At 40.7% G+C, this 72089-nt stretch overlaps 4 protein-coding genes across 8 annotated transcripts in view; 2 read left to right on the forward strand and 2 right to left on the reverse strand.

Moving 5' to 3' along the window:
* Positions 1-23660: 23660 nt before the first annotated feature.
* LOC137074935 (gastrula zinc finger protein XlCGF57.1-like) lies at positions 23661-34302 on the reverse strand. 4 transcript variants are annotated; one of them, XM_067443032.1, is made up of 3 exons: positions 34226-34302; positions 30803-30931; positions 23661-24775 (listed from the first exon to the last, which is right to left on the reverse strand). In XM_067443032.1, the coding sequence occupies exons 2-3, from the start codon at positions 30882-30884 to the stop codon at positions 23907-23909; spliced, it is 951 nt and encodes a 316-aa protein (XP_067299133.1). In that variant the 5' UTR covers positions 30885-30931; positions 34226-34302; the 3' UTR covers positions 23661-23906. The 4 variants fall into 4 exon arrangements, 3 of the variants coding, with proteins under 3 accessions (XP_067299133.1, XP_067299134.1, XP_067299135.1); XM_067443033.1 differs by lacking the exon at positions 34226-34302 and adding an exon at positions 33283-33409; XM_067443034.1 differs by lacking the exon at positions 30803-30931 and having other exon boundaries at positions 34226-34275.
* A 4113-nt stretch (positions 34303-38415) lies between these two features.
* Positions 38416-50939, forward strand: LOC137074931 (uncharacterized). Of its 2 annotated transcripts, none has more exons than XM_067443026.1 (12): positions 38416-38491; positions 39401-39786; positions 39922-40045; positions 40123-40294; positions 41650-41926; positions 43849-44026; positions 44108-44184; positions 44514-44694; positions 44840-45088; positions 46558-46729; positions 46809-46936; positions 49067-50939. In XM_067443026.1, exons 2-12 carry the CDS (start codon positions 39490-39492, stop codon positions 49183-49185), a joined length of 1974 nt encoding a protein of 657 aa, XP_067299127.1. In that variant the 5' UTR covers positions 38416-38491; positions 39401-39489; the 3' UTR covers positions 49186-50939. The 2 variants fall into 2 exon arrangements, with proteins under 2 accessions (XP_067299127.1, XP_067299126.1); XM_067443025.1 differs by having other exon boundaries at positions 49108-50939.
* A 14381-nt stretch (positions 50940-65320) lies between these two features.
* LOC137075796 (zinc finger protein OZF-like) lies at positions 65321-66304 on the forward strand. Its single transcript, XM_067444751.1, has one exon. The coding sequence runs from the start codon at positions 65321-65323 to the stop codon at positions 66302-66304; it is 984 nt and encodes a 327-aa protein (XP_067300852.1).
* A 5503-nt stretch (positions 66305-71807) lies between these two features.
* LOC137075899 (zinc finger MYM-type protein 1-like) overlaps positions 71808-72089 on the reverse strand; it is a 1673-nt gene continuing 1391 nt past the window's right edge. Inside the window, exons 1-2 of the mRNA XM_067444852.1 lie at positions 72085-72089; positions 71808-71957 (exon numbers count right to left, since the gene is read on the reverse strand). The exon at positions 72085-72089 is cut by the window's right edge and continues 1391 nt beyond it. Coding sequence (XP_067300953.1) covers positions 72087-72089 — 3 coding nt within the window. The 3' untranslated portion in view covers positions 71808-71957; positions 72085-72086. The remainder of the gene's footprint in view (positions 71958-72084) is intronic.

Raw genomic sequence — 72089 nt, forward strand, 5'->3', positions numbered from 1 at the left:
TATTTTATTCCATACTATTTTATTTTTATGTCTGAACAGTTTCTTGTTTTAAATTCAACGACCTCATTACGTTTGAGTCATGTCATGCTCTTCTCGAACCTCAGAAATCCGGACCAAACTGTAAAATGTATTTTAGAGAACCCGGTTTTTTTTAAATATAACATCAATACCTTACAGTAAGCTGCACAGATTCAAGCCATCTCATATTCTGGGGAGAGAAAACGTATATCATGATTCTGTAAACCTCAAGGCCATGATTTCATTAAATAAACGTGAGCTTCACGTTTCAGAGAATTTTACAGCCTGCACACTACAATGCTTAAGACTGTCTTAAGTTCAGAGCAGTGTGCGGTCAATGAATACCGTGCATTATAATGCTAGGCAAATTCTCATGACCAATGTGTAACGCTTTGACCCAGATAACTGTCGTTGAATCATGAAAATAAAGAGCGTGAAGGCGAAAAGTCCGTATGTCACACGTTTAATGATAGGTACACAGACACGTGCTGCCTCATGAGGGATTCAATCTTTCACAGCGTCTCAAATAAAAGTAATCAAATATTATCACTATAAGGTAGAGCAAGACGTATCATCTACCGTTGCTGCCATCACACTGAAGATACCGCTAATCTACGTCATCAACACGTAGTGCACGTCATAAGTCAAGTGATCAATTTCTTAAAAGGGCCACTACACAATAATGTGATGTACGCAAAAACATAGGTTTCGGACATTCCAAATGACAGTCTTCACATTTGGCCAGTAGCTTTAAATGCGTCATTATATTTAAACCGCAAACACATGAGAGGAGTCTCTGCATTAAAGACCCACACATGGCAATCAACGTGCAGCTATCCGATGCGGTAGGAAATTAAACTGAATGTGTAGGATTTTAACTGTGAAAAATCTGACGACGATTGTCAGGGCAGTTAAACGGTGATGATGGGATACATGTAACTAAGCGACAGAGTTGTTTAAAAAAATGAAGTAGTACGTCCCAAAGCTTGCACACTCTTCTGCTACACACTTGAAAGGATGTACTTTTTTCACAAAAAGATAACATACTTTTAGGTCGTAGTAAAAGTAGGCGAATTGGGACGCAGGCAGTATCTCCCTCATATGGATCTGAAGAAGCATCCCGCAATAATCAAACAGACATTTCAAAATAAGAGTCCCAGTTGGATACACAATTTGTTTCTCCATTTGTTCATCTAACCTTTTCTCCTCTGTTGCAGAAGTGTCGTTCTGGCAGAAGCTGAATTTCTCTGGCTTAATTTCTCCACTGCCGCAGCAGTGCTGTTCCCTCTGCTCCCGCAGGAGCTCAGCTTCTCTGACCAAATTCTCCACAGCCACAGCAGTGCTGCTTCCTCTGCTCCCGCTGGAGCTCAGCCTCTCTGGCTAATTTCTCCACTGCCGCAGCAGTGCTGTTCCCTCTGCTCCCGCTGGAGCTCAGCCTCTCTGGCTAATTCCTCCACAGCCGCACCAGTGCTGTTTCCTCTGCTCCTGCTGGAGCTCAGCCTCTCTCGCTAATTTCTCCACTGCCGCAGCAGTGCTACTTCCTCTGCTCCCACTGGAGCTCAGTGGGAGACCTATCAGTATTAAAAAAAAAACAATTCTCTATCTATTTATTTTCTTTTTTCCATCAAGTGAAGCTCACCCATTCAATACAGCGGGTTTGATCTCCTGTTGCATTCCGCAAGAGCTCTCCTGGACAATGGCTAATGCCCCTTTTTTTCCCCTCCTCCTTCGTCTGGCGAGGCTCACTCATCCGGCGCCTTAAGCTTGCTCTCCTGTCGGATGCTGTGAAACCCTCTAGGCCAGCACTCTTCCTTCTCTTTCTCTGACCGGTAAAGGATTCCCTTTCCGATGCCTTGAGAATTGTTCTCCCATCGGATGCCGCGAGGGCCCTCAAGGTTGCTATCAATCTTTTTCTTTTTCCATCCAGCGAGGCTCGCTCGTTCGATACAGTGAGTCTTGATCTCCCTTCGGACACCACAGAGCTCTCCAGATCTATGCCTATCCCTTCTCTTTTCATCGTCCAGCGAGGCTTACCCGATACCATGAGTATTGATCTCCTTTCGGATGCTTGCAAGACCTCACCTGGACGATCATTTAAGCTTTACCTTCAACCCGTCTGCCAGCGACGCTTACCCATCAGATACAGCGAGTATTGACCTCCCATCAGATGTTGGCGAGAACTTCCTGGCCGGGTGTTCCACATCTCCTCCACCGTACCGTTGGCCGACAGGACCCACTCACCCACTCCTCTCTTCCTGGCAGAGGCTGGGTGGGCCCCCCAGTCGTTTCTTTTAATTGCGTCGTCCCGTGTATCGGTCGGTTGGACTCACCCACCTGACATCATGAGTATTGATCTCCTCTCAGTTGAGGGCTGAGCCTTCCCGATCGGCCGTTCCAAACAGCGCGCCCCCTGTCAACCAGCCGGGACGCTCCCGGCTGAGCTGGACGGACTAAATCATGTGCTCCCCTTTCTTTCGACTGGTAGGGTTTTTTCCATCTGATACAGCGAGCATTGGCCTCCCATCAGATGTTGAAAAAGGCCTTCCCAGACGGTCACCCTAAATTCTGACCGCTCCATATTTACCAGCCAGTAGGGCCCGTCCCGCCAGGCGCTGTGAACTCCCGCCAGAGGCAACACGGTTCCTCCCGGCCAGCTAGTTCCAAACCACCCTGCTTCTCGGTTATTGGCTGGTAGGGTTTTTCCATCCGATACAGTGAGCATTGGCCTCCCATCGAATGTTGAAAGAGCCCTCCCGGCCAGGTGTTCTAAACCATCCCGTTTCTCAGTTATCGGCCGATTTAGGGTTTTTCCATCTGATACAGTGAGCATTGGCCTCCCATCGGATGTTGAAAGAACCCTCCCGGCCAGGCGTTCAAAACCATCCTGCCTCAGTTATTGGCTGGTAGGGTTTTTCCATCTGATACAGTGAGCATTGGCCTCCCATTGGATGTTGAAAGAGCCCTGCCGGCCAGGTGTTCTAAACTAAGACTGCTTCCAATTTTTCAGCCAGTAGGCTTTGTCCGCCGATGCCATGAGCGGCTCCCATCAAAGGCAACACGGGCCCTCCTGGCCAGGTAACCAGACAGCCCACCATTTCTATGCGTATTTGGGGGGTCTCGGTGGCTATCCTTGTCTCTTTGCTTTTTGGGGGGATACTCTGGGTTCGGGCAACATTTCCGAGCCCGGAGCCCTCCCCGGAGAGCACGCCAAATATGCATAATCTTTACTCTATTTAATTGATGTAAGTGTGAACTCGTGAATTGAAGTTTCATAAACTAATTTCGGGAGAAGCACGCGCAGACAATTAAATCTAACTAAACACAGGTGGAGCAGGCTCAGATAATTAAACCAAAATTGAACACAAGAGGAGCACATTAAACTAATCAGTTAATCAATGATAGGAGGTGTATATAGACAGCCGATTTACCTTCCTATCATTGACAGTTTCTCAGCATCCCACCACCACCCCTTCTCCGCACTTACTTAAATCAACTGCTATAAATATCAAAACAATCACAAATTGCAATCTAGTTCTAAACTATCTTTGTTAAGGGGGGGGGGGGGGGTACTCTGGGTTCGGGCAAAAGTTCCTCCCCGGACAGCATGCCAAATACGCATAATCTTTACTCTATTTAATTGATGTAAGTGTGAACTCGTGAAAATATTGTTTCAAATCATTCTGGGGCACCTTTAACTTTAACCTGCTACAGTAATGACGGACCCCAGTGCAGCCACAAATATCATAACTATCTATATGTCTACTGTAATTAATACATATATTTGTGACCCTGTCTGTGAAACCCCGGATAAAGTCGCAAAATTGAATTATGAGATTTTGATCTTTAAAGTGCCATAGCCATAAAAATTACGAAAATAGGTAATTTGTGTTTATTGCTGTAAATGATCAATTATACCAAGGGGTTTGAGATACAATACTCAGTTTTTAAATCATAACATTATAAATACTAAAATTAGTGATTTTATTGACACTACACTTTATACTTTTGCACAAAAAAAATATCGGATGCGGGCTCCCTAAACGTTGATTTTAATCATCTCAGGGGGTTTTCATCACAACAACACCAGCTGATTCGTATGATAGATCGGTTCAGGAACTTATTTTTTTACCATTAGGAAGAGAAAGACATTAATATAATTCGGCACGAGCGGCAATCAGGTCATCACGACTTTAGCCGGGTTCAGATGTCTGGCAAGATATTTTCGTGTCATCACCAATGTTTTAATATTTTCTTCTTTGTTTTGTAGCTCAACATTGTGCCAATAATAACCATCTTAATTTAAAGTCATATTAGGCCTGCTATGTGTCAATATAAAACATGTTGTGGATGGTCGTGTGTCAGATTAATGCAGTTTTTCCCAACCGGGGAGCGCGGGGTGCCGTGTAAAGGTTTCAGCACTGACTTTGCACCGCGGTTCATCTCACATCTGATGAGGCATCTTTAATATAGTTTGTAACTTGAAAATAATGCTTTATGTATGTTTTTGTCGATGGATACACGTGCTGGCTCCTCAGTTATACATTACAACAACGATAATAAAAAAAAAAACGTGGGCAAACGGTCTCTCTTAGTAAACTTTGTTTAATGCATGTGAGTGCTGCCGTATTTTCGAATATGAATACGGGTGTAGAGCCAGAAGACGCGATTGAGAGCTCACATGCAATCGCGATGCGAGAGGATTTGTCTCTGTGCGGGCATCCGAAAGCGCGCACATGCACGTCTCAGCGCACAACTATTGAGTTCTCTTTCAAGTCCTGCGCTTGAACGGACAAACTCACACAAGAAGTAGCCGACGTCAACATGTCCATCTTGATGAGTATCCAAGCAGACATAGTCTGAATATGCCTTAAGTGAACATACAGTCGAGAAAGCGACACCCCTGGGTCTTAAAGGAGCAGTAGCCTATACTACTGTCTGTTTAATGTCAAAGAAGATAAGGATTCACTTACTGCTCTTGATTGAATAGCTTTTGTAAGTTTAATAAGGATTAAAATTTAATTTAACAGTTAAATATGCAGTGATTTTTCATTTGATTACTTTATTCAATTTATTTACCTAAAACTAATGTTAGACCAACCTAAAAGAAAAGAAAAAAACATTATTTTATTGTCTTTGCTCAATAGTAATTATTTGTGCTGCTGCTTGTATTTAAGTTATTTGTTCTTTTCTTTATTTTTATTTGACAGTAGTCCTTTTTTCCATGAACATAGCAAATACCGAACCATACGGAAACCGTGAACCTGAAACTGTGAACCTAAAACCGAATCGTGAGCAATCTGTACCGTTATACTCCTACCGTAACGTATGCGAGGGGGTGCCACAAAATGTAGAACATTTTTAGAACAATTTATCTAGGCTATTTGACACGGCAGCACTTAAAAGCGAGCAGGAACAGAAAATAGCTGATTGCTTGAACAGCTTTTCCGATATTAATCTCGGTGGAATTACCCCCAATAATGATATAACCGGGTTTATTGAAGAAAGTGCAGGTTTGGAACAACATGAGGGTAAATAAATTATGACAGAATTTTCATTTTTGGGTTAACTATCCCTCTTTTTTTTTTTTTACTCCAGTATTGTACTTAATATTACATAGGAGCCCAGTAAAAGTTAGAGATTTTCTACTGAAATGTAATATATTAATTGTTTTATATATTAATGACTTTTTCCATGGATACTTAATTTTATTAATAAAGTTATACTAATAATTTCAATTAATTGACATGGTAATTGTTGCTACAATCAATGGGGGCTTGTACCCCCAATTCGTTTGAATGTTTTTGTGCTTTTTGGACATACACATCATAAAAAATAGGCCTGTTTTACAAACCTTTAAGAGTTTTCTCATAAATGTGTCATATATCTCTGAAAATGGGAGAATCTCAGCTTTAATGTGGTATATGGCACATATGCAGGATAATTATGCATCAAATGTGTTGCAGTTTTAAAAATAAGCTTGTGTTTACATTGGAATATCTCAAAAACATGATTTTCTGAGCCCGAAATCTGAGCAAATCTTTAACATAGCCATACTCAGTTAATATTAGAGATATCAAGGTAATATTTTAACAGAATGTTCTTTACATTGTGTATAATGTTTTTATGTAGAAAACAGTGAATCACAAAAAAATGACTTTAGGAGGGTTTTGTCGGACAGGGTCACATTTAATAAATGTATTGAAAAAAGAAAGATGCTATAGTTTCAGCCTTACTCAAAGTCCGTGGAAACAGGCCAGTGGGTTTGTTACGCACATCAATCCATTCCCAACATTATTGGTGTGCTTCTTATTTATTAAATATACAGGCAATTCATTGATGAAACATTGATCAAAATTAAAATACAATTTTACAAAACTAAATTCCCTTTAAAGAAAGACTTTCTACAAAACAAAACTCAATAAAGCGGTCAAAATCATGTCTGAGCCAACTCCATGTCTCCAGAGGTATTGTGCATCTTATGTATAGCCTTCTTACTCATACTTATAATCTTACTCATGCTGCTCACTTTTCACAATCAAATAATATTTAAACATAGCCTATTTTGTTTCATAGTTAGGCTATGTTTTCTTTAACCCATGGCCAACAAAGGCGCTGGCGCATTCTGATGAATATCTTCCTTTATGACAGTGGCTATAACTCAGTCATTTTTAGCCATACAGATAAGAGCAAGATATAATTATAAACTGTCTACTTTTTTTGTGTACACTCACAATAACAACAAAGAATGTGGATTCAGGGAACGGATAATTTTTTCATGCACTCCACTCCCAGCGTTGTAGGCCTTGTACACACAAAGCCAGAGCTTTCCCAATCTGATCTTTTTTTTCCTCCTTGTTTCAAGAAATATCTGCGTACACATGAGAGCAATGAAACCGACTCAAAACGATGTAGTATACATGCCAGGCCAGTGTGTGGCGCTGTAATTCTGCAGAGAAGAAGAGTTGTGACTAGAAGGGGTATAGCAGTGGTCGGAGGTGAGGCAAAATCTCACTATAGAACAACAATAAATGCATTGTTACTTAACAGATGTGTTTTATTAACGCCTACACCTACACCTTCCCCAACCGTAAACCTACCCTTACAATAATGCAAATACAGTATTTAAATGACGTGATATTGATGTACGCATGCGCAGTGCCCGTAGTTGTATCTCTTAAAGCTACACTGTGTGATATTTTCTCCCATCTAGTGGTGAAACGGTTTATGACCATCCAGTGAATAATAGTTTCTGTTCCTCTCAATTTCGATTTCGTTTCAACTCCTACGGTGGCCGATTTAGTCATGGCTTTCAGTTCGACCTCTTCGGTGAGTGTTGCGTCAACTCAAGTGATGAGGTAATTTTGGAAAACTATTATAATTTGCAGTTATTTAATTTACCAAATGTTCTATGATCAAGTTAATCTATGTAAAATGAATAATAGAACTGAATAATAACCAGTTCATTGCTAACATCAGCTATCAGGTTCCCAGACGAATGCAAGCTCTTAGTAAAGTAACTTTTATCAGTGCTATCGTTATTCTGTATATTGTACAACACCACTAGCGTAAGGCAAACAAATTATAATGCAATTAAAATATTAATCTCATGTTATCCGTCATAGAACACGGATTTATGTTATAAGGTAAACAATACTTTTTCATCATTAACGCGAGGAAAACTATCCTAGACGTCGTTCTAGTGTTATGCACAGCACACCATGATATAATTAGCCAAGCAACAATAAAACTTCCAATATACACACATAGGCTGAATTAATATTACCTGTCGAGAAGAAAGGAGGCAACGTCGCCGTTCTTTTTAAAATCGTTGCTCCTCATGAGCTCTTTCCATCTTGGAAAGGCCACTCCAATATTTACGTTTGTCTTGTTGATTTGCCTGTCGCGTTGCCGTCTTAATTCTCTTTTCCACTTCCTTGGCGACTCTGATACATATCCCGCAATGTTACTAGGTCCCCGACCCGGGTCGAATTCGGTAATCAATTCCGGGACGTGGTTGCTTTCACACAGAAGGCGACCCGGCAATGCTCCGGGAATATTGCGGGTCCGGCGTGCAGTGTGAAAGGGGCTTAAGAGTGATCCTCCGTCATCATATAGCAGCCTCAAGCAATCCCCCTCTTCACATTCGACACGGTGCCATCGAGTGTTAAAACGCGAAAAGCGAAGCTTGAATTTACGGGTATGTCCCTCTTTGGCAAATGTACTTTCAAGATGGAGGAGCAACATGGCGACCGCCATCCGAACCCCTAACACTTATGTATTTTCAATGGTATATTATAAAATTATGAGAATGCATTATTACTTGAAAGAAGTAAATAAACATTAATGAGCACATATATTTTTGAAAGAACTAAGTGATTTTAGCTAATAATAAACTAAAAAAGTTACACAGTGTAGCTTTAAAGGAACTGTATGTAAGAAATGTATTTCAATTAATCAAAAAATGGCCCTAATATGTCACTAGACATTAAGAAATCATGTTAATTTCAAATACTTATATCACTGACAGTAGTAGTCCGGCCAGGATATTGTCATTGAAAAGTTGTTGCAGCCCTCAACTGATGTTGACATGTTGTGTTTTGGCCTGAACCTCCACCCTCCACCCAGGGCTGGACTGGTAATCTGGCATACCGGGCATTTGCCCGGTGGGCCGACGCACTTTGGTATAGTGTTTTTAATTATTTTATTTTTTTGTACCACTGACAACATGCAGCGACAGCGGCCAATTGGTTTGTTTTTTGAACTGACAAGCCGACGCGTGAGAGACCTCCCCTCCATATTAGGTGCTTTTTTCTATTCATTTATTTATTATTTGAGCGCATGGAACTGCAAAGGCGAATATCCACACAGCACAGCTGCTGACAAACGTAGGCTACGCTGCGTTTAAATACTGCTCTATGAACGGCACTTTGACTTATTTTCTTTTATACAATCGTGTGATATGGAAACAGGTGCTGTGTTGAATCAGCTGAAAACAGCCGCGAGCATTTATTCATTACGAGGTAAAGTGGAAAACGGCATTACACAACAAACGTTTCACTTTAGCAGAACCACAATTTACATTGCAGCTAACAGCAAAGAAATATGGTGTTTTGGAAGAAACATTTATTAAAAATGCTGCTATATTACATAGTTTAATGTAATATAAATATGGGGCGGCAGTGGCTCAGTGGTTCATGTAGGTTGTCTATAAACCAGAAGGTTGGTGGTTCAATCCCCGGTTCCTACTGACCAAGTGTCGAAGTGTCCATGAGCAAGAAACCTAACCCCAGCTGCTCCCGACGAGCTGGATGGCGCCTTACATGGCTGACATCGCCGTCGGTGTATGAATGGGTGTATGTGAGGCAAAATGTAAAGTGCTTTGGATAAAAGCGCTATATAAATGCAGTCCATTTACCATTTAATATGGCAGAATATAAATCACTTTTATAGAGGCTGTTTTTGTATTTTCTACAGGTGTTTACATTTTTATTTACTTACAAATATAATAGTTTATTATATATGTTTTAGAAACCATATAGCCATATAATGAGGAGCAAGGTTTTTACAGTCTATGTTTTTTACCCTGTGACTACCATGATCTTACATTTAAATGAAACTGGCCTACAGTTAAACTATAGTCTATAAAACAGTTTTAAAGTCTGGATCCCATGAATTAAGGACAAAGCTTTTTTTTCCTCTTTAAAAGTTTTATTAACTTTTTTTAATAGATTTAATGAAATTTAATAGCCTCATGAAAGATAGATATCAGTGTCTTACTTAACTTACTTACAGTGTGTTAACTCTTGAAAAATATGATTGTTCAACCCAAAAATGTGATCATTTACTCACCCTAATGTCATTCCAAACCTATGTGAATTTATTTCAAATGGTAGCCTAACCAAAATGGCTTGGTTGCCAACATTCTTCAAAACATCTTATTTTGTTTTTCACAGATACAGGTTTGGAATGACACGAGAGTCAGTAAATGATGACAGCATTTAAAAGAAGTAAATTTACTTTACTGCATCCTAGCTCAAAATCATCAGTGCTTTACTGCCAAACGCATTTCTGTGTGACAAAAAAAGCAATATTAAGTTTATCTGAATTTGTAGCAAATTCGATAATATCTATCATTATTTGTCCTCGTCTTAAATATACTCCAATTTAAGGCCCCAACCCCAGCAAAAACATTCACGGGGAACTCATGGGGCGGATGCGCTGGGTATGCCAGAGCCGAATTTTAGCCCCAGTCCAGCCCTGCCTCCACCTGTCGACCAATCACAAAGTCAGTAGTGTTTCGACATCCGGGTTGCCAGCTCTGCTCTAGTTACCACAGCTGCAACTACAAACGTTCCTGCTGGACCCAGTTTTAGAAAATATCGGATTCATGCTTCCAAAATGCTGGATCCGTGTGAAAGAAACACTGATACGGTACAAAATGTATACGTAAACAGCTAAACGCGTCTCCGTGTGGATGGGGCCTCAATTTAAAAAATGTATTTTGTTTATTAAACGCAAAAGTTTTAAATTTAAAGTTTTCTAAATTCAATTCATATCTCCAAAAAAACGAAATTCCAAGCCCAAATAACAAAATGGTAAAAAACAACAACTTTGAGTTACCACCTTGCTACGTTATGGAGACAAAATGTTTTTAAATCAAATTTTAAATCAGGATGATCAAGACTATGATTTCATCAGTACTGTCAAAATAGCCAATAAGAAACAAGTCAAAGAAGACTGAAGTGCAACCTTTGTAAAAGAGCTGTATGGTTTCACAATGACTCTTCTTGGCAATTACGTTTTATTGACTTTTAGAAAAGTCCCATAACCCAGTCTCTCTCCAGTTTTATCTCTTATTTCAAGGGGGTTTTCGGGATGCCAGCCAGAGATTCATCGATTGGTGAGCAACTCTACCAATGGAATGAACAAGCCCTGTTCACTACGTATCGGCAGGGTTTGAACCCTCGTGTGCGATTGCATCTTGCTGCATACAAGGATTCCATCAGGCTAGAATGCTTCATCCATCCCTCCATCCGCTTTGCCACTCGTATGCTGTCCTGTCTCGAAGAAATAACCACTCGTTACAACTGAGGTATGCAGCAAAGCATTTGTGAAGCCACAACACACACAACCTTGAGGCGGATGGGCTACAACAGCAAAAGACCCCCACCGGGTACCACTCATCTCCACTATAGGAAAAAGAGGCGACAATTTGCACAAGCTCACCAAAACTGGACAGACGAAGACTGGAAAAATGTTGCCTGGTCTGATGAGTCTCGATTTCTGTTGAGACATTCAGATGGTAGAGTCAGAATTTGGCGTAAACAGAATGAGAACATGGATCCATCATGCCTTGTTACCACTGTGCAGGCTGGTAGTGGTGGTGTAATGGTGTGGGGGATGTTTTCTTGGCACACTTTAGGCCCCTTAGTGCCAATTGGGCATCGTTTAAAGGGGTACTTCAGCGCTCGGAAGATGAATCTGTATTTAAACTGGGTCATTAATGTAGTAGAAATGTGAAATTATTTTTGAATTTGGTGCTTTCTAGACTGAGAAAAGACAGAAAATGTATTTTTGTATCATGGGGATGAAAGACTACAATTCCCAGAATGCTTAGCTGCCCTGTGAGGCCACTCCCAAAGCCACCGCTACTGGATTACAGTGACTGAGTTCAGAAAGTACAATTAAATACTGAACGTTGTAACACCTCTTTTAGTTTGTTAGATGTTACTCTGAGGGGTTCAACAGAATTCTGACGTGTACTGATAAATAAACCTCTTCACAAACCAAATGATCTTTTTAAACTCTATTTATTTGCTTCACCAGTGCTTCTATCCCAATGCAAAACACTCAATGCATACCAGGAATCAACCCCCAAAAGTCTTTGTCTCTTAAATGAGTCAAATGGATGAAGTGAACTTATCATTTGAAATGCTTAGTCTTTCCTTGAGATGAAGTGATGATGCAATGATTGTGATCCACAACATATGGAATGATGGCAGTTAATGATGGTACACGTAGACCTCAGGATTGGGTTGGTTAAGATCACATGCTGTAGCTTCCTTGCGCTAGAATGTAACACCTCTAGTATCCAGTGGAGGAATTAATCTGCTCAGTGCTCATGTGGGAAATTCGTGACAAAGGACATGAAGACATAAATTCCTTTCTACAAAGAAAGCAAACATAACATCAGTAACTTTAGTTCACAAACCCAACATTCAAAATACAAGTCAATTCATATTCACAGTTGAGTAGAAACTCAAAGAGTTCTCAACAAAGGACTTTAGAAGAGGACGAAGGCAGAGAGAGTTCACAATGTGATTTTCTACCAAACGAACTGACTTCCTCTATGGTAGCTGAGCTTATATCCTGTTACCTCCAGGAAATAGTGCCCCCTAGCTGCTCCTATTGGAACTACATGGGACTTATATAAATCACTCTAAGGCATCAGCTAAACCAATTATGAAAAAAAAACAAGTAACAGTTTGACTGTTACAACGTGTGTTCGTGATGAGAGCTGAGGTAATCGCAACCACATTCGCGGCATACATTCACAACGCGTTTTCAGTTCATGCCTTTGGAAGCTTAACTTTCATAGAAATTAATTTGAGAAGTTAAAACACTTACATTGCTTAGCATCCGTTTAAATTAATGCCTGTAGCTGAGCTGTGCTGTAAATGTGATCTCCATTCCCCATGCACGAGTTGAAAACATGAGGAAATGGCTCCCTCTGCTGGCTGTAGTCTTTAGCCTCTGGGCAAACATTCCTCTCGTGACGCAAATATCATCAATTTGCGTCACGAGAGGAATTTTTCCAGAAATAAAATGCATAAATCTCTCGTCTCAGGGGGATATAAGAGGGGGGAGCACGATCATTTGAATATACTCCAGGGTTTCTACTGATACAAAGCCATATGCTAATCGCTGAAGTAACCCTTTAAATGCCACGGTCTACCTGAGCATTGTTTCTGACCATGTCCATCCCTTTATGACCACCATGTACTCATCCTCTGATGGCTACTTCCAGCAGGATAATGCACCATATCACAAAGCTCGAATCATTTCAAATTGGTTTCTTGAACATGACAATGAGTTGACTGAACTAAAATGGCCGCCACAGTCCCCAGATCTCAACCCAATAGAGCATCTTTGGGATGTGGTGGAACGGGGGCTTCGTGCCCTGGATGTGCATCCCACAAATCTCCATCAACTGCAAGATGCTCTCCTATCAATATGGGCCGACATTTCTAAAGAATGCTTTCAGCAGCTTATTGATCAATGCCACGGAGAATTAAGGCAGTTCTGAAGGCGAAAGGGGGTCAAACACAGTATTAGTGTGTGCTCCTAATAATCCTTTAGGTGAGTGTATGTATAGAAAGAATTGAACATTTAAGCTCACATTAAGTAATTTTTATAGCTTTATCTATCAATTCTGAAGTTCATTTATGTTACCTTTATATATGTATTTTAATTTTAACTAAATGCTTAATAATAATAGATAAACTAAAATTGTACAAGTGTAATGGATAAAGGGTATAATAAATTACATAATATATGCAGTGCATCCGTAAAGTATAGTGCTTCACTTTTTCCACATCTTGTTGTTACAGCCTTATTCCAAAATGGATTAAATTAATTATTATCCTCAAAATTCTACAAAGAATACCCCATAATAAAAACTTGAAAGAAGTTTGTTTGAAATCTTTGCAAATTTATAACCAATCAACTGGAGAGTGTTGTGGTTAAGGGTCAAAACATTTACGGAACGTTGGGTACTGCTTGATGATATCTGCTGCTGGCTGAAAACCACATACAGGGATAACCGAAGAAAGCACCCAACAGATGTATTCCACAATGTATAGTTTGGCCCACCAGTGGCATCCAGGCAAGACTGGGTGACAACTGAAAAAGAACGGTGATGCTGGAGAGACATGCTGGCCTCCATGAAAGACTGGCGTGGGCATACCAGGTCACCAAGAGGGCTTCGAATTATCAAGATGAGCAATACCCCTAGAGTATCCGCAAGAAGAGGGGTGGTGGGGGTGAGAGACTAAGTGGGACAGGAGTAACTGCTAGGACAGGAAATATGACTATGAGAAGCTGAAGCAATGCAAAAAATGCTTTTCTTACTTAGTATTTTTGTCTTGTTTCTAGTCAAAATATCTAAAAATTCTTACATTAAGAACAATTTTAATAGAAAAGTAAAAATGTACGTCTTGTTTTGGGAAAAAATAACTCAAAATGAACAGTTTTGCTTAAATAAGCAAAATATTCTGCCAGTGTGGTAAGCAAAATAATCTTGTTTTCTGTTTGAATTAAAATTATTTTGCTTACCCCATTTGCAGATTATTTTTCTTATTATTTTAAGCAAAAACTCACTTAATTTTCTGTAATTCTTTCCCAAAACAAGACAATTACTTTTGCCTGTCTAGTAAATAATATTTGTTTCAAGAATTTTTAGATATTTGGACTAGAAACAAGCCCCTCTCTAGTTTCCCCTATCCATTCGTTGAGGAAAGAAAGGATCAAATGGCCAAAAGAATCAGACAAAACCACCTGGAAAGGAGTTCGATGACAACATAGATGTCATCATGGATGCCACTCTAACAGGCCTAGTCCACAAGAAAATCAATTCCCTTACAACCATCACATACAATTTGCCAATTTGGTCCAATCAAACAGGAGGGATAAGGCAGATGCATCGTCCGAGAAAAGAATAAAAGCACTCAACAAACTGTTTAAAATCAGCTCGCTCGCTGAAAAGGAAGGTATAAAAGATATAACAAGTAAGCTGTGAGAACAGCTGTGCAAGCTTCACAGAGCAGAATACCTTCGACAGCAGAGGAAGATGAAAGAGAAGAGGCGAGCAAAGTTTGTAAAAGAGCTGTATAGTTTCACAATGACTCTTCTTGGCAAGCACAAGTCTGGCATATTAATCAGCTTGAGGGTGGAGGTCAGAGAACTTTTCTTTTCCTTAGAAAAGTTCACAATGATCCCAGTAGGGGACATGGCCTTGGAGCAATCAGAACATTTGTAGACCAGAAAATCCATCAATTAACCTGAATGTGAAGGAGCTGATTTTGCAGGAAATCCAAGATATCATCCAAAGAGCCAAAGCTTCAGGTGCCCTAGGCCCAAGTGGTATAATATATAAGATATAAGGTATACAAGAAAAGTCTGAAACTTCTGAAATGGTTGTGGAAGATTTTGAGAAAGATCTGGGTCAAAGAGTAAATTCTAGCAAGCTGGAGCATGGCTGAAGGATATTTTATCTTAAAAGAGGGTTTCTCCACAATCGCCCAGTTTAAGTCAATTTCCCTCATGAGTGTGGAGTGTGCAAAGTTTTCTATCCCACACGGTCTCGTCCAGCACGGACGCGACCATTACCACATCCCAGTCACTATTCAAGAAATGATCACCAGCTCTCTAGGAGGGATCAAGCTGAAGTTTACATCAGCCCAGTGGACAAACAATTGGCAGGATCTTCAGAAGGGAATCCCAACAGGATGTTCCATCTTGCTCCTACCCACTTTATCATGGGCATGAACCTTCTAATAACAGCAGCAGCGGAAGGTATAACATGTGTCCTTGTCCTGGAGTCAGGCATCATTCAGCCGTTGCTGCGGGGTTTTATGGACAACCTAACAATAACAACCGTGACACATGTCCAAGCAAGATGGGTATTGGAAACCCTGGACAATATAGCAACTTGTGCATGGTTGTCATTTAAGGCCAGGAAGTCCAGAAGGCAGGTGATCAGAAAGGACAGTCATAAGTAAGTTTGTTCTCCAAGTTCAAGGAGGGGTCATTCTATCCATTGAGGACAGCCCTATAAAGTGATTGTGGTTCAAAGACTGTAGCTGACTGTGCCATGGGAGGAGGGCTGTGAGGAGGGACATGAGAGGAAGGCCTTGAAATATCAGCCTTTAATCCAGGAGTCCAAAGATAAGGGAGGGAACGTGATGGTTCACCCCAACTGATGGTTCTTCACAATTTATGTATGTAATATATTCCCTGTATGTGAAAATGCATTGACGGAAATTATAGTAATTCCATGCCTCTAGAGGGCGCTATGTGAGTGCGGTGGATCGCTATAAAGTCTGCTGCGTGGCACATCAAAACACAGCAAGACCGGAGCTGATCACACACAACATGTCTGTCTGTCTTTCTTTCACCTTTGCACAGCTTCTGGGTGCTGAACATTTTAACTGATAGCAGATGCAGAGGTCCTGTACCCGCTACAGTTCTTAGGGGCTCGTCCGGGATCAGTGCCACCTGCTGGAGGGATGGAGCTGATCCAAAAAAGCCAAAGACCAGTTTGCAGTGAATGGAATCCGTACGGTTGTTTGACTGTTTCTAATGGTGATATCAGAGGTCAGTACGATGGCAAACGAGAGGAGGAGTCTGGTGAGGGAAATCTGGAAAGCTCTCTGCGAACTGTCTGCTGATGAACTCTTTTTTTATCGCTAAAAACATCGAACAAAGCGACGAGGGTGAGAAATTGCAAGTAGAACTGGGGGATGAAGAGGAATGTTTTGAGTTTGTAAATGGGTTTTTGTGTAGTAAGAACCTGTTGTGTAGAGAGGATGAGGGAATGGCTGTATTACTTGATCTGAGAGACAAAATTTCACAGATTACTCAATCCCAACATGTAGCAGTACACGAAGACAAAGCACATGTCACAAATACAGCCCAAACTCAGGCTCATTTTGATCACATAACACCTGACACAAACACAATGACTAGTCACACTGACTCATACACTACAAACACTGAAAATCATAAGATGTTGAAGATGTATGATGAGCTAGGCCGGAAAATTAAAGCTACAAGGCCGTATGCTGCACCACCACAGCCCAGCTCTCTCCCACATTCTTCTCAAACTTATCATACCCTGCATAATACTGATGATCATATGTTCAGAAGAGACTTTCCATACCTTTCACGGAGAGAGTTTAAAGTCTATGGAGGTCCAATTGGCGACTCTTCTTCCGAAATTAGCTTTAATAGCTTATGTCGACAGATTGAAGAGGGCAGACAAGCACATATCAATGAGAATGAAAATATTAGAGGAGTTTTGAAAATCACTAATTGGTCATTTTAAGGAAATGTTAATGGAGAATGAGGATTTGACTGTGCAAGAGTTGAAAGGACTGCTACAGTCTCATTTGGGTAATAAGAGTAGCACAGAGCTGTTTCAGAGTCTAATGTGTGCACGTCAAGGAGAAAATAAGAATCCTCAGCTGTTCCTGTATCGTATCATTGGTCTAAAACAGAAAATCAAGTTTGCGTCGAAACAAAGCACAGTTGATATCAGATACAATGCGAAGACCATTCAAGAAGTGTTTCTTCACACAGTTTGTCAGGGTCTGGGGCCAAAGTAAAATGAGATTCGTTGTGAGTTTAAGCAACTTATCGCTGCAGGTGATGTAACTGACGACGTGTTTCTCAGACAGCTTGTAAAAGTTACAAGTGGAGAGGAAGAAAGACAATGTCGGGTACAGTCCCTGGCACATAGCAAAATTACTCATGCTTGTAGTGATCAGATTGAAAGGGATCCAGAAATTAAAGCTGCTGCTACAAATGATCAGACTTATAGAGAGATTTACAAACTGATAATTTAAGTAGAGATGCTGACAAATGTTTTTAATGCATTACAACAAACTAAAACGACAGAACGGCAGTGTCAGTGTATAGCAAAAGTTCCTGAGAAAAGAATACGAGGTTGTCCCAACTGTACTGAACGACGGAAAGAAGAGACCTGCAATCATTGTTTCGTGTGCGGTGAAAGGGCCATAGAGATTTTGGCTGCCTGAAAAGACAAAACAGGTCAATGCTGAACATCAGATCAAAGAGCACCCCACAGACTGCAGTTTTCAAGCCAGGGTCACGCAGCTGTAATTATACAGTTAATGCTGGGTTGTGGAATCACACAGGTAGTACAGCAAGGAAACCAGTGGACAACAAAGGATAGGACCACAGAGCTACACTAACACGGCCTGGTTAAGTGGCTAATGTGAAAGGTAGAGCACCTGCTGACTTCAATGTTATAGACTCCACAGTTTGAAGCAAATGGGGAGGTTTCACCTCTGGGAAGGCTTGACTTGGAGAAGGATTGATGGAGATTCAAAAAGCAGATCAGTCCTACATAGGAGTTCCAGTTGGAAATCACACAAAGCACAATGTGACTATTCCAAAAAGAGCTATACTGGGAGAAATAGCAGCTATTGCTAAGATCATTCAAACTGATCAAGTTGAAACAAGCAGTTCAAACAGTTTAAAGGGAGTGACTTCATTGCAATCAGGGCATTTGCATGACAGTGGCATGCTGTGGAAATCTCCTGTAGATCTGAGTAATCTGAAATCCAGTCATCAAACAGTCTTGAAACAACTACTTTACTAAGACTCAGCTGTATTTGTACGTTATGAGAATGACATTGCGAGCATCCAGAGTCTTCACATGACGTTGAATTTGAAAGATGATATTCCAGTTAAGACAGCTTACACTTCGATACCCGAGCCACTCTTGAAAGAAGTGAAGGGCAGGATTTGCTGGCTAAGGGTTGGATAGTAAAATCCAAATTGCCTTATGCTGCACCAGTAGTATGTGTTAAAAAAAAAGGATGGTGCACTACGATTGTGTATCGATTACCGACAGCTGAACAAGAAAACTGTGGCTGATCGCCATCCTTTGTTATGAATTCAGGACCTCATGAACACCTTGGGTGGGTACCGTTGGTTCTCCATACTCGACCAAGAAGAGGCCTACCACCAGGGGTTCATGGCTGAAGGGTCAAGACACATGAATGCATTTGTGACGCCTTGGGGATTATTTGAATGGTTACGGATACCATTTGGACTGTCCAATGCCCCAGCCACGTTCCAGCGATGCATGGAAGAGATGTTAGATTCCATCTGGGATGAGTGTTGTCTACCTTACTTGGATGATGTAAGACTTTTGTTTGCCAAAACTTTTGAAGAGCATGTAGAAAAATTGTGAGTTGTGTTCCGAGCTCTGCGACAGCATGGCATAAAGCTACGTCCAGGTAAGTGTGAATTGTTTAAGCAGGAGGTCCAGTACCTGGGTCGTCTTGTGTCTGAAGATGGAGGAAGAGTAGATCCAAAAGATCTGGAAGCTGTGAGAGTACTCCATGATAAAACACCACAAAACGTTGGAGAAGTCCGCCGTCTTGTAGGATTCCTGAGCAACTATCGAAGCTATTTCAAGATTTTGCTAGGCTGGCATGACCAATTTATGAGCTGCTTCAGGGTAGTGCTTCAGAAAGTCCATTACAAGTTAATCATCAGAAGGAAAGAAAGAGAAGTCCACAGTTGCCACCTCGACTGGTAATGTGGGAAGACAAGCATCATCAAAGTTTAGACACACTCATTGACATGCTGACAAATCCGCCTATCCTTGCATATCCTGATTTTGATGCCCCGTTTTTACTACATACAGATGCGTCAGAAAAAGGATTGGGAGCAGTACTGTATCAGAGACAAGAAGGAAAGTTACGCATATGGATCGAGAACCTTGTCACCTGCTGAGAAGAACTGCAGACTGCATTCAGGCAAGCTGGAGTTTCTTACGTTAAAGTGGGCTGTGTGTGAGAAGTTTTTCTATTATGCCCTGAGTTTCACCATTTACACCGACAACAACCCGCTCACTTATGTGATGAGTTCTGCGAAGTTAAATGCAGCTGGTTATCGTCGGGTGGGAGATCTTGCAGATTTTAGATTTTAAATTAAATAGCGTCATGGCAAAAGTAACAATGATGCAGACCTGTTGTCACGTTGTCCTTTGGATATGACCCGTTAGTGAGTGCACGGAGAATGTGCCACAAGAGGTTATTCAAGCAATCTGGGAAGGAAACATACTCAAGAGATCATACTCAAAAAAACTTGAGGCTGTAGTCGGTACCAAAGGTGCTTAGACAAAGTTTTTAGCAAAGGCTGTGAATACTTATGTACATATGATTCTTTCCCCCATTTTTTTTCATGCATTTGCAAAGATTTCAAACAAACTTCTTTCACTTTGTCACTTTTTTTTGTAGAATTCAGAGGAACATAAGAAATGTAATCCATTTTGGAATAAGAATGTAACATATCAAATTGTGGAAAAAGCAAAGAGCTGTGAATATTGTCACTGTAAATCATTCAAAATTAATATTATAATTAAGCCAGCTAATTTTGTCTTTAAAAATTATTTGATCATCAAACAATGATAGGGATTAGATCTCTTACCTGGATAATAACCTGCCCGCAGCAGGTTAGACGTGAAGTGCATGTTACTATGGTGAAGGACACTGCTAAAAGACAAACCACTTTCTTGGTACCTAAAACTCAGGGTTGGTGCAAACTAAACTGAAACATGCCTGACTATCCACCTAATCCAGATGTATGGTATAGGCCCCAGAAAGCAGCAGCATCATCATTTATGATTTTAATAAATACATTTATTAAACACCTGCTGCTGGAACCAACTTCTATATGTCATCAGATAACCCCCCACCCCAAAAGCCATATTCATACTCAACACATTACCAGTGCATTCTCAATAAAAATGAAGCAAATAATTCATTCTGTTTTTTTCTTGACATTTTATGTATAATCATCCAGTTACATGGTGGTATTTTTAAAGCAAGACAAATATTTGACTAATATTTTGATCCCAAGTTATCGATATATGGAATAAGCCTCAAGCCAAATATAAAGTGGTCGGCAACTGGTAGCCCGTGGGCCAAAAGTGGCCTGCCAGCAATAATATCTGTCCTGCGCCTGCAACACGTTTTTTTGCTAGCAGCTGGTTCTGAAACATCTGTCAGTGTAACAGAGGCGAACTAGTGAGTGTCAGGGTTTGTTGAATGGAAAGGAGCGAGGACTCAATTGCAAGAGGAATGGGCTTTATTTAATAAAAAATAAACCAAGACAAACAAAACCTACCCCAAGGGGGAAAAAAGGCTTGACTTCATGAGCAGGGAAACATGAGGTACACATAACAACAATCCAGCACAGGACTGCAAACACAAGGAGACTAAATGGGGAGCAAACAAACAAGGTTAACGAGAGAAGACAGGTGGGGCAAATGAACCAATAATTAGGGGTTAGACAATCGACATGAGAGCACATGGGAAAAATAAACACAGGAACATGTGCTCACACCAAACGTGACATGAACATTCAGCTAATGAAAACTCATAAGCTGCATGGTCACACAAAACATGACAACAGGAAAGCATGCAGCCAGTGAATAACCCCAGCTGCATGCTACAACACAATACAAAGACATGAGGAGCATGAATTTCCGAATCCCAACACAAAACCAAAACCCAACTATACCGAAGTTCTGGTATCCAAACACCACGCCCCACACAGAACACTCAGAAGGACAGAAGAGCACTTAGCTCGAGCATGCTCAAATCTACGCACTCACACAAGACAATCAATATAGGAGTGTCAGGGCTTTGTCACAAAACCAAGAGAAAGAAGTGACAGAACCCTGACAGTGAGAGCTGTGCAAGTAAACTTCCATCATGTCAAGAGACACTCGCCTGGTGGTTAAGGCAAAAAGGTGCAGAGATTAGCATTACTGTTAGAGCGTCAGACTCCCATGTGGAAAGACGTGACTTTGAACCCCGCTCAGAACAGAACAAAACTCACACGTAAACAATAACATCTCAAATTCAGCTGCCTTTTTATCAAAAAACATTGACAAGACAACCAGCAAAAAAGGTTCCATGCTTCGTCTTGTGGTGCTGTCTGATATTATATTCTTTACAAACAGTGACAATTTCATTGCAGATTAGACACAGCAGCTTTGCATTCACAAAACCATATAGGATCCAGGAGTAACGAGCAAATTAAAATACATTTACTATTCACAATATGGAAAGAGGAAATAATAAAACATAGTTTGTTAAGAGCATGACTCAAACATGCCATTAATGGGCTTTTTCAAATCCTCTTTTATTTTTAAGTTATTTTTGTCCATTCCGCATCTTCCACATGTGTGTTTTAGCACGGGGGTCTGTGTTGCAATTTGGTTACACGTCACCATGCGACTGCTTTATTAATGTATAAAAAATGTATAAGCTGACTACCAGTTACAAAAGACAGTGTTACAATATGTCAGGCAATTCTAGTTGTATTTTCAGTTATCTTAAAGGGATCCCCTGGTGTTGAGACTTGTATGGCTTAATATAACATAAACGATGTCTCTTACTGAAATATGTACTAAAAAACCCATGAAAGATCTACGTTATTTAAAAAATCGATTTTATATTTGGACCATGGGCGGCGCCATTTTGTTTGCGTTCTAGGGTGATGACGTAGAATGGTTGCACTCCTCGATCAGCTGGCGTTACCCGTAGCTATTTTTACCACAACGCAACTCGAAAATTGTTTCAGAGTTAAACAAAACCAATGAATTGCTTTGTAACTGTACTTGAAACGCACTCAAACATACATGTGCACACAAACTCACCTACACAAGTCACAAACAGATCGGCGGGCGGGCACACACACTTGAGAGACTGCGCTGTCTCAATCGAGATGTTGGGCTCCTCAGTCTCCACGACAGGCGCTGAATCCGAAATCGACCCCTATACCCTGAAATAGGGCATTATTTGAAGGGACGGCCATTTGTAGTGTTGTCCGACACCATAGTGGACATGTTCGAGTGCAGTCATTCAGTCTCACGTTGCACCGCAATAACGAGTGTACAGCCGATTTACACACAACAGCTGTCCGACTTCACGCACTCGTTTCATTCACTCCTTCAAGTTGTATTAGTGAACAAAAGTAGCGAATGTTGTGTCTTAAAAGTGAAAGTTTAAAGATTGAGGTTAATTCACTGAGCTTGTGCTCAAACTTTAATGCACAAACCAATCCCATGCATCATCACCAAAACATCCTGCCTCTCTTCCTCACGTTACCCTATCCCATCATCCTACCTAGATATTTCCCTCTGCTGGATACATTAGGCATTACAGTTAATCTACTGCATATCAACAGTCTATCTATGATATCAACACAGGGATTGAGGGTTATGTATGCGCGCACGCAGTGCGTGTGTGTGTTCGCGCCGATCTGTTGGGGTGTGTGTGTGTGTGTGTTCGCGCTGATCTGTTGGGGTGTGTGTGAGTCTGTGTGAGAGAGAGAGTTTGTGTGCACATGTATGTTTGGGTGCGTGAAGTCGGACAGCTGTTGTGTGTAAATCGGCTGTACACTCGTTATTGCGGTGAACGTGAGACTGAATGACTGCACTCGAACATGTCCACTATGATGTCGGACAACACTACAAATGTCCGTCCCTTCAAATAATGCCCTATTTCAGGGTATAGGGGGTCGATTTCGGATTCAGCCCCTGTCGTGGAGACTGAGCAGCCCAACATCTCGATTGAGACAGCGCAGTCTGTCAGGTGTGTGTGCCCGTCCGCCGATCTGTTTGTGACTTGTGTAGGTGAGTTTGTGTGCACATGTATGTTTGAGTGTGTTTTAAGTACAATTACAAAGCAATTCATTGGTTTTGTTTAACTCTGAAACAATTTTCGAGTTGTGTTGTGGTAAAATAGCTACGGGTAACGCCAGCTGATTGAGGAGTGCAACCATTCTACGTCATCAACCTAGAACGCAAACAAGATGGCGCCACCCATGGTCCAAATATAAAATCGATTTTTTAAATAACGTAGATCTTTCATGGGTTTTCTACTACATAATTCAGTAAGAGACATAATTTATGTTATATTAAGCCATACAAGTCTCAACACCAGGGGATCCCTTTAAATTATCCCTTGACTTTATTCTGGCCCGCCATCTAGTGGTGAATTATTTTTTTGGCCCATGGCCAAATATACTTGCTGACCCCTGGTTTTAATTATATATAAGGTTTAGTTCTGTTGTGAAGCACTTTCCACACTGATCACAAACACTTTTGTCCAGTGTAAATTTTTTATGTGGTTACTAAGGGTTTTATGATGTGTAAAACTCTGTCCACAATGACAGCAAGTATAAGGCTTTTCTCCAGTGTGAAGTCTCATGTGGACCTTGAGGTTTACTTTATGTGAGAAACTTTTTTGACACTGATCACATTGGAATGGTTTCTCTCCAGTGTGAATGTTTTTATGAAATCTAAGGCTTCTTTCTGTTGTGAAGCTCTTTCCACACTGATCACATACAATCAGCTTTTCTCCAGTGTGAATTGTCATATGAATACTAAGGGAATTTTTATGTGTGAAACTCTGTCCACAATGAGAGCAAGTATAAGGCTTTTCTCCAGTGTGAAGTCTCATGTGGACAATAAGGTTTCCTTTTTGACTGAAACTGGTTCCACACTGTTGGCATGTGAAACATCTCTCTCCAGTGTGAAGTCTCATGTGGACCTTAAGGTTTCCTTTTCGATTGAATCTCTTTCCACACTGTTGGCAGGTGAAATGTCTCTCTCCAGTGTGAATGCGCATATGGAGTTTAAGGCTTTGTGTTTGAGTGAACTTTTTTCCGCACTGTTGGCATGTAAAAGGCCTTTCTCCAGTGTGAACTCTCATGTGGATTTTGAGTTTTTGTTTCTCACTGAAACTCTTTCCACACCATTGGCAACTGTAAGATTGGGTCTTCTGAGCTCTTTTTTGTGAAGAAGTGATTTCAGTCTGTGTGGATGGTTTTTCTCCGATCATGAAGTCATGTTTCTCATCTTTCTCTTCTATATCATTCAGTTCTTGACTCTTTTCAGTTTTCAGTTCCTCTTTCAGTGGCATCAGGTCTAAAGTGAAAAAGACAAATTCAAGTTAACACCAGTTTAATGGCACAAAACAACAGACATAAACGCAAAACAAGGAATCAAAACCTACTGCAATAAGACAACTGAACATTTTCTGTAATCTTTCAGGACTTTCGCAAACACCAATTTTTTTGTTTAAGGACAACCCCCCCCCCCCCCCCCCCAAAAAAATAATAAAAATAATTAAACTTATTTCCATGTTCTCTTCATCCTTGTAGAATATAATTAGACTTATAATAATATACATAAAATAAAATAAAAATTTTACTTGCCGACCCCAACTTCTCCTTCCCAGAACTTGTACTTTGCTACATATATTATACACACATTTAATTTTTATGATTTTTTTTAAATAAATACGGGCTGTAGGTAGTAGCCTTGAGCACTCTGTGGCCCTGTCCACACGAACACGGGTATTTTCAAAACCGCAGCTTTTTCTACGCGGTTTGGCTGTTCGTCCACACGCAAACGCTGTATCCGGTTACTAAAACCGGACTTTTTTGAAAACTCCGGCCAGGGTGAAGATTTTTAGAAACTCCGGTTACAGCGTTGTCGTGTAGATGGTGAAACCGGAGATTTCGGCTTTTTAAACTGAAGTGCACGCCGTTCTCTCCTTTGTTTCACGTCAGATTTTCCACATCTCCTTTTGATTTACGTGATTCGAGTCTATGCGGTGGACTCCACTAACAGCGCTTATCACACGTATATAGATACGTGTTTAGTTATTTCATTGTATTGCAGAACAAAGGCGCCAGAATGCAATAATACAAAATAATAAAGCAAGTGTGTGAAGCTATTACAGTCCACTTCGGCCCTGCACCTGTGTATACAGTTACCTGTCAGAGTCCAAAGCAAAGGAACTTGTAGGAAGTGTTTCCCTTGAGCCCATGGCATCCCTCAGTCAGTTCAATGTGCATCGGTGCAGTGAATGGGACCCATGTGGAAATCAGGCAGCCAATCATAGCGTAGTTTTGCATTCTCATGTGGACAGAATTTGCGTGGACGCGATTGTTTTTTAAAACGGAGGAGGAAAAACTCCGGTAATAAAAATACCCGAGTACGTGTGGACTAGGCCTGTAATGTATTAGATAGATCTTATGCTAAACAACCCTGAGCTCTTAAAATAATAACTTTATAATAATGATAATTCAGTATATTACAGTGAGGTGAACTCTGCCTTTAAAGACCGTTATTCATTTCATTTCCTGTGTTTTAGACACCGGTTGTATTACATGTTTATAGAAACATGTAATACAACCGGTTTTCTCGTTGTGAAACCTAATTGGATTCACAACGAGAATTAACAGCACATTCTCGGCAACAAATAACTTTTTCACATGTACTTGCATTTGTTTCATTGTCTTTACAAATGTCTCTGTTACTGATGTCACCCCCGTTCCCTGATGGTAGATGTTATGTCGACAGACAAATGGGATCTCACTTGGGAGCCCTGTTTACCTTTGTTTTAGAAAAATGACCAATAAAATTGATGAGTGGAATTTGCATGCTAAGCGTGCATGTCCTGCACATGTGTATGTAAGATGGCAGCACGCATCCACTCATTCAGGTTTACTCATTTCATCCACTCATTTCAGGGGGGTGGAGTCTGTGGTAGGAGAGAGCGGGGTGTAAGTAGGTCAAGTGCAGATGAATAACACCTGTGTCTGATTGCAGTAATTGGCGTGGAGACTGCACAAAGCCCATGGCCGGGAGAGAGAGATTACCAAGCTGATTCTGAGTGAAAAGTGAACAAGACTGTCTAGTGTCCTGTAGTCTAGTGTCCTAGTGTCCTGAGTAAAACACCCACGTGGGTCCTTTGTGTTTGATCTAATCAAGAGTATAAATAAAAAGCGCAAGTCCCAGTCACACCGACCACGTCTTCTTCCTTCCACACCCACATACACTGTCCAACCGAACCACACTGGTGCCGAAACCCGGGAAGGAAGAAGTTCCACACCGCCATGGAGTCCCTGGCATGCACCCCAATTGCGGACCTAGTACAGTCGCTCGCAAGCCTCCACCAAGAAACACATCAAGATCTGCGGGCCATCAGGGAGGAGCAGGAACCGAGGTTCGGGGCGCTCCTCCAGGCACAGCATGAGGACCGCAATCTGTTCTGGAGCTGGATAGACCAGGAGGTTCGGGCCGGTCCCAGACCCGCCAACAAGGTGGACAGGTGTTGTGCGTCTTGTCGGGAATGTCAGTTGGTGAACCCACTGGCCACCCCAAAAGCACCATTGTGCCCCCTTCCGTTGATGCAGGTCCCCTTCGAACAAATTGGTATGGACCTCATCGGGCCATTAGAACGGTCAGCATGGGGACATTGTTTTGCATTGGTTCTCGTGGATGACGCAATGCGATATCCCGAAGCAGTCCCTCTCCGCACTTTTTTGGCGAAAAGTGTGGCGAGCGCGATTATTTTCATTAATCTCCCGGGTGGGAGTACCGCAAGAGATTCTCATCGACCAAGGCAAAGCTTTTATGTCACGGACCATCCGCAAACTGTACAAATTATTGGGCATTAAAGCGATCCATACCAGTGTTTATTACCTACAAACAGATGTTAAAAACTGATGGCTCTCCGGCCTGAGACGCCCAGTGGGGGTATGTGGCAGAGGGGCCGTGGTTTTGCGGAGTCTGTGGCGGGAGAGAGAGAGCGGGAAGCCGAGCGGGGTGTAAGTAGGTGCAGATGAATAACACCTGTGTCTGATTGCAGTAATTGGCGTAGAGAGACTGCACAAAGCCTGCGGCCGGGAGAGAGTGGGGAGAGAGAGATCTGGACTGGGACTGCGTGTGCGCTGGCAGAGCTGGAGAGACCAAGTTGATTCTGAGTGAAAAGTGAACAAGAGTGTTCAATTCCTAAGTGTCCTGAGTAAAACGCCCACGTGCGTCCTTTGTGTTTGATCTAATCAAGAGTATAAATAAAAAGTGCAAGTTCCAGTCACGTGAACCCCGTCTTCTTCCCTTCACACCCAAATACACTGTCCAACCAAATCACAGTAACCAAGACATCTGTCAGACACTACAACATAATGTCGACTGACAAATGGAGTCCCTATGGAAAACGCCACAACACCTGTAGCAGTGCTACAAATGGAAAGACCAATGCTGTAGGTCCTACCTAGACAGGGATGAAACTACTTCAGACGCAGAGTCCGGACAGAGCAGATCTGCCCAGGTAAAGACACTGACACATATTGGATTACCATGGGGAAAATAACACAGGGCATCTAGCCTAGTACAGCGGTTGACCAAGTGGGCATGCACTTGAGTACTGGGACTACCAAAGGATGCTTGGAGGAAACTCAATCCAGGGTTTGCCAAGTGGGAAAGTCAGCTGTAAAGCCAAGAATGCAGTCATATTCCCTCCGCTCTTTAAGGGGGATGGCACTGCAAGCAAGACACAGAGCCAGCCTTACCGCACATTACCTATTTGTACCCAACATACAGGAAGAAATTTATTAGGCGTTACCTAGCAAACATATCTGCAGATATCTGCCAAAAGTGGCGCAGTGCACCAATGCCCAGGGGAAAGGCAGCGCTTGCAAGTTCACCACCTTGTCCCGGAAGGGAATTTTGGGAACTTTGAGAAAATGCTTGCAGGTCCTCTACCCTCTTGATTGTGAGTGAATGTGGTCAGGAGGTCTTTAGAGACAGGATCTTACTTCAACTTCCAGTGGCTCAAAGGGTGCTTTCTGCAGACCAGAAAGGACTACAAATTTAACCTCCTGGCACCTCTCAGGAAAATGATGACCAAGTCGGGCTTTCCGAGTGGTGTGCCGCAATGGGACAGCCTCCACTTCAAAGCATAAGCTCACCTAGTAGAGGGTATATTGATAGTGTCTATCATTGGTTGAAGGCCACTTAAGTGCCATATGGTGCCCTGTCCCTAAAAAGAAGGCTTTTCCTCAGGGGAAACCATCAAGGAGGGGCCGTCGAGAAAAGCCTCAGCTCTGAAAACAAGGTTCATGTCTGGGTGGGTCAGTAAGGGTCATTAAGGTGCAACCATCAAGACCTGCTCCTCGTCCACTGGGGGAAATGCTTATTTGCGTAGAACCCCGGCCCAGCTGTTTGCCAACCAAGGGCCAACCTCCCCCAGTTTCTGTTGAAGCCAATACAGAAGTAACTTAAACTGAAATTCCTCGACTGGCCGCTAGAGACAGACTCCAGAAGGGAGCAGAATCTCTAAAAAATGCCCAACTTTACAGCAGAGTAAAACATGTTTACAGCCTGGTACAAATTGTGGTTTTGGTCTATACAGCTAATTTTGCTCTACATGACCACTGTGAGGATGGTGATTTTTTTTATAACTCATTCGTTTTCATTACATAAAGCCTTAAAGTTGTGCATAATTAACCCTTAAATGCATACCTCGGGTTGTTAGCAACCCAAGACGTCATTCACTACCCTCCTCCTCCTTATTCATTTTTCAAAGTTAGACATCAACCTTCTTAGTATTCCTCAATCAATCCATTTTAAACAATATTACAAGAACAAAATAATAGAATTATAATTCAATGCCTGTTTTTCTACTAGTTATTTGTCAAAATTGTATAGGGTCACTTACGACCCGAGGTGTGTAAGAGCACGTATATATTTTTTTGCACAATAATAAATTAACTTATAATGATGAAATAGGTGCAATTCACCTTTATTCCACAAGGTGGCGATGTCTGATACACAATGATGAAGCAACATTTCCCTAATAGTTACAATTATTACGAAACAATAATAATTATAATCCGCAAAACCTGAAATGGCTTAGTGATTTACTGCAGAGCAAGAACTAAACACAATCGGTGAAGAAGCGGTCAGTGATCAAAATGATCGCAAACAAAAGTCAGATGCTGAATGTACTGGGAAATGAGCTCTGACAAGGAAATATAATGATGGTATAAAACATCTGCTCAAACTGAACCCTTCCAAGCTCCAAAAGGTAACAACATTTTTTTATTTTATTCTTCTGTAATTGTTACTCTAACATCAGGAGTTTTATATATTATCGCGCCAGGTAGAGATCTAGATATATGTTAGATATAGATCCGGGTCGCTAACGACCCGAATTTGCAAGAATGTTTGGCAAAACAGTCATGGATTTAAGGGTTAAGGGCGTGGCCACTATAAGTGACAGGTGGATAACCATTTGGCTGCTGTCTGTTAGTCATTGCGTCAGCTCCGCCCACGTCCCACCTCTTTGCCCATTTTCTCTTATCCAGGCGTGAGACGTTGGCAAGATGGCGATGACCAGCTCGTCTCCATGTTACACTTTAGAACGGCTCTTCAGAAGCCTATGGGTGACGTCACGGACACTACGTCCATATTTTTTTACAGTCTATGGTGCCAACGCATCCGTGCTGAGGGAGTAAAAGAGCTGGCAGTGGGAGGACTCCTGGGAGGCAAACAGGCAAACCCGTGCATCCCTGAATCAACTCCAGATCAGCTGGATCGTCTTCTTGCACTTCTACGGAAATATTCTCACAAAATTGTCAAAATGCTAGTCTTGATGAGTATCCTCAGTTGTCTTTAGTAAACATTTGGAAAATAAAATGAATGTGTATCAAGATATTGGATCCGTGGATTTGCTCTTAAAGTGACAGTAGCCTAATAATCATGCTACCGTCTTTGTTTTAATGTTAACAAAGGACAAAGATAAAATCACTCCCTGCTCTTGACTAATTCACTTTTGTAACTTTAATAAGGATTAATGTATATTTAATGTATACAGTGAAGAATACGCCGTGTTATTTTAGATCAGACTTCAACTTCTCTACCTGACCTGTCAATTTATTTCATTTGTATTTTTGTTCTATTGTATTTATTTGTACTATTGCTTGTAATTTGATTATTTGTTCTTATTTTATTAGATAAACATACTGGCCACAAGTCATTTGTTTTTGTCTGGACGTGTAATCTCAACATGTCTGTCCAATTAAACTGCTTTAATTAGACACTATATGACATTCTTCAAAAATATCAAATTATTTCTAACAAGGATTGTATGAAACTGACCTGTTTGTTCCTCAGTTTCTTCATGTTTCACACTGAACGCTTCAATCTTTATGTCTTCACTCTCTTCTTTAATAAACGCCATCTTTATAACTCTGTGTCACGTGGATCTCAGATGAACCAGGAGTTTTCCTGTGTTTGGAGAAATTAATCATGTTTAATATTAATCATTATATAAAATAATTAACAGAAAGCAAAATAAATCTCAATCAGCTCTAGTTCAGGAGTCGGTGCACTGATGGAGACATAAATGTAAACATATTTAAATGTGTATGATGTAAAATTGAATTAATAGTAGGCTAGCTACATAAATTGCTATTAGTTTTTACATGTTGTCATTACATGATTGTGTTTTTATTCTGGAAGCATGTACACCGGTTTCACCAGTTCGAGAGAGTCGAATCAGTGAATCGGTTCAGTTGATTCGGAGTAAAAAGCAAACCTCCGTTTCTCCGTCACTCACTCCTCCAGCTGCAGAATTCATGTTCAGGATCAAATTAGTATTAACATTAATATTATTGAGTATATGGGGAGCTTTTCTCTTTTATTGTAATAGTACACTGGCGGGCTAAAGCACTTATTCACAATAACAATGTCCATCCCAGCTAACAAAAAAAGGTCCCCAGAACGTCCCCTAAACAGCCTCCGCGAACGTCCCCCGGACGTCCATGTGTAGGGTCCTCTTGACGTCCCGCAGACGTCCTCCGGTCATTCACGGGGACGTTCACAGGACGTCAGGCGTCCATTCGGGACGTTTATGAGACTTTCAGTGTACCCGCGTTTTATTTGATTTTATTTTGCATTTCGGGAAACCAAAGTAAACAGACACGTAGGAATTGTAACAAACAAAGTATATTTATTTTATTTGAACAACTGTAAAGGTGATGTGCTCTTTCCATGGGTGTTCGTGTGTGTAAACCATGGTGTACGCGCAGGCAGCTGTGTGTGCGCGCAAACGCGCGTCTCTGGTCGTCAGCTGTGGGGTAGTCCGATCGCAATTCTTCTCGTTGGCTTCTAGCCTAAAACAACAAAATGAACACATTCAGTAGTTATGATTTTATATGTCTAATAATACTAGACGTGTCATCGTTTGTCCATTGAAAAAAAACTTAATTTCGTTAGACCATGGTCCAAGATAACATCAGGCCGTCCCAATTTAGGCTTTTGTCTTTTGCCTCAGTGTGTATTTACTTTGGAAGGTTCGGTATTTAAGCCCTATATTTGTCAATATCTGAGAAAGTCGTCTCATTTCAGTTTTAAAAAGTGTTAGCATAATTTAACGTTAACGGTTTGCAGCTGTAACGTTAACCACGAAGGAAACCTTTTAAAATTTGAAATTTTCATATTTTAAACTTTACAAAATTAACAATTGTTATGATAGCTAATGTCTGCTAGTCTAAAATTATAAATAAATTTTTCGACCGATGAAAGAGAAAACTAAAAGCCGCTTCTGAGGAAATCCGGCAGCACCGTTAACGGTCTCTTTCTCTACGCAGTTGCCATGGATACGTGCTGCGCACCCAAAGAATGACGTCACACGGTTAGGCGCATTTAATCCATTCTTGTTTGTATCTCCCAGTGCAGGCCATATTTCACTTTTTTTTTTGTGTGTGTGTGTGTGTGTGCGTGTGTGTGTGGTTCTTTTAAGCTGAATTAAGTCTTAAATGCAGTTATTAAAATATTTTTCTTAAAATAACTTTTCTTTGAATAAAACCAGTTGCCTAGCCTGGATGCCTGTCGAATTTAGCCCCGCCCGCAAAATTTTTAGGTCGGGCAATTCGGTCTGGCCTTGCTCCATAGAGGAGTAATTATCCCCGAACAGAAACTGTTCTGACCAATGAGATCATCAGGGCGGGCTTTAGCCGATGACGGACAGATGATCAACAGAAACTGACCAATGAGATCATCAGGGCGGGCTTTAGCCGATGATGGACAGATGATCAACAGAAACTGACCAATGAGATCATCAGGGCGGGCTTTAGCCGATGACGGACAGATGATCAACAGTAACGTAATCATCACGTCATCAAAGGGGCTTGGGTTATATTTACTCGAATCCTAAACGGAGAGCTTGTTTGTATCTGCATCACCTTCACAATTTCTCTCAGAAATGATGATCATGTTGGGTAAGTACTCTGTGTACCATTACATTCTTTTACAACACTGGCAAAGCTCGTGTATTCCAGCCTGATTTCAGCGCGCGTGCAGACAGGGTTGCCATGTTTTTACAACAAAACGCGGCAACTACTAGGGGGGTTCTCCGGGGGGAGACAATGCGTCGCTTCGTTGCTCTGATTGGTTGTAGGTCTATCGAATTGAGGTCTTTCCTGGTTCGGTTGAAACACGCCCCATAATCACAGCCCATTGGAGCATCAGACTCATATTCTGACTAGAATTGAGTATGACCATGTCAGGCTACCAGTTGCCTTCACCTGACCAACAGTTTGACAAGTAAATGGGTAGGAAAATGTTATTTTTCTTACCTGTGTTATTTCCACTTTCTTTCCAGGAATGTGCTTTTTCACTCTTCACGTTTTCATTGACTGCATTCATCAGTTGAAGTCGATTCAGATCCGGAGATTCAACCTTAATTTTTTTTCATGCATGTGAAATAGGCTACAATTTATTATGTAGGCCCTATGTCCTGTTCATTTTATTGAAGGGTATTGTATTTATATGCAAAATTATATAACTGCTGAAAACAAACTCTTGATTTGAAGAAGCCTTTCATTAGTGATATTGATACTATACAAAACAAAAGTTATTTGCAATAGCTATTCAGATCATATTTTTACTAGGCCTTGTTTATTTGCAATATAATGTCAGTTTACAAAACTTGGTTGAGGAGATTCCCCCTTTCTATGTAAAGCACTTTGAGTGCCTTGAAAAGCGCTATAAATCGAACACATTATTATTATTATTATTATTAAAACAAAAATACATGTTTTGTTTTTTTTGCAAAAACTTTCCATTATCACTTTTTAAGGAATGACTAAATCCCATTTTAAAATACAATATGGGTTTATTTTAGTACTATTTTTCGTGTGTCTGAGTTACAAAGTGTCAGGTTGTTGTTGATAAAAGGCAGATTTTGGGCGGCTGGATTTTGCAAGTGTTGTTATGGAAATGGTATGCCATTGAGGGATGAAATGGGGACGTTCGCGAACTGGCCTGAACAAAATGTCCTCGGAACGGACCAAATGCGGACGTCCGCCGAAAGGCCGCCAGCGAACGTTACAACTCGGACCTACTGCGGACCTGAACGGACGTTCGCAACGTCCGGGGGACGTCCCCTGTTTGCTGGGAATATGTTCAAATAAAGAAGGTTTCGTTCAACAATACATAATTAATTTAGCGTGGCTTCTATAATAAACTGTATAATTGGTTGAGCGGTTTTTGTGTTGATATAAAAGCTTTAAAACAAACCTTTCATCAGGCAAATCACAACAGACGCGGGAGCGCGCGCAGGTTTGTGACGTCACATCACTGGACCATAATAAAAGTCCCGTTCACGCGCTGCTGTCTAAAATAACAATGCATGGGATGATTTAGACTCAAATTAATTAATACATGCACGCACAATTATCCATTAACTTTTTACTATCCACAAACAAATGCCTTTCAACTTGTATGTGCAAAACATAGAATTGCATGAATGCGCTGCAGTTACATTAATAATCAGCACCAGCCGTATTCACTGTTAGTTGTTTGTATGTGGGTTGTTAAATGCTTGAAAACGTGAAATGAAAGTCTCAAAATCCAAATGAATCAAATGAGATTGTCTCAGAAAAGACGTCATTTAAAGGTAGGGTAGGTAAGAACGGGTTAAAAAACATTTTTTCCAAATTTGTTTAAAAGTTCTTTATATATCAATACATAATTAAAATGTAAGTACTCTAAAAAAGAAAGTATAAAATTTGAGTGTCTGTAGACCTCTCAGGACTGTTTTAAAGACAGCTCATTATTTCCATTCTCTCCACCTTTTCCCTTCTGGGCTCTTTCCAAAGCCACGCCCCCAAAACACATGAACGCGCCTCACCGACCAATCAGCTGGACGACGCATTATTGACCTGAGATGAGCGGAGTGCATGCAGTCACATTATGTCAGAATCACATGTAATAAAACATCTAACTTTATCAGTATGAATATAAACAAATACGATGTCTTTTAGTACTCACTATCAAGCTAGAATACCGATACTGGTACATAGCTGTCAACCCTCCCGTTTTTCCCGGGTTTCTCACGTATTTTAGCTCTTTTCCCGCTGTCTTCCCGTTTTAGTATTTTCCCGTAAAATATCCCGTTTTTTACGCTCTGATTGTGTTAACTCAGAACACGCAACTACATCTGTGTCTGAAGTAGGGATGTCAACGATTGATCGATGATCGATTAATTGTCGATAAGACATTTGATCGATAAGACTTATCGATCATCGATTAAGCAGGGTCATGCGCGTGCGTGAGGAAACGGGAGGAAAAATGATGCGAGCGTGCCCGAGTTCTATTTGGGACCATTTTACAGCTGGAGTTACACCTTCATCATGACTGCAAGCTTGCATGTGCAGTCGCAGCCTTTTGTTTTGTGCAAATGTAAGTAGTAATATTGTGTTTATTTTGTGCAGGCCTATCTTTAGCTGATTTATCTCATAAGGATGCATTTGGTTAATAATTAACGTTAGAGAGCGGTAGTAAAAGCGTGGCGGTGATCACCTTTAGCTCCAACAGCACTAATAATGACTATGATTGGGACTGTCATATTACACAACATTAATGAGAACATTATTATAATAAAACATTGTGATACAACGTTTGCCGTGTGTTTCATTGCGTTGATCCAGGAAGAGCGCGTGCACAACATGAGTCACGCATTCTGACTCGCGCATGTAACTTATTTCAAGTTCACTTGTGCATTCGCATCAGATTGTGCTGAAGTAATTTGTAATATTACATTTATTTTGTGACGTTATATATGTGATCAATCATATAGGATGCGTTTCTTTCAGCGAAATAAAACGCACTAACAAATGGCTTCAGTCAGTAATGGCTACCGGTTTTCATTCAGTTTAGCGCATACAGAGCAATGCATAATAACGATGATTGGGACAGTCATATTATATAACAGAAATGAGAACACTGTTTTAATAAATGGTTGTAAAGTCATTGGGTTTAGGTGCCGTGTTCAGAGCGTTGTTCCTAGAGCGCGTAACACCACGCGTCTCCCATTCTGAATATGAATATCAGCAACTCAATTCAAGTTCACTTGTCCATTCGCATCATTTTGTGAAGATATATAATTTGTAATATTTTGTTAACTTTATATAAATCTGATTAATCTCATATAGGAAGCTTTTTGTTGAGTTAAATAACGTGCTAGCAAAGTTTCAGTGTAATTTACCAGTGATTCAGCGCATCGGCTTCAGCTCGCGCTGTTCAAACAGCAACGCACGACTAATAATAACTATGATTGGGACTGTCACATTACATTAATGAAAACAATATTTTAATAAATCGTTTTGAATTAACTGGGTTTAGGTGACGTTTCAGCACGTTGCTCTTGCAAGTGCGTCCACAAATTCTGAATAACAGATCTGAGGCGGCGTTCGTGTTGTATTACATGTTATATTTGGTTATTAAATAATTTAATTAAATTATAAATAACATCGACTAATTTTACAATCCCATAGCCCTTTGTTTAGATAAAAAAAAATCCTTCTCATTCATTTGGTGAAGAACATGGCGTTTTGAGCAGCATTGCACATAGGCCTACTGTCATGCTGCTGTAGACGCATATTTCAGTATTATGGTTAACGATTTATCGATTAATTGATCGTTAATTTAAACGACGATCGATCATGGGAATTTGTGAAAATTGACATCCCTAGTCTGAAGCTTTTAACGGTCTATGCTGTGTGAAGTGGCTTTTGCACTTGGGTTGCTAGACCTCCAGTCAAGCAGGTGGCAGTATACAGACAGTAGCTTACTATCGAAGAAGAAGACAGTTGCAGCGGCGGGCGGGAGAAAGAGGGAAAAGGTAAGTAGTGAGAAAAAAAAATCTGTATTTTTTTTACAATCTAAGGCGGGAAAACTTCAAGTTAGAGTAGTAGAGTAAATAAATGAGTGTGATGTGCTCTCAGAGTGCGGTAAAGTTAGTTTTCCCTGCCATTGTTCTATAGATTGGCCAGTCTTACAAAGATATAAACACTATGATCAGTTTCAAGTGTGTATATCGACATGAAATATCAACTCAAAATCACATACATGAATTATAGCTGCATATGTATACTCGAAAACGCTTTTACTCGCTATCACGGCGCTTGATGCCCAAGAAAACGTCCGCCAATTCCAAGTGGTTGAAACTTATAATTTTATGAATTGAAATTACTTTTGTTTAAATGTTCAAATTCCAATGTTGTGCATTTTTGAGTCAGTTTTTTTTACAATACAACCAAGCTGTGGAATTTTAACATGTCTGTTTTTAAATGTTAAAGTAATTTTAATTCATACAAATATGTTTCAACTGCATGGTGGAATTGGCAGACGTTCCCTCGGGCATCAAGCGCCTGACAGCGTGTAAAAGCGTTCACGAGTATAAATATGCAGCTATAATGCCTGTAGGGGATTTTGAATTGATATTTCATGTCGATATACACACTTGAAACTGATCGTAGTGTTTATATCTTTGTAAGACTGGCCAATCTATAGAACAATGGCAGGGAAAACTAACTTTACCGCACTCTGAGAGCCCCCTAGTGGTCGGGAGCATTTCCGTTGTGCTGTGGTTTAATTTGGTACGGCTGCACTACTGGGCCACCATACTTTCTCATTCTGTCCCCCAACATTAAGCTAAAACATGTAGCAAATGAAAATGTGTAAGTAATGTTAATTTGTTCCTAAATAAAGCACTTCAAACATATACATTGGTCTGTCATTCTTTAATAGATATTGTGTAGTTATAAACTCTAGACTGTTAATGATTAGTGCTTTTTTTTTTTTTAGTTTGTGGGATCATGTATAAGAATCATGTATAAAAAAAGCTATACTCTTTACTGGTAAATATTACAGTAAACAAACATCACAGACAATAGACCAAGGCAGCTCTGGCATAATGTCAATAACATTGTGCTTAATATATATTGTGTAGTTATAAACTCTTTAGACTGTTATGATTAGTGCTTCTTTTTTTTCTTCTTTTTTTAGTTTGTGGACAAGAATCGTGTAAAAAAAATCCCTTATTTTGGGGATGGATTCCGGGAAATCTCCCTTATTTTCAATGTTCAATGTTGACAGCAGTGTACTGGTAAAGTATTGAGATATTGACTAGAAACAAGAAATAATTACTAAGTAAGATTTTTTTTTTTTTTTTGCATTGTATGATACAGTTTCATCAAACAAAGATTAAAAAAGAGGCTTGTAATTGAAAAGTTCTGGTATAAGGTTTCTGCAGTCACAAGACATAATCTCATATTAGATGTGGGTCCATGTCTCTTTCACTGACAGCTCCTTTTCCCCTGGACAGCATATAGTTAAACTATGATTAAAATCAGAATTAATTAATATTATCTAAACTGTATGTGTTTTTGTAAGTAGCTTTAGTGATTTTACTCTTTGACCGGGACTTTTATTTTGGTTTGGTGTTATGACATCATAGGGCCGCGCCGCGAGACGCGTCTGTTGCGGATCAGCTGAAGAAAGGTTTGTGTTTTTAATCATTTAAAGTGTTCAAATAGATATAGTCCGTTCTGAGAGTTTATAGGTTTCACAAGCAGTGTATACTGCTTATAAAATGTATCATTATAATGTTTTATCAAACATTAACGCGCGTTATTTCTGTGAGAAAGCACAATAATATTCCTGCAATACCAGAGACTACTAGTTTCAGTGTACTAGCAGTTTTGCAGCATTTCTCGATTTGTATTATTCATTTTCATAACTATTTACTGTTTTAATCGTTTAAATTGAATTGATATTTTCTCCAGACCCTAACATGAAAATTGGTAACCCTTTTTAAATATTTAACCTAATTTGTTTGAATATATGAGCCCTTATTCTTCCAAAACATGGTAACTGTGTGTGCGACAGGGGTTAATGTGTAGCCACTGGTGCGCATTGGATAAATGAGAGGTAACTATCAGATGATGAAATAAAAATAAAATGTTAAAAAGTTGATTAACCCCTTTTGACTACAAAGCCTTCATTCTTCTGGATGATCATCTTTTGTACACGTAATCATTCTTAAACTATTAGCAATTAGTGAATGATCAAAACAGCTGGTTAAAGACAATATATATAAAGACTACAATGTCTTTAACAAGCTGTTTATATATATATATATATATATATATATATAAACATACACAAATATAACAAAATTGTCCAGGTATCTTAAATTAAAGGCACAACATGTAAAACCAAGTGAGTTTTGATCTGTTAAAAGCACAATATGTAAGATTTTGAGATTAAAATATCCAAAGAACACTAGAACTTTGTTACCACCCTATAAAGATAAAAATCCAGTGTTTTATTCTTAATTCCCCGTAACTCATTAGCTGTGTCTCAGAATAAGCCATGTGCAGATTAAAGCAGTGATGTCACTTTGCACAGGCCCCGCCCATGGCTGTTGACGGACACTGCTGTATTAGCATAGCTCCGCCCTGAGCGAGCCGTCCGCCATCTTGTCGCCGCCGGAGCAGATGCAGGCAAGCATGTCTCGTAAGCGAATGAGGTGCTTTGTTGTGGGATGTAGGAATGAACATAACAGTCGGCATTTACTCCCGACATCTGAGCCGCTGAGGACGCAGTGGATGAGCTTTGCTTTTAAAGGACACACGCCACCCAATCTGCCCAAATGCGTTTACGTTTGCTCAAATCATTTTACGCCGGACTGCTTTGTTAACGAGGGGCAATACAAAGCAGGTTTTGCTAAGAAGTTGTTCCTGAAGGACGGATCGGTCCCAGCTGTTCGTGATCCAGCTTTACCTCCTGAAGAAGTGAGTAGAAGTGTTCTTGATGCAATTCATACCCGCAGGTTTATAATGAATAATGCATTAAGGCGGTTGTCCTATTACTAACTGTACGTCATCAGTAAAGGTTTAACAGTAAAAATGTGACGTTTACTTGCCCAGGTCTGCAGATCGGCACTCATGAGAAGCACGAGGGATGTTGGCAGCCAGACCGATTCACCACAGCGGCACAGTGTCGGCACACAACTCTCGATGCGGACGCTTCAGGCACACCGCAGGAGCACCGGTTTGTGCATGTTCAGTCAGATTCATCAGATTTACGATGAGAATAGCACAAAAGCATAACTACATCTTACATGTCAGGTGTCCAGACAACTGTGTCCAGCACAGCATCAGTTTCTCACGCTGCATTTATGGCTGAGCCTCCATCAAAGAGACCTCGCATGGACCTTGAGGAAGTGGGAGATGATGAGGATGAAGTCACATGTGATCCTGCAGAGGCAAACACATCTTTAACAGAGCCAACAGAGATTTCGTAAGTGTCTGTAGTGCGCAGATGGTTTTGAATTATCCTTCTCTTTTTTTATATTGACCCTCATCTTTATTTTTTGACATTTTAAGAACGTAATTAACCATTTATTGTGGGGCAATCAGATATTTTTCCCTATGAAAATGTACTTCCTGCATAACAGCTACTTCATAACTAATTTTGAAATTAGTTACAATTCTACCATTCTTGGCATATATTAATCAACCAATCACGTGGCAGTTCTTCAGTGCATTTAGGGGTGTGGTCCTGGTCAAGACAATCTCCTGGACTCCAAACTGAATGTCAGAATGGGAAAGAAAGGTGATTTAAGCCGTTTTGAGCGTGGCATGGTTGTTGGTGCCAGACGGGCCGGTCTGAGTATTTCACAATCTGCTCAGTTACTGGGATTTACACACACAACCATTTCTAGGGTTTACAAAGAATGGTGTGAAAAGGGAAGAGCATCTAGTATGCAGCAGTCCTGTGGGAGAAAATGCCTTGTTGATGCTCGAGGTCAGAGGAGAATGGGCCGACTGATTCAAGCTGATAGAAGAGCAACTTTGACTGAAATAACCACTCGTTACAACCGAGGTATGCAGCAAAGAATTGGTGAAGCCACAACACACACAACCTTGAGGCGGATGGGCTACACCAGCAGAAGACCCCACCGGGTGCCACTCATCTCCACTACAAATAGGAAAAAGAGGCGACAATTTGCACAAGCTCACCAAAATTGGCCAGTTGAAGACTGGAGAAATGTTGCCTGGCCTGATGAGTCTCGATCTCTGTTGAGACATTCAGATGGTAGAGTCAGAATTTGGCGTAAACAGAATGAGAACATGGATCCATCATGCCTTGTTACCACTGTGCAGGCTGGTGGTGGTGGTGTAATGGTGTGGGGGATGTTTTCTTGGCACACTTTAGGCCCCTTAGTGCCAATTGGGCATCGTTTAAATGCCACGGCCTACCTGAGCATTGTTTCTGACCATGTCCATCCCTTTATGACCACCATGTCCCCATCCTCTGATGGCTACTTCCAGCAGGATAATGCACCATGTCACAAAGCTCCAATCATTTCAGATTGGTTTCTTGAATAAGACAATGAGTTGACTGAACTAAAATGGCCGCCACAGTCACCAGATCTTAACCCAATACATTGTATTTTTTGTATTCAGATTTGAACCCGCAATGACATTTTGGGAATTTTGAGGTCAATAGTTCCTGAACAATTAATTATTTACAATGAATATTCACATGAATAATTAGGAGTGCTTAAGTCAAGATGCATGTATTTTTAATATTATGAATATTTATTGGACACCAGAATTGACACACCACATCATATCTCTGTATTTCCCCAGGGCTCAAACGTCCAGGCCTGTTCAGAAAATCTGTAAATATATTGTGTATGAGAGTTGCCTAATGGCCCTGTTTGAGGCGTGTCCGGTGTGTCGGCGGAGCTGTGATGTCCGTTCTCAAAGGCTTGGGACGTTTCTGCGTGTGGACCAGCTCTGCCAACACTGCCAGTTCTCACGCAGATGGGACAGCCAGCCGATTGTGGGCAGTATTCCCGCCGGAAACCTGCATCTGTCCGCTGCGGTCTATCTCTCTGGGGCGTCTTTCTACACCGTTGAAAAGGTACAACTAATTCATCTCAATGCATTCACAGAGACTACATTTCTGTAACCAGAGCAGAGGTCGCGGTTTAAAATGTTCTGAAAGGTGTCGTAAATTTGACAGATTACACTGAGGGTGATCTGACTAACTGTAATTCTTACCCCTGTCCACTTAGTGGCGAGTCGAGTTATGCAACTTTGTTTACTAGCTGTTTTATTGACGTCCTTCTGCGATTTAAACACTTATTGAGACATGGTACGGATTTCGGTAAATTGGAAAGACGTACTGCATCGCTCAACATATTTTCTGATGTTTGTTCATGTTTATTTCGTTCTGTAACATAGTAATAAAACTCGTGCTCTGCTTTGCCTGAACTGAGGCGCTATATTGATCTCTCGCACCACATTATAGGTGCAGTGTGTATATTTTAAGCGGCATCTAGCGGTGACCAGTGTTGCCACAGTTACTTTGAAAAAGTAATCTGATTACTGATTACTCCTTTAAAAAGTAATTTAGTTACTTTACAGATTACTTGATTTTAAAAGTAACTAAGTTAGATTCCAAGTTACTTTATTAGTTACATTCAGCAGTTGCCGACAACACCGCTGCCGCCTCAACATAGAAATGACAACCGTTTTTGGCAACACACTTTATTGCATTTATGCCCGAGCCTGACGGCCCCGACTTTTTTACGCCCCCTTTTTTAGGCTTCTCCTTCGTTTTATATTTATTTTAATAATTAAAATGAACAATGAGATGTGCTGGTGGAAACAACATGAGACCGTTTGCGCCACTGTCGAGATATGGCTCGCGCAGGGTTAAAGAGTCCGTCTCTTCAGTGCAGCTGCTAGAGTTATGGCCTTTTTACAACCGGTTCCTTCATTCGTTTTCTCTGACCAGGTATCTATCTGATTGCGAAATGACCAGGAGTAACGTTAGGCCTAAATGCCTTCCGAGAGTCTTTCGAGACGTATTTACTTTGACATTAAAAACAAAACTGAACTATTTTAATGGCTGCAACAATGTAAAAAAATACAATAAATAAATAAAAAACACGGGCTCCAGCCGGACTCGGGCTGAGAATTTTGACAAGCGGTTGGTTTTTACTAAGGAACTAAAATAGTAACTCACAGTGACTTGGATAAGCAACTGTAATCTGATTACTGGTTTGGAAATAGTAACGCGTTAGATTAATCGTTACTGGAAAAAAGTAGTCAGATTAGAGTAACGCGTTACTGGCATCACTGGTGGTGAGGTTGTGAACACTGCAAACAATGCTCTTATAATTTTGTCTTGTTTCCAGTGTAAATATCTAACAATTCTTAAATCAAGATGCATTTACTAGATCAGTAAAACGACAGAAGATATTTTTTCTTGTTTTGTTGAAAATAAAATCTAAATGAAGTGAGTTTTTGCTTAAAACAGGCAAAATGAGAAAAATAATCTTATTTCTGATTGAAATCTTGTTTCTTGTTTCTGTCCCAAACAGAAATAAGATTATTTATCTTCATTGGGCAAAAACTCACTTCATTTTGATTTTATTTTCAACAAAACAAGAAAAAATGTCTTATGTCGTTTTACTTATATAGTAAATGCATCATGATTTAAGAATATTTAGATATTTGGACTGGAAACAAGACATTTTTTGCAGTGTATTTTTATTTATTGGGCAAATATTCATAATGAAACCTGAAAAGTGACCCTCAGTCTCTGTTCAACTTCCTCTTCTTGAATACATAAATGCATATTGTAGCCTATTTGCTTGTCCTGGAAGTTTGTGAATGAAAATATGAGCAAACACAGAGCCTAATAAGTGGCTTTTTATCATTCACATATGGAAATTAAAATGATGGGTAATGCAGAAGTCAAACGTGACCTCTGAACCAAAGCGATTTTTACAGTTTATGTATGTAATTAATGTATAACATCTTGTGTTTGGTCAGATATTCGCAGCTATGCATCTGCAAGTGTTTAAGCATAACACCTTTCTTCGCCACGCACGAATGTACATCGAGCCTGCCATTGTGTACAAATGGCAAAATTGGCAGGATGGGACGCTGCATCAGATCAGTCAAAGGGAAAAAGTCATAGTTGGTGGAGATATGAGGGCTGTCTCACCAGGTACATAATAGGAAAGTGATGCTTATTTAAATGTCAAACCAATGCACCGTGTCTAAGGAATTATGTGCCATTGTTTTGAAGGACACACTGCCAGGTTTGGCAGCTATGCAATGATGGACCTTGAGACGAACACTGTCGTTGATATACAGCTGGTCCAGGTGAGTGCACTGCAAAAAATGCTCTTCTTACTCAGTATTTTTGTCTCTCACAATAAGTATTTACTAGACAAGCGAAAGTAATTGTCTTGTTTTGGGAAAAATAACTCAAAATGAAGAGAGTTTTTGCTTAAAATAAGATAAATAATCTGCCAATGGGGTGAGGAAAATACTCGTGTTTTCTGTTTGAATTAAGATTATTTTCTCACCCCATTGGGTTTTTTCGAGATATACCCAACTCTGACTTGAAACCGATTCTGTAGAATGGCCCATATTCAATTATTGAGGGTTTTCTATTATAATTTCTTCATCGTGCCACATTTCTTTGACAGAGTAACGAAGTGGGAGGAAGCTGTAACATGGAGAAGGAAGGGTTAAAGAGAAGCCTTGATTTGCTGGAAGCGCATCATGTGACTCTTCACTGCATCGTCACGGACCGGCATCCGCAAACACAAAAATACCTCAGCGACCGCAACGTCCCCCAATTATATGATGTCGGCCACATAGAGAAAGGTATTTAACCTTTCCATCTGTCAAATAGTATTTTGCACTTTGACAGCAATCATTTGGGAAATACATTCGCAATATCCAGCTTCCTATTGAACATTTGTTTCCTTGTCTTCAGTGCCCTCATGCTTGTATTAATTGTCATTTCCAGAGATTTCAGAACGGCTTGATAAAATTGCCAGGTTGAAGGGGTGTGAGAAGCTGCGCAAGTGGATGCGCAGTATAAAGCATCACATGTACTGGACTGCTGCGTCGTCAGCCACAGGGCCAGAAAGAGTTGCAAAATGGACCTCGATCCTGAACCATGTCCGGGATAAACACACTCACGAGGACCCTCGTTTCCCCGCATGTCTACATGCACAAAGGCAAAGCGCAGACAAGAGCAAATGGCTGGCTGCTGGTATGCTGTCCGAAGAAACTTCAGGGCTACTTTTAAACAAAACGTACAGCTTGTCTTTCATAAGCCCCTTTCACACTGCACGTCGGACCCGCAATATTCCCGGAACATTGCCGGGTCGCCTTCTGTGTGAAAGCAACCACGTCCCGGCATTGATTACCGAATTGAACTCGGGTCGGGGACCTAGTAACATTGCGGGGTTCGACCCGGGACGAGCGCTGTGTGAACAAAAGCCGAAAACTAATGGCGCAGCGTGTACGTAGTTATCGTGCGACTCCTAGAGCTTGTTTCTTCAATAACACAACCCTGCAGTGCCAGAAGAGCTCGTCGGTGTTTTAAACGCAGAGAGTGTTCGTATACAAAAGAAACTAAAATTAAACAAGCAGAAATGAGCGCAAACTGGACACAAGTCGAGACCACGGAGCTCCTTACTATCCGCACTGAAGCTGAGATCGCTCGCCGTTATACGCCACATCCGGATGTCACGCGTCAACTCGACCCGGGACCGTTACGGGTGTGTGTGAAAGCGCTCATATTACGGTATTTCACTGGCAGTGAGAATGGACCAAATCTAGCGGCCCGGGAACAAATGCCGGGTCGCATTATCCGTGTATTTGCCGGAATCGCAGTGGGAAAGGGGCTATAGATAAGAGCGAACACTGCAAAAAAATGCTCTTCTTATTTAGTAATTTTTTTTTCCAGTCTAAATATCAAAATAAATCTTAAAATAAGAAACATTTACTAGACAAGCAAAAGTTATTGTCTTGTTTTCGGGAAAAATAACTCAAAATGAAGAGAGTTTTTGCTTAAAATAAGATAAATAATCTGCCAATGGGGTGAGAAAAATAATCTTAATTCAAACAGAAAACAAGATTATTTTACTCACCCCATTGGCAGATTATTTATTAAAAACTCTCTTCATTTTCAGTTATTTTCCCAAAACAAGACAATTTTTTTAAATTCTCTAGTAAATGTTTCTTAGTGTAAGAATTTTTAGAAATTTTGACTAGAAACAAGACAAAAATACTAAGTAAGAACATATTTTTTTTGCAGTGAAGATTCATTTACTTGAAAAGTAAAATGACATAAGATATTTTTGCTTGTTTTCTAGGGAATAAAATCAAAATGAAGAGCGTTTTTGCTTAAAACAAACAAAATGATCTGCCAATGGGGTGAGAAAAATAATCTTGTTTTAGTTTGAGACAGAAACAAGATTTCAATCAGAAACAAGATTATTTTTCTCACCCCATTGGCAGATCATTTTGCCTGTTTTTGAGCAAAAACTCACTTCATTTTGATTTTATTTTTATGAAAACAAGGAAAAATATCTTATGTCGTTTTACTTCTCTAGTAAATGCATCTTGATTTGAGATTTGTTAGATATTTAGACTGGAAACAAGACAAAATAACTAAGTAAGAAGAGCATTTTTTGCAGTGAATGTTTTAATAGCAGCACATTTCCTCATCTCTAGGAACGCTGCCATTTTACAAGCTGGAGAAAGTTCTCTCCAACAGGAGGATTTTAAGGGACGTAACAAAGCTAAGTCCTCACTCCCAGGCGACTTCTGCGGAGGCTTTCCACAGCGCCATATTACGCTTCGCTCCAAAAAACATCGTCTTCCCATTTCTTGGACTGCTGTGCAGGTAAAGTTGTGGCAGAATTAACGTCACGTGTGCATAGTTCACAGATCATGATACGTGAGATTATATTCTCTGTGTGCAGACTGTACCTGGCTGCGCTACACTTCAATGAAAACACCACAGCGGGTCAGCCGGTGCTCAAACTCAGCTTTCCGAAGGCCGGGAATGGAGAATCCAGACCCAAAGAAGTCAAAACTGAACCAACATTCAGTATGTACACTTTCTTATTTAGTATTTTGTCTTGTTTTCAGTCTACATATCATCTTAAATCAAGATGCTTTTACTAAAGTAGTAAAATTACATAAGATATTGGTTTAAATATTTATACTACGAGCAAAATGATCTGCCAATGGGGTAAGAGAAATAATTGTTTTACTTTTTTTTTTTATCCCCCCAGAAAACAAGACAACATATCTTGTCATTTTGCTTATCTAAGTAAATCCATCTTTTTTAAAGAAGTTTTTAGATATTTAAAGTGAAAACAAGACAAAAATACCAAGATTTTTTTTTGTTGCAGTGTATAACCTCCATTTACAAAATATAATATACCTGCACTTTCTTATTTAGCATTTGTCTTGTTTTCAGTCTAAATAAATAATACTAAAGTAGTAAAATGACATGCTACAAGTAAAATAATATGGCAATGGGATAGAACAAATTATCTTGTTTCTTTTTGAAATCTGAGGCAAGATTAATATTTCTCACCCCATTGGCAGATCATTTTGTTTGTTTTAAAGGACAACTCCGGTGAGAAATGACCCTAGGGGTAATTAACAGATGGTTAGCGAGTAGATCGTTCTCTGGGATGCGTTTTCATGAAAATCGAATGTAAAGAGTTTTATCTCTAAAAACAGATTAGCTTATAACGCTAGTCGATGGTAGCCTGACAAGCCAGACCCACATCAAGAGGTTTGGTCTGGAAACTCTCCATTGACGGCTCAATCTGAGGGGCGGATAAACGGTTGTCTTTCAAACTCCCTCTGCACGCGATAGGATAGCGCTACACCAACCAGAGCAACGAAGGTGAAGCAGAGCTCGCTGACTGATTAAACATTCGCCGTATCCGGTCGGCTAAACTCTGAACACATCTTCCCTTCTTCAGAATGACTTCAGTGCCGTTCTTTGTTCTTTTCTCAGAGAAAAGCTTAACTCCAAGTCTTCCAGAGTCACGGTCAAAGCTGATTCGAAAGACCGCCGCCGTTCGCCAGTTTCTGTGTTTACTAGAAGCACGCAAACGCAACTCGGCCGTCGTCATTATGGCCCCGCCCACCGACTCTATACACGATGTGATTGGCCCGTCCAGATTGAGGGGAATACAGCTCAGAATGGTATTGAGAGTTCCTAGACGACACTTGCGGGCAGATTAGATTTGCTGCCGCTAGGGTGCGTCTAGATTTCTAGGCTAAGTTTATGGGGCACAGAGTAAGTGAAATTAAACCGCTAGTTAATACCACTAACAAGGCTCAAAATAGCCTCACACTAACACGGCAGCATAATGAGGGTCCCTACATGCAAACCGAAGCATTGAGAACTTTGTAAGTGTACAAACAGTTTAATAAGAAGATACTTTATAAACACAATGCCTTACGCGTTCACGGACAGACGCCATCTTGGAAAACAGTCTCGACTCATCGAGCCACGAGCGCTGTGCTAAGTGATGAACTGTGACTTTGAGTCTCATATGGTCCGTTGTTTCCGGAAGAAAACACTGAACACAACAGAGAAAACAAATAACTAAAACTAAAAATGTCCATGTTATTAGATTTGAACTTAATTCCTATCGATCAGCTCACTTAGAACAGCGCTCGTGGATCGATTCGTTGAGACTGTTTTCCAAGATGGCGCCTGTCCGTGAACGCGTAAGGCACTATGTTTATAAAGTATCTTCTTATTAAACTGTTTGTACTCTTACAAAGTTCTCAATGCTTCGGTCTGCATGTAGGGACCCTCATTATGCTGCCGTGTTAGTGTGAGGCTATTTTGAGCTGTTAGTCGTATTAACTAGCGGTTTAATTTACCACCCTGTGTCTACCCTGTGCCCCATCGACTAGCGTTATAAGCTAATCTGTGTTTAGAGATAAAAGTCTTTACATTCGATTTTCAAGAAAACGCATCCCAGAGAACGATCTACTCGCTAACCAGAGTTGTCCTTTAAGCAAAAACTCACTTCATTTAGATTTTTGTTCCCCAGAAAACAAGACATACTATCTTGTGTCATTTTGCTACTTTAGTAAAAGCATCTTGATTAATTTTTTTTATGAATTTTTATATTTAGACTGGAAACAAGCATTTATTTACCAAATATAATAGAAATGTTGATTCTGTCCTTGCTTCTTACAGCTTGTTCCTCAGTAATAGCTATGTACTGTCGTATTGCACAGGGTATGTGGATGACCTGCTGGACCTCATATTTGATGAAGTGTTTGTGGACCCGGCCCCATATGTGGAGCAGATGCTGAGGATCCCCAAACCCAGCCCAAACACGGACAGAGACCCCCAGCCGGGTGACTTGATTTAATATAAAGGTGGTCTGAAGCCATAATAGCGGGAAACTCCCGGCGAATCCTCAGCACCTCACAGGCTGGAATTACAACGCTCATTCGCCATCTGAGGAAACCCCAGCGCCAGCTCATAAAGCTGTTACAACTACAGAATATGGACATTAGCATAGCAGGGTTAAAGGGATAGTTCACCCAAAAATTAAAATTAGCCCATGATTTACTCTGCCTCAAGTCATCCCTTTCAGACGAACACAATCAGTGTTATATTAATAGTGGCAGTGAACGGTAGTCCAAAACTTGAAGGCCACAAAAGAGCATCCATCCATTATAAAAGTAAATCTATTTGTCATTAAAGTGCATCTGTTCATCATAAAAGAGCATCTATCCATCATAAAATAGCATGTATCTATCATAAAAGTGCATCTGTCCATCATAAAAGTGCATCTATCCATCATAAAAGTGCATCTGTCCATCATAAAAGTGCATCTATCCGTCATAAAAGAGCATCTATCCATCATAAAAGTGCATCTGTCCATCATAAAAGTGCATCTGTCCATCATAAAAGTGCATCTATCCGTCATAAAAGAGCATCTATCCATCATAAAAGTGCATCTGTCCATCATAAAAGTGCATCTGTCCATCATAAAAGTGCATCTGTCCATCATAAAAGTGCATCTATCCATCATAAAAGAGCATCCATCCATCATAAAAGTGCATCTGTCCATCATAAAAGTGCATCTGTCCATCATAAAAGTGCATCTATCCATCATAAAAGAGCATCTGTCCATCATAAAAGTGCATCTGTCCATCATAAAAGTGCATCTGTCCATCATAAAAGTGCATCTGTCCATCATAAAAGTGCATCTGTCCATCATAAAAGTGCATCTATCCATCATAAAAGAGCATCTGTCCATCATAAAAGAGCATCTATCCATCATAAAAGTGCATCTGTCCATCATAAAAGTGCATCTGTCCATCATAAAAGTGCATCTATCCATCATAAAAGAGCATCTGTCCATCATAAAAGAGCATCTGTCCATCATAAAAGTGCATCTGTCCATCATAAAAGTGCATCTATCCATCATAAAAGTGCATCTGTCCATCATAAAAGTGCTTCTATTATCATAAAAGTGCATCTGTCCATCATAAAAGTGCTTCTATTATCATAAAAGTGCTCCACACGGCTCCAGGGGTTAATAAAGGCCTTCTGAAGCAAACCGATGGGTTTGTGAAGAAGCTTTCGTCGGACCGCCTTCCGTATTAAACTGGCGCAATGATGGCATTGGGTATAGCGTAATCGCTTGAACTGCTATAGAGGCGATACACTTTCTTCGTAAGTTGAATACAGAAGGTGGCCCGGCGGAAGCTCGATATTTTATTAATGTTTTACATATGAACATTTTTCTCGCATAAACCCATCGTTTCACTTAAGAAGGCCTTTATTAACTGCTGGAGCCATGTGGAGCACTTTTATGATGGATGGATGCACTTTTTGAGCTCCTATTCACTACCATTATAATGCTTGGATTGGCCTAGGGTCAGGACTAATCTTTCATTTATGGGTTAATTGTCCCTTTAAATTGTTTTATACATTTTGACCAGTGATTTTATTCGATATTCAATGCAAGTTTGAATAAATAGTTTTTTGCTATACGTAAAAAACTTGGAACAATATCGTTGCTAACTTTGTAAATAAACCAAAACATTTATATCATGCAAGTTGTCTCTTGGATTTATTGGTTGAGTTCACCAAAAATAATTATATATGGTGTTTGTGTTAAATCAATATGTGATGTGATCTAGGAAAACCAATCACATAAGAAGAATTACAATTAATGAAAGGCTCAAACTATGCACTTTTCCAGAAAACACACCAGTGACAGTTCTTGTTTTTACCTTGTTTTAACAAAGTTTACACCCTCCACATTTGAAATGACCCACTAAAGAGCCTAGCCCTGTTTTTTCATGGGCAGAAAGATAACTACACACTGACTTGTTTCGTATAGTGGGTGCATGTCTAAAACTAACCATTGGTCTCTCTGGAAATATGTCCCTAAGTGTGCTATAATTTTCAATAATATCCCAGTGTTTCCTCTCGGCTATAGGTCATCGAAAAGAAAGGTTTAAGGTTCTTTTCTGTGTCTTATCCTGAAACCGAATTTCATAATCCCTTTCTAAATCACAAATATGTTTTAGTTATTAAATGGGGTTGAGATCCGTTAATTTCCTGAAAATTGAAGTACTATACAGGTCCTTCTCAAAAACGTAGCATATTATGATAAAGTTCATTATTTTCCATAATGTAATGATAAAAAATTTACTTTCATATATTTTCCATATATTAATTGAGCTCCAACTGAAATATTTTAGGTCTTTTATTGTTTTAATACTGATGATTTTGGCACACAGCTCATGAAAACCCAAAATTCCTTCCAAAAATTAGCATATCTTGAAAAGGTTCTCTAAACGAGCTATTAACCTAATCATCTGAATCAACTAATGAACTCTAAACACCTGCAAAAGATTCCTGAGGCTTTTAAAAACTCCCAGCCTGGTTCATTACTCAAAACCGCACTCATGGGTAAGACTGCCGACCTGACTGCTGTCCAGAAGGCCATCATTGACACCCTCAAGCGAGAGGGGAAGACACAGAAAGACATTTCTGAACGAATAGGCTGTTCCCAGAGTGCTGTATCAAGGCACCTCAGTGGGACGTCTGTGGGAAGGAAAAAGTGTGGCAAAAAACGAGAAGAGGTGAGCGGACCCTGAGGAAGATTGTGGAGAAGGACCGATTCCAGACCTTGGGGGACCTGCGGAAGCAGTGGACTGAGTCTGGAGTAGAAACATCCAGAGCCGCCGTGCACAGGCGTGTGCAGGAAATGGGCTACAGGTGCCGCATTCCCCAGGTCAAGACACTTTTGGGCTACAGAGAAGCAGGACTGGACTGTTGCTCAGTGGTCCAAAGTACTTTTTCGGATGAAAGCACATTTTGCATGTCCTTCGGAAATCAAGGTGCCAGAGTCTGGAGGAAGACTGGGGAGAAGGAAATGCCCAAATGCCTGAAGTCCAGTGTCAAGTCCCCACAGTCAGTGATGGTCTGGGGTGCCATGTCAGCTGCTGGTGTTGGTCCACTGTGTTTTATCAAGGGCAGGGTCAATGCAGCTCGCTATCAGGAGATTTTGGAGCACTTCATGCTTCCATCTGCTGAAAAGCTTTATGGAGATGAAGATTTGGTTTTTCAGCACGACCTGGCACCTGCTCACAGTGCCAAAACCACTGGTAAATGGTTTACTGACCATGGTATTACTGTGCTCAATTGGCCTGCCAACTCTCCTGACCTGAACCCTATAGAGAATCTGTGGGATGTTGTGAAGAGAAAGTTGAGAAACGCAAGACCCAACACTCTGGATGAGCTTGCGGCCGCTATCGAAGCATCCTGGGCCTCCAGAACACCTCAGCAGTGCCACAGGCTGATCGCCTCCATGCCACGCCGCACTGAAGCAGTCATTCCTGCTAAAGGATTCCCCACCAAGTATTGGTGAGAGTATTCAGCAGAACTGAACATAATTATTTGAAGGTTGACTTTTTTTGTATTAAAAACACTTTTCTTTTATTGGTCGGATGAAATATGCTAATTTTTTGAGATAAAATGATTTTATTTGGCAAAATCTTCAGTATTAAAACAATAAAAGACCTGAAATATTTCAGTTGGTGTGCAATGAACCTAAAATATATGAAAGTTACATTTTTATCATTACATTATGGAAAATAATAAACTTTATCACAATATGCTAATTTTTTGAGAAGGTTTGAGAAGGACCTGTATGTAAATCACCATTAACATCCTTTGTCATTTTTAAATCCAGGAAATTGATTTCAGACATTAAATACTCAAGGCTCAATTTTAAATTCTCAATTTCAAATTCTTATGATTTGGACCGTTAATAACCTCATGCAATGCATGTAATGCTGACTCTGAGCCAGCCAGAACATCATCAATAGCCATGTTTGCACCACAGGAACTTTCCCCAGGAAAAGGCTTTGGGGTGGTACTTGATGTGTTTTGGCCGAAGGAACTGGGGTCTAAATAAAGTTGCAGGTAAATATTTCCCCCTAAAATGGCCCTGCTCGCGAGGTAGTACTTTTTCAAAGTTCAGGATCTTGCGGTGTTTGCAGTACAAGTTGTCTGCTATTCAAATCAACAATGAAGTTTAAAATAATACGAACGATGGACCGACAACGGGGTTCAGGCTTTATTAAGTTTATTTTCGGAAGATGAAACAAACATCCATGGATGTACCCTTTATATGTTCTCTTGAAATAGAAATACATTATTCTTAAGAGTCCCCTCTATTAATTGGAAAATAAAAAAGTAGGTGACCCACAAGAGATCTATTGTTCTGACTCTGTATACAGAGATTTAACATCAATTGTAACCAACAACGATTCACCTATGTTTTATATCATTAATCTTATTTAACACTTTGGTACTATCTTGAATATAAAATGGACAAGCGATTACATAAAGGTTAATATAAAGTCAGCACACTGTGATGCTGGTTCTCTCAAAGATCCATTCCCAATAATTATGGGACTACAGTGCCTTGCAAAAGTATTCATACCCACTGAACTTTTCCACTTTTTGACACGTTACAAACAAAAATTGCTTTGGATTTTGTGTGATAGACCATCACAAAGTGGCACATAATTATGAAGTGGAAGGAAAATTATATATATATATATATATTTGTTTCACAAATAAATATCTGAAAATTTGGCATGCATGTGTATTCAGTCCCCTTTACTCTGATACCTTTAACTTAAATCCAGTGGAACTAATTTGCCTTCAGAAGTCACCTAATTAGTAAATAGAGTCCACCTGTGTGTAATTAAATCACAGTATAAATACAGCTGTTCTATGAGGCCATCAGTGGTTTGTTTGACAACATTAGTGAACAAACTGAGACCAGATGAGACCAATATTTAACTTTTTGGCCTAAATGCTATGTGTGGAGAAAACCTAGCACTGCGTATCATCCTGAAGACACCATCCCCACCGTGAAACATGGTGGTGGCAGCATCATGTTGTGGGGATGCTTTTCTTCAGCAGGGACAGCAAAGCTGGCCAGAGTTGATGGAAAGATGGATGGAGCTTAATACAGGGCAATCTTAGATGAAAATCTGTTTGAGTCTGCAAAAGACTTGAGACTGGAGCGGAGATTCACACTAGCAGGACAACGACCCTAAACGTAAAGCCAGAGCAACAATGGGATGGTTTAGATCAAAGCATATTATATGTTATATGTGTTATAATGGCCCAGTCAAAGACCAGACCTAAATTATGCAAAGAAGAATGGGCAAAAAATTCACTCTAGATGTGAAAACCTGATAGAGACATACCCCCAAAGACTTGCAGCTGAAATTGTAGCAAAAGGTGGTTCTACAAAGTATTGATTTGGGGGGGCTTAATACAAATGCACGCCACACTTTGCATATATATTTATTTGTACAAAAAAAAACATTTGGACACCATTTATAATTTTCCTTCCTCTTCACAATTATGTGCCACGTTGTGTTGGTCTATCACATTAAAAATCCCTATAAAATTATTTTTGTTTGTGGTTGTAACGTGTCAAAATGTGGAAAAATTCAGTGGGTATCACTACTTTTGCAAGGCACTGTAATTAACTGTTTCTGCAGCTAAAATAACTCAAAGCAGCTGACAATGAAATCCTTGAATATTTCAGTTTAAAACTTGTGTAAAAAATAAGGAGGAAAGATAAATCTGAAACTGCAGCCTCTGTCATTGCAGGATTATACTATTATGATCTTCATCTGCTGGTCAAAATGGTGTAAATAGAGCGGAAAGATAAACACACCTTAACGAATCAATTGCAATGTTTTCATAAAAGTTTATAAATCACACAAAGTGTCAGTATAATTGTATTCTTTAATGTAAATTTGAAGTTATTCTCATCTTAAACATGTCAAATTGTCCAAACACACAGGAAAACTCCTGGAGAAGCATCTGGGATCCACATGACACACTATTATAAAGATGGCGTTGATTAAACAGGAGAGTGAAGACATACAGATTGTAGAAGTGTTCAGCTTGAAGCATGAAGATAAAGAACAACAAACAGGTTAGTTTCATTCTCAAAGCTGAACTCAGTCATTTGATCCTTATTGAAATGGCAGCCTCTACAGAAATGAATGATATATTTGAAGAACATCATCAGTGTCCCAAACAGTTGTGTAGCATTAAACCCAATATGTACTGAATTAATAACAATGAAATTTAGCGCACTCATGCTGGATCTCTTTCAACCACAGGACGTGCCTAAAGTAAGTTAAAACAAAGTTAAACTCATTGATGACACTATTTATAATGTACAGACTACTCAATGCTCACTCTGATCAATTACCTTTAAAAGGAAATAAGATAAAAATACAATTGACAGTGGGTGAGTCATCTGCAAATGTTTCTTTTTAGAAGGAAATGCAACTAAAATGAATTTTTTCATTTTTGAAAAACCTCATTGGTTCTGCTGAAGCTCAAACATGCTGCGTAACTCGAGAATGAACCTCATTGGTTCTTGAGAAACTCAAACGTGCTGCGTAACACGAGAATGAACCTCATTGGTTCTGCTGAAGCTCAAATGTGCTGCGTAACTCGAGAATGAACCTCATTGGTTCTGCTGAAGCTCAAACGTGCTGCGTAACTCGAGAATGAACCTCATTGATTCTGCTGAAGCTCAAACATGCTGCGTAACTCGAGAATGAACCTCATTGATTCTGCTGAAGCTCAAACATGCTGCGTAACTCGAGAATGAACCTCATTGATTCTGCTGAAGCTCAAACATGCTGCGTAACTCGAGAATGAACCTCATTGGTTCTGCTGAAGCTCAAACATGCTGCGTAACTCGAGAATGAACCTCATTGGTTCTTGAGAAGCTCAAACGTGCTGCGTAACACGAGAATGAACCTCATTGATTCTGCTGAAGCTCAAACATGCTGCGTAACTCGAGAATGAACCTCATTGGTTCTTGAGAAGCTCAAACGTGCTGCGTAACTCGAGAATGAACCTCATTGGTTCTTGAGAAGCTCAAACGTGCTGCGTAACACGAGAATGAATCTCATTGATTCTGCTGAAGCTCAAACATGCTGCGTAACTCGAGAATGAACCTCATTGGTTCTTGAGAAACTCAAACGTGCTGCGTAACACGAGAATGAACCTCATTGATTCTGCTGAAGCTCAAACATGCTGCGTAACTCGAGAATGAACCTCATTGGTTCTTGAGAAGCTCAAACGTGCTGCGTAACACGAGAATGAATCTCATTGATTCTGCTGAAGCTCAAACATGCTGCGTAACTCGAGAATGAACCTCATTGGTTCTTGAGAAGCTCAAACGTGCTGCGTAACACGAGAATGAACCTCATTGATTCTGCTGAAGCTCAAACATGCTGCGTAACTCGAGAATGAACCTCATTGGTTCTTGAGAAGCTCAAACGTGCTGCGTAACACGAGAATGAACCTCATTGGTTCTTGAGAAACTCAAACGTGCTGCGTAACACGAGAATGAACCTCATTGATTCTTGAGAAGCTCAAACGTGCTGCGTAACACGAGAATGAACCTCATTGATTCTGCTGAAGCTCAAATGTGCTGCGTAACACGAGAATGAACCTCATTGGTTCTTGAGAAACTCAAACGTGCTGCGTAACACGAGAATGAACCTCATTGATTCTGCTGAAGCTCAAATGTGCTGCGTAACACGAGAATGAACCTCATTGGTTCTGCTGAAGCTCAAACGTGCTGCGTAACACGAGAATGAACCTCATTGGTTCTGCTGAAGCTCAAACGTGCTGCGTAACACGAGAATGAACCTCATTGGTTCTGCTGAAGCTCAAACGTGCTGCGTAACTCGAGAATGAACCTCATTGGTTCTTGAGAAGCTCAAACGTGCTGCGTAACACGAGAATGAACCTCATTGATTCTGCTGAAGCTCAAACATGCTGCGTAACTCGAGAATGAACCTCATTGGTTCTTGAGAAGCTCAAACGTGCTGCGTAACACGAGAATGAACCTCATTGGTTCTTGAGAAACTCAAACGTGCTGCGTAACACGAGAATGAACCTCATTGGTTCTTGAGAAACTCAAACGTGCTGCGTAACACGAGAATGAACCTCATTGATTCTGCTGAAGCTCAAATGTGCTGCGTAACACGAGAATGAACCTCATTGGTTCTGCTGAAGCTCAAACGTGCTGCGTAACTCGAGAATGAACCTCATTGGTTCTTGAGAAGCTCAAACGTGCTGCGTAACACGAGAATGAACCTCATTGATTCTGCTGAAGCTCAAATGTGCTGCGTAACACGAGAATGAACCTCATTGGTTCTTGAGAAACTCAAACGTGCTGCGTAACACGAGAATGAACCTCATTGATTCTGCTGAAGCTCAAATGTGCTGCGTAACACGAGAATGAACCTCATTGGTTCTTGAGAAACTCAAACGTGCTGCGTAACACGAGAATGAACCTCATTGGTTCTTGAGAAGCTCAAACGTGCTGCGTAACACGAGAATGAACCTCATTGATTCTGCTGAAGCTCAAATGTGCTGCGTAACACGAGAATGAACCTCATTGGTTCTTGAGAAACTCAAACGTGCTGCGTAACACGAGAATGAACCTCATTGATTCTGCTGAAGCTCAAACATGCTGCGTAACTCGAGAATGAACCTCATTGGTTCTTGAGAAGCTCAAACGTGCTGCGTAACACGAGAATGAACCTCATTGGTTCTTGAGAAGCTCAAACGTGCTGCGTAACACGAGAATGAACCTCATTGATTCTGCTGAAGCTCAAATGTGCTGCGTAACACGAGAATGAACCTCATTGGTTCTTGAGAAACTCAAACGTGCTGCGTAACACGAGAATGAACCTCATTGGTTCTGCTGAAGCTCAAACATGCTGCGTTACTCGAGAATGAACCTCATTGATTCTGCTGAAGCTCAAACGTGCTGCGTAACACGAGAATGAACCTCATTGGTTCTGCTGAAGCTCAAATGTGCTGCGTAACACGAGAATGAACCTCATTGGTTCTGCTGAAGCTCAAACGTGCTGCGTAACACGAGAATGAACCTCATTGGTTCTTGACAAACTCAAACGTGCTGCGTAACACGAGAATGAACCTCATTGGTTCTGCTGAAGCTCAAACGTGCTGCGTAACACGAGAATGAACCTCATTGATTCTGCTGAAGCTCAAACGTGCTGCGTAACACGAGAATGAACCTCATTGGTTCTGCTGAAGCTCAAACGTGCTGCGTAACACGAGAATGAACCTCATTGGTTCTTAAGAAGCTCAAACGTGCTGCGTAACACGAGAATGAACCTCATTGGTTCTGCTGAAGCTCAAACGTGCTGCGTAACACGAGAATGAACCTCATTGGTTCTGCTGAAGCTCAAACGTGCTGCGTAACACGAGAATGAACCTCATTGGTTCTGCTGAAGCTCAAACGTGCTGCGTAACACGAGAATGAACCTCATTGGTTCTGCTGAAGCTCAAACGTGCTGCGTAACACGAGAATGAACCTCATTGGTTCTGCTGAAGCTCAAACGTGCTGCGTAACACGAGAATGAACCTCATTGATTCTGCTGAAGCTCAAACGTGCTGCGTAACACGAGAATGAACCTCATTGGTTCTGCTGAAGCTCAAACATGCTGCGTAACACGAGAATGAACCTCATTGGTTCTTGAGAAACTCAAACGTGCTGCGTAACACGAGAATGAACCTCATTGGTTCTTGAGAAACTCAAACGTGCTGCGTAACACGAGAATGAACCTCATTGATTCTGCTGAAGCTCAAACGTGCTGCGTAACACGAGAATGAGCCTCATTGGTTCTTGAGAAACTCAAACGTGCTGCGTAACACGAGAACAGGGCCGGCGCTCCGCACACGCACATCACGCACTGCGCGTAGGGCACCAAGTGCTTGGGGGGGCACCAAAAAATCTGGGTCGTGAAAAAATCATGACAATAGGCTACTAGTATAAATGACAAATAAAATATTTCTAAAAGCATGTTAATATACAAAAGCAATACAAAAGTAATATAGGCCTAGACCAAATTAGTCGAGAAAAAGGTGAATCTCTGTGCCAGTCTCCCTCTGGTGCCCCCCCTTCCCCACCTCCCAGTGGTCTGTTCGATTATGCCTCAATCAATGTCAAATTTGGCAGACACCGACCTCAGACATGGCCTCGAAAAGGCACCAAGAGTCGGGGGCGGAAAAAAGAAAAAAGAAGAGACAGCGGGATGATTCTCGCGGGTCGCTTGCAGGTAAGACAATAGCCACGTTTACATGCACGTTTTTGAAGTAAAAAGTGCTGGGACAAACGCTGTTAATATGAGAGGGTGTTGCCAAGCTGTCTGTGGCATTATGCCAACATTATCTTAATAACTTCTAACGAAATAAAAAGTTTACCCCTCAGAAAAATTAACTTTCCTCTCAACATTATAACCTGGTGTGAGCGCGCCGCGGCGCGCACTCTTCAGTGGTGAAGGCGCGCGCTGTGTATCGCGTCATATAAGGACGCCCACTCAAAAGTAATCGGGTCAGGTCGTTTACATGGTGAAACTTTTCGTTTGATCAGTTCATGAAAAGGTTTATCCCACCCCTCTCAAACCGATTACAATTTCATTCGGTTTGGGCATTTTTATTCCGATTGAGGTGTTTATATGGAGCATTTAAGTGGTCTGGCTGTCATTAGCATCAATGGGGACGTGGCTCAGATGATGACCTGATAGCTGATTTTGCAGCTAGGAAATGTAGGCGTGTGCCTCTGTAGGGCCTCTGACAACTGATGGTAGTGAAAATGTTTAATATAGTTCTATAGAATAGCAGAATGGACTCTTTATAGAGATGTAGTCCCTCTGTTGAGTAATTTCTACTGTGCAGTTATGCATGGTTATTTGCAGTTTAAAATGTGCACTTTAAAATTCATACTTCATAAAATTCATACACTTATACTGTTATTTGCACTAAACTTGTTTTGCACTTTTAACTTTGTGTTTACATTGTTCAGTTCCAATTATTCATTTGCAGCAGTTATTTTGGAAGTAAAGAGAACCTAACTAAGAAATTCTGAATGGTAGTTATTTCTTTGGTTGGTTGGTTGGGGGGTGGGGGGTGGGGGGGGGGCACCGCCAAGCATTTGTGCTTAGGGCACCCAAATGGCTAGCGCCGGCCCTGCACGAGAATGAACCTCATTGGTTCTTGAGAAACTCAAACGTGCTGCGTAACACGAGAATGAACCTCATTGATTCTGCTGAAGCTCAAATGTGCTGCGTAACACGAGAATGAACCTCATTGGTTTTTGAGAAGCTCAAACGTGCTACGTAACACGAGAATGAACCTCATTGGTTCTGCTGAAGCTCAAATGTGCTGCGTAACACGAGAATGAACCTCATTGGTTCTGCTGAAGCTCAAATGTGATGCGTAACACGAGAATGAACCTCATTGGTTCTTGAGAAGCTCAAACGTGATGCGTAACACGAGAATGAACCTCATTGGTTCTTGAGAAACTCAAACGTGCTGCGTAACACGAGAATGAACCTCATTGGTTCTTGAGAAGCTCAAACGTGCTGCGTAACACGAGAATGAACCTCATTGGTTCTTGAGAAACTCAAACGTGATGCGTAACACGAGAATGAACCTCATTGGTTCTTGAGAAACTCAAACGTGCTGCGTAACACGAGAATGAACCTCATTGGTTCTGCTGAAGCTCAAACGTGCTGCTTAACTCGAGAATGAACCTCATTGGTTCTTCAGAAGCTCAAACATGCTGCGTAACACGAGAATGAACCTCATTGGTTCTTGAGAAGCTCAAATGTGCTGCGTAACACGAGAATGAACCTCATTGGTTCTGCTGAAGCTCAAACGTGCTGCGTAACACGAGAATGAACCTCATTGGTTCTGCTGAAGCTCAAATGTGCTGCGTAACACGAGAATGAACCTCATTGGTTCTGCTGAAGCTCAAATGTGCTGCGTAACACGAGAATGAACCTCATTGGTTCTTGAGAAACTCAAATGTGCTGCGTAACACGAGAATGAACCTCATTGGTTCTGCTGAAGCTCAAATGTGCTGCGTAACACGAGAATGAACCTCATTGGTTCTGCTGAAGCTCAAATGTGCTGCGTAACTCGAGAATGAACCTCATTGGTTCTGCTGAAGCTCAAATGTGCTGCGTAACACGAGAATGAACCTCATTGGTTCTGCTGAAGCTCAAACGTGCTGCGTAACTCGAGAATGAACCTCATTGGTTCTGCTGAAGCTCAAACGTGCTGCGTAACACGAGAATGAACCTCATTGGTTCTGCTGAAGCTCAAACGTGCTGCTTAACTCGAGAATGAACCTCATTGGTTCTTCAGAAGCTCAAACATGCTGCGTAACACGAGAATGAACCTCATTGGTTCTTGAGAAACTCAAATGTGCTGCGTAACACGAGAATGAACCTCATTGGTTCTTGAGAAACTCAAATGTGCTGCGTAACACGAGAATGAACCTCATTGGTTCTGCTGAAGCTCAAATGTGCTGCGTAACACGAGAATGAACCTCATTGGTTCTGCTGAAGCTCAAATGTGCTGCGTAACACGAGAATGAACCTCATTGGTTCTTGAGAAACTCAAATGTGCTGCGTAACACGAGAATGAACCTCATTGGTTCTGCTGAAGCTCAAATGTGCTGCGTAACACGAGAATGAACCTCATTGGTTCTGCTGAAGCTCAAATGTGCTGCGTAACTCGAGAATGAACCTCATTGGTTCTGCTGAAGCTCAAATGTGCTGCGTAACACGAGAATGAACCTCATTGGTTCTTAAGAAGCTCAAACGTGCTGCGTAACACGAGAATGAACCTCATTGGTTCTTGAGAAGCTCAAACGTGCTGCGTAACACGAGAATGCACCTCATTGGTTCTGCTGAAGCTCAAACGTGTTGCGTAACACGAGAATGAACCTCATTGGTTCTGCTGAAGCTCAAATGTGCTGCGTAACTTGAGAATGAACCTCATTGGTTCTTGAGAAGCTAAAACGTGCTGCGTAACACGAGAATGAACCTCATTGGTTCTGCTGAAGCTCAAATGTGCTGCGTAACACGAGAATGGACCTCATTGGTTCTTGAGAACCTCAAACGTGCTGCATAACACAAGAATGAACATCATTGGTTCTTAAAGGAAGCTTAAACGTGCTGCGTATCACGAGAATGGACCTCATTGGTTCTTGAGAACCTCAAACGTGCTGTGTAACACAAGAATGAGCCTCATTGGTTCTGCTGAAGCTCAAATGTGCTGCGTAACTCGAGAATGAACCTCATTGGTTCTGCTGAAGCTCAAATGTGATGCGTAACACGAGAATGAACCTCATTGGTTCTTGAGGAAGCTCAAACGTGCTGCGTAACACGAGAATGGACCTCATTGGTTCTTGAGAACCTCAAACATGCTGCATAACACGAGAATGAACCTCATTGGTTCTTGAGGAAGCTCAAACGTGCTGCGTAACACGAGAATGAACCTCATTGGTTCTTGAGAAGCTCAAACGTGCTGCGTAACACGAGAATGGACCTCATTGGTTCTGCTGAAGCTCAAATGTGCTGCGTAACTCGAGAATGAACCTCATTGGTTCTTGAGAAGCTCAAACGTGCTGCATAACACAAGAATGAACATCATTGGTTCTTAAAGGAAGCTTAAACGTGCTGCGTATCACGAGAATGGACCTCATTGGTTCTTGAGAACCTCAAACGTGCTGCATAACACAAGAATGAACATCATTGGTTCTTAAAGGAAGCTTAAACGTGCTGCGTATCACGAGAATGACCCTCATTGGTTCTTGAGAACCTCAAACGTGCTGTGTAACACGAGAATGAGCCTCATTGGTTCTGCTGAAGCTCAAACGTGCTGCGTAACTCGAGAATGAACCTCATTGGTTCTGCTGAAGCTCAAACGTGATGCGTAACACGAGAATGAACCTCATTGGTTCTTGAGGAAGCTCAAACGTGCTGCGTAACACGAGAATGGACCTCATTGGTTCTTGAGAACCTCAAACGTGCTGCATAACACGAGAATGAACCTCATTGGTTCTTGAGAAGCTCAAACGTGCTGCGTAACACGAGAATGAACCTCGTTGGTTCTTGAGAAGCTCAAATGTGCTGCGTAACACGAGAATGAACCTCATTGGTTCTGCTGAAGTTCAAACGTGATGCGTAACACGAGAATGAACCTCGTTGGTTCTTGAGAAGCTCAAATGTGCTGCGTAACACGAGAATGAACCTCATTGGTTGTTGAGAAGCTCAAACGTGCTGCGTAACACGAGAATGAACCTCATTGGTTCTTGAGAAGCTCAAACGTGCTGCGTAACACGAGAATGAACCTCATTGGTTCTTGAGAAGCTCAAACGTGCTGCGTAACACGAGAATGAACCTCATTGGTTCTGCTGAAGCTCAAACGTGCTGCGTAACACGAGAATGAACCTCATTGGTTCTTAAGAAGCTCAAACGTGCTGGGTAACACGAGAATGAACCTCATTGGTTCTTGAGAAGCTCAAACGTGCTGCGTAACACGAGAATGAACCTCATTGGTTCTTGAGAAGCTCAAATGTATTGTGTAATACTTTCTAAAGCCAAGTGGGGTGTTATCTCTACAAATCTTGAGATTTCCGTGTGTATGTCTACGCCGTGTGATCCCGTGTGTATGTCTACGCCGTGTGATCCCGTGTGTATGTCTACGCCGTGTGATCCCGTGTGTATGTCTACGCCGTGTGATCCCGTGTGTATGTCTATGCCTAAACGAACCATAATCTCCGCATCACCTAACATTCTCATCACCTAACATTCTCGTGTTACGCATCACGTTTGAGCGTGTATGTGAACGCTGTGTGATTCCACCATCCTGATCTCACATAATTAATATTTATAGCCCTTTTTTTATATTTTGGACCAACTAACCACTCTCAACAATATAAAACACATAACAGGCAAATAAATGTACAGTCACATGTATTTATTGCAAAAACAGACCAAAAAACAGTATAAAAGTATTAACTCATGTTGCATTCCAAGCCTTCTGAAGTCATACGATATCTTCATGTGAATCAGAGTTGATCTTAATTTTTAGTCATTGACATGATGATCGCGCCCCTTCGTGAACAGAACACACACGCACTCGTTAATATTTCTGATTCAAATGATACCGACGTCAAGTTTAGAATGACGCGATCGGTCACGAGACACCGAGAGCCAATGGCATTTTACAATGAAAGCTGACGTAATGACGTAATTGGTCGCGAGATACACGACAGCCAATGCTGTCAAACCTGACCTGACATTTCTTCCGGCGGCAATATTTGAAATGTGTTATTAATCTTTGGCGGATGGACTCGACGTTACTGATCGCTTTTGGGGATTTTCTTCACACAAATCAATAATTTGGCCTCAATATGTGTGTGTGTGTCCACAAGGTAAATGGATTTATAACACAACTAAATGATGTTTTTTTGAAACTGTAAAAATGCAGAATGTTTCTTGTGATGGGTAGGTTTAGGGGCTGTGTTTGAGTGTGTGTGTAAGTGATGGGTAGGTTTAGGGGCTGTGTTTGAGTGTGTGTGTAAGTGATGGGTAGGTTTAGGGGCTGTGATTGAGTGTGTGTGTAAGTGATGGGTAGGTTTAGGGGCTGTGTTTGAGTGTGTGTGTGTAAGTGATGGGTAGGTTTAGGGGCTGTGTTTGAGTGTGTGTGTAAGTGATGGGTAGGTTTAGGGGCTGTGTTTGAGTGTGTGTGTGTAAGTGATGGGTAGGTTTAGGGGCTGTGTTTGAGTGTGTGTGTAAGTGATGGGTAGGTTTAGGAGTAGGGGCAGTGTAGGGGGGTAGAATGAAACGTCGTTGATAAACACACTAAAAAGCGGTTGTGCGTCTTGATAGCACGCCAAAATGGCATACGAATTGGCATGTCATACTTACGCCATTTCATGAGATCAGTCTGTGGTTTTGACGTGTGTTGTTTTGTGCCATTAAACTAGGGTTAACTTGTATTTGCTTTTGTTTTGCTTTAGACCTGATGCAGCTGAAAGAGGAGAGTCAAGAACTGGAGGAAGTTGAGAAAAATGAGTATGAGAAAGATCCTGATTTCATAACCGGAGAAAAATCTTTTAGTTGCTCAATGACAAAAAAGGTTTCCTCACGAAAACGATCTCTGAAGACTAGAAGTGATTTCACCTGCCAGCAGTGTGGAAAATGTTTTGGTCGAAGACAAAACCTTAATGTCCATATGAAAATTCACACTGGAGAGAGTCCTTTCACCTGCCAACAGTGTGGAAAGAGTTTCACTCAAAAATCCGGCCTTAATGTCCACATGAAAGATCACACAGGAGAAAACTCTTTCATCTGCAATCTGTGTGGGAAGAGCTTCTCACGGAAAGGAAACCTACAGACTCACATGAGAATTCACTCAGGAGAAAAGCCGTTCACATGTGATCAGTGTGAAAAGGGTTTTACACATAAAACACACTTTAAAATCCACATGAGAATTCATACCGGAGAGAAGCCGTTCACATGTGAGCAGTGTGGAAAGAGCTTCAGATGGAAAGTAACTCTTAAATCCCACATGAGGACTCACTTGAGAGATTTCATATGTCGTCAGTGTGGAAGGAGCTTCACAGACAGCAAACACCTGAAGAATCATGTGATAACTCACACCAAAGAGAAGGCTCTCGTGTGCCAGCACTGTGGAGTGACTCGCATTAGCAAATCAAGACTTGAGATTCACATGAGAGTTCACACTGGAGAGAAGCCGTTCACATGTGATCAGTGTGGGAAGAGTTTTGCAGCTAAAGGAAACCTTGAGGTTCACATGAGAATTCACACCGGAGAGAAGCCTTTCACGTGTCTTCAGTGTCACATGAGTTTCACATATCACAGAGTCTTGAAACGCCATTTGCTAACTCATTCTGGAAAGAACCGTCAATGTTCTGCGTCTACCAAGATATTTAGAAAGAGGAGCAATTTAAAAAATCATCTGCACATTCACTCTGGAGAAAAGTGATTTCATTTTGTTCAGTTTAAAAATAAATTATTTTGCCATCACACTTGCAGATATACAGTCTTGTTCAAAATAATAGCAGTACAATGTGACTAACCAGAATAATCAAGGTTTTTGGTATATTTTTTATTGCTACATGGCAAACAAGTTACCAGTAGGTTCAGTAGATTGTCAGAAAACAAACAAGACCCAGCATTCATGATATGCACGCTCTTAAGGCTGTGCAATTGGGCAATTAGTTGAAAGGGGTGTGTTCAAAAAAATAGCAGTGTCTACCTTTGACTGTACAAACTCAAAACTATTTTGAACAAACATTTTTTTTCTTCTGGGATTTAGCAATCCTGTGAATCACTAAACTAATATTTAGTTGTATGACCACAGTTTTTTAAAACTGCTTGACATCTGTGTGGCATGGAGTCAACCAACTTGTGGCACCTCTCAGCTGTTATTCCACTCCATGATTCTTTAACAACATTCCACAATTCATTCACATTTCTTGGTTTTGCTTCAGAAACAGCATTTTTGATATCACCCCACAAGTTCTCAATTGGATTAAGGTCTGGAGATTGGGCTGGCCACTCCATAACATTAATTTTGTTGGTTTGGAACCAAGACTTTGCCCGTTTACTAGTGTGTTTTGGGTCATTGTCTTGTTGAAACAACCATTTCAAGGGCATGTCCTCTTCAGCATAGGGCAACATGACCTCTTCAAGTATTTTAACATATGCAAACTGATCCATGATCCCTGGTATGCGATAAATAGGCCCAACACCATAGTAGGAGAAACATGCCCATATCATGATGCTTGCACCTCCATGCTTCACTGTCTTCACTGTGTACTGTGGCTTGAATTCAGAGTTTGGGGGTCGTCTCACAAACTGCCTGTGGCCCTTGGACCCAAAAAGAACAATTTTACTCTCATCAGTCCACAAAATGTTCCTCCATTTCTCTTTAGGCCAGTTGATGTGTTCTTTGGCAAATTGTAACCTCTTCTGCACATGCCTTTTTTTTAACAGAGGGACTTTGCGGGGGATTCTTGAAAATAGATTAGCTTCACACAGACGTCTTCTAACTGTCACAGTACTTACAGGTAACTCCAGACTGTCTTTGATCATCCTGGAGGTGATCATTGGCTGAGCCTTTGCCATTCTGGTTATTCTTCTATCCATTTTGATGGTTGTCTTCCGTTTTCTTCCACGTCTCTCTGGTTTTGCTCTCCATTTTAAGGCATTGGAGATCATTTTAGCTGAACAGCCTATCATTTTTTGCACCTCTTTATAGGTTTTCCCCTCTCTAATCAACTTTTTAATCAAAGTACGCTGTTCTTCTGAACAATGTCTTGAACGACCCATTTTCCTCAGCTTTCAAATGCATGTTCAACAAGTGTTGGCTTCATCCTTAAATAGGGGCCACCTGATTCACACCTGTTTCTTCACAAAATTGATGACCTCAGTGATTGAATGCCACACTGCTATTTTTTTGAACACACCCCTTTCAACTAATTCAACTAATTGCCCAATTGCACAGCCTTAAGAGCGTGCATATCATGAATGCTGGGTCTTGTTTGTTTTCTGACAATCTACTGAACCTACTGGTAACTTGTTTGCCACGTAGCAATAAAAAAATATACGAAAAACCTTGATTATTCTGGTTAGTCACATTGTACTGCTAATTATTTTGAACAATACTGTACATCTAAAATTCATGTGGATGTAAGACCATGTTTTTAAATATCTATGCAATTAAACTTGAATTTATTTATTTCAATATCTCATAATAAAATGTCTTGGTGTAAAATGCAACAATATACACGAAAAATTACAAATAAAAAGACAAACGGAAGAAAATAAGGAATTTTGCAATTAACTACATGATTCGTATTTAGTGCGAGAACAGGTAAAATTAAGGTTTCAGTAATGACTTACATTAATGCATATGGTTGGGAGTGTTTCAGAACATATGTGACAGATTTGATATGTCTATATGCAAGTCTGTGTGTCTGATGCGGCACTTCCTTTATTTTTTCCATTTGCTTTTTAGCACTGATATCACTGATTGCGACTGTTTTTTGTAATTAGGCAAACGGGTGATGCTTGATCAGCAAAATTCAAGTCAAGTCACCTTTTATATAGCGCTTATTCCAATGCAGATTATTTCAAAGCTGCTTTGCAGTGATTGTTGTGTTTTGTGTTGTTTTGGCTGTACAGCAGCTCTAGAAGAAAGTAGAACTTCAGCATAAGATGTCTTGCTTTACAAAAGAGTTGAGAGCATAGTTTCAGTCTGTGCCTTTAACATCCACCGGTTAACCCTGTTAGGGGTTTACACACGTACCAGATGTTAAATAGTTATTGGCAAGTAGAGTTTCATTTAGCACAATCTTATGTTACCTCGCCTGTACACAATGGCAGAGACAATCACCAATGAGTAGTAGATCAAGCATGTTTTGCTCTGATGAACAAGGGTGGCCTATTTGTAGATGTTGCCAGGAGACAGAACATTATTTAATATGTATGTAAACACGAAAGAAAGAGTTACTTCTTTTGGGTCTCAGAGAGCTTTAAATTAGAGGACTAGTGGGCCCAGGAGAAGTCATCTGAAATGGGAATGATAAGAGCAGAATTGGTAGGTGAGAGGACAGTGATTATTACAAGTAAAGATGCATCTTTTATGTGAGAGTACCTTTAATGGGTAGTTTGCAAGCTAGTTTTGCAGGTCTTTAGACTTGAAAGAATGATTTAAGACTTCTGTTTTTGTGTCACAGCTGTCTGTCTGCCCTTATAATGTGGTATCTTTCACTGTGAACTTAACTATTGTTTCTCCCAGAGCCGATCCTGACCCCCCTGGGGCCCTAAGCAAAATTCTGCTAAGGGGCCCTCCTACCTGACCCGTGAGCTATAGCCCCGTTTCCACCACAGGAACTTTACCCAGGAACCAGGAACTTTGGGTGGTACTTCGTGTGTTTAGACCGCAGGAACCAGGGTCTAAATAAAGTTCCGGGTAAATATTTCCCCCTCCAAACGGCCCTGCTCGCGAGGTAGTACTTTTTCAAAGTTCAGGAACTTTCGAGGGCGGGACTTGGGCGCTGAACATGCTGATTGGTTGAGCTGACGCAGCATTTTATTTCAACTCGGCATTTTTAAAAGTCTTTTGCGAGGTTCGGTCTAGTCTTACACGCCGCGCTCATGTTGACAAGAGAGGAAAGTTAATTTTTCTGAGGGGTTAACTTTTTATTTCGTAAGTTATGAAGATAATGTTGGAGTATGGACACAGTGTATATTGCCCCAGGCAGTTTTTACTTTAACTGCGCCTGACAGAAGATTTTTTTTTCTGAGATGATTATTACACTTTACAACAAATAAATAGCTACAAATAATACTGTATTAGTTCTGGTGGCCGTTTAGAGTTGCTATGGCTACAGTTAACACACTCCAGCTGCTGGAGAAAACAGCGGAGACATTTTTGATGCGGCAGACAAACTGCTTATGTGTCAAAATGATTGCGATTGAAAGTCATCACATGTAAACACCAAATCGGTTTAGATAACGTCTCATGTAAACAATTCACTAAATCTTTCAATCGGTACACACAAAAATGATTACTGTCCGTTAGGGCTGTCATTTTTGAAAAAAATCTAATTCGAACGGATTAAAATATCAAGCAATGCATTCGAATATATTCAATTATCTACAACACCGTCATCTCCAGCAGCTGGAATGTGTTTACGGATGCCATAGCAACTCTCAACGGCCACCAGGACTTATACGGTTTTATAAAAGCTATTCATTTGTTGTAAAGTGTAATAATCATCTCAGAAAAAATAAATTCTAATGTCAGGCGCAGTTGAAGTAGTTAATGATTGTTTGCTTACATAGGCTTAGGGACAGTGTCATTATGCCAACATTATCTTCATAACTTCTTATGAAATAAAAAGTTTCTCCCTCAGAAAAATGTATTTTCCTCTCTTGTCATGCTTGGTGCATGAGCGTGACGTGTGCTCTTCAGTGGTGAAGGCGCGCGCTGTGTACGTCACATAAGGATGCACACTCAAAAGTAATCCGGTCAGGTCATTTACATGGTTAAATGTTTAGTTTGATCGATTCATGAAAAGGTTTATCCACCCATCTCAAAACGATTACAATTTCATTCAGTTTGGGCATTTTTATTACGATTGATCAGGTGTTTATATGGAGCATTTTCTTTCAGATTGGACTTTTAAACTGATTGCAGTGCTCCATGTAAACGCACCGACAGTAAAAACAAAAAGTTCCTGTAAAAAGTTCCTGGTACAAATTGTTCCGGGTAATTTTGGTGGAAACGGGGCTTATGTAAACCATTTGCCATTGCCATGCAGTTACACCTGACACCTCAGTGCACCCAATACAATCCTCCCTCCTTTGAAAAAAACAGTCAAAGAATGAGGTTCAAACAAACAATATTTATTGAAGAGTATTTTGTAATTATCTTAAGATAAGCAAATATTATTATTAAAGCCCCACTTGGCTACTTTTGCTCTCGGGGTCCCCCTACAGTTTGGAAAAAATAATGTCCTCAACTACTGTCGTAAGAGCTGTCATCCTACAACAGGGGATGCCATCGAGCGTGCATTTGTTGACAAGACAGCCCTGATAGCCCTGAACTAGTGATGCGCGGGTCGTCTCATAACCCGCGGACCCCGTATGTCTATTTAATGGTCGCGGGGCGCGGCGGGTTGTAAAAATATATACAGTGGTGCGGTGCGGGCCAAATAACTTCATAAAAGCGTCCCGCGGGTCAGCACTAACAGCTCCCCTGAACACTGCAAGAGGATTTCGAGTTCTTCTGGCGGCGCGTGTGAAATGTCTTCATCCCAGGTAACGTTACAGTCAGTGGCATATGCTTCAGCATGTCATATGAATATAATTTCATGGCTTTTATTTTTTTCAAACGCCAAATAATCACGATGCTCACTTTACAAGCCAGCGTCATTATAGTAGTCTATTGGTTACCGTTTTACAGAATCTGTATGATACTTCAGTTCAATGTTTGAGTGGTAGCTCACCGTAACAAGCAGGACAGCATCGGTCGGGCACGCCTCCTTCAGCTCACGCCGACGAGCAAACGCTGGTCACATGTTGATCCTCGTCCTGCCTTTAATCCCATCACTTTTTCATTTCCTCTTATTGCTTTCCTCCAACAAAACCTTTTCTTTCTTATGTGTCTGTGCTGCTTCGGACATGACTATATTATCCGACGAACAAAGTTGTGCTCGCACGTCTGAATGTAAGGAAGTGTGTGTGTGTTTGTGGAAGTGACGTATATGCCGTAAAGCAGTCGAATTGTGTAGTTCTTTTTGTTCTCGGGTTACTACCCGAAACCCGAAGTTTAAAAGTACGATTAAAAACGATACAGACCCCATCAGGCTATGAGAGACGTGTCATTCAACCTATTGTAAGTCGATTTATCATCACAAGAGTCTTAAAAAATATATTATGAAGGTTGAAAAGTTACCTAGTGCTGCTTTAAGCATATGAATATTAACGTAAGCATAAATAAGAAAAAAATAACAAAATATAAGCCTGAGCTTTGGCTTTTGGGATTAATTTTGTTTCCCTATACAGCCTGGGATTTTCAGCATCAGTATGGGCACCAGCAGTCTATTTGGACTGTCTAGAAGAAACTGAGAAAGAATATCACATAGTTAATTAGCATCATCAATAGTCATTTACACAAATCATTTCTTTCATACAATCTTACATGTTACTTTGTGTGTGAACACTTGAAGAATGTTTGAATTAAAATCTTACCATCA

This window comes from Pseudorasbora parva, chromosome 5, assembly GCF_024679245.1.
Source record: "Pseudorasbora parva isolate DD20220531a chromosome 5, ASM2467924v1, whole genome shotgun sequence".
Lineage (NCBI taxonomy): Eukaryota > Metazoa > Chordata > Actinopteri > Cypriniformes > Gobionidae > Pseudorasbora > Pseudorasbora parva.

What these genes read in the sequence shown, in the direction of transcription:
- LOC137074935 (XM_067443032.1), bottom strand. Translation starts at nt 30,884, where the DNA reads ATGGCGTTTATTAAAGAAGAGAGTGAAGACATAAAGATTGAAGCGTTC. An exon ending in AGAAACTGAGGAACAAACAG is followed by an intron (nt 24,776 to 30,802) that starts GTCAGTTTCATA and finishes TTTTCACTTTAG; the next exon opens with ACCTGATGCCACTGAAAGAG.
- LOC137075796 (XM_067444751.1), top strand. Translation starts at nt 65,321, where the DNA reads ATGCAGCTGAAAGAGGAGAGTCAAGAACTGGAGGAAGTTGAGAAAAAT.
- LOC137074931 (XM_067443025.1), top strand. Translation starts at nt 39,490, where the DNA reads ATGCAGGCAAGCATGTCTCGTAAGCGAATGAGGTGCTTTGTTGTGGGA. An exon ending in ACAGAGCCAACAGAGATTTC is followed by an intron (nt 40,295 to 41,649) that starts GTAAGTGTCTGT and finishes GTATTTCCCCAG; the next exon opens with GGCTCAAACGTCCAGGCCTG. An exon ending in TTGATATACAGCTGGTCCAG is followed by an intron (nt 44,185 to 44,513) that starts GTGAGTGCACTG and finishes TTTCTTTGACAG; the next exon opens with AGTAACGAAGTGGGAGGAAG.